Raw genomic sequence first — 72,089 nt, forward strand, 5'->3', positions numbered from 1 at the left:
CCCTGAGAGTATGTCTACACTACAGACGAAGATCGAAGCCGCCGCTGTCGCTCTTCCAGGGTTCAAATTAGCAGGATAGTTAAGACTACTAAATCAAAGTGAGAGTGGCACTCCACTCAATGCCGGTAACCCTGATTTCACGGGGAGTAAGGGAAGTCAAAGGAAGAACGTACAGTATACACAGCGCCATAAATTGAGTTAAGCTACTTTGACTTCACCAACGCAATTAACGTAGCTGAAGTTGCGTATCTTAATTTGAGTTTGCCCCATAGTGTAGACATACCCTGAGAGACAGGAATCCTCCCATAATGTTACATGTACTTTGGAAATACAGAGAATAGCTGAAATGTATAGCTCAGGGCAGACTTTGTGCCTCAGACTATGGAAGGCCAAAATTTGTTTAAAATAAAATATATGAACAAACTGGTCTGCTTACTGATGCTGATTATTTCTTTACCACAATTTCTATGTTATATACTAATAGAAAATTCAAATCCGTCTACAGAATACTATAATATTATAAAAAACCCCAAATATCAAAAGTACAATTTTTATTCCAATAAAAAAACTATATTAAAAGAAAAGTTGCATAGTCAAGCACTCAAAAGTAGGAAATAGTAGAATTATGTTCCTCCACCCCCCCCCCCCCCCCACTGGACATCAACCTTCAGTGAACAATGGAAGATGATCAGTGAATATGTAAATATTTAATATTTACTTTTTCCTCTTAAAATAAGGGATAAGGGATCTTTCGGAAAAGGCTTTATTTTCCGAAAGATCTGCATCTAGACTGGCGCTTTTTTCTGGCAAAGCTCCATGCTGAAAAAAAAGGCAGCCATTTTTATGCTAATGAAGCGTGGGGGATTTAAATTCCCGCTTCATTTGCAATTGTGATATGTCTAATTTGCATGCCTTTTACGGAAAAGGGATGCAGTCTAGACACAGCCTCAGTGTGTGACGATATCACTTATTTGCTATCTAGCAAGTTTATAACCTAACCAAATTTTCATGGAGTTTCATGGTAGCAGCAAATAACACTTCTCTGATAGCAGAATAATCTTGTCCCCCCGCCAGATTTTAAATATTTGCACAGGGAACAAAGCTTCTCAGCAAAACTTTTGTATCATTTTTTAAACATTGGCCAAACAACATATTTTCTTGAATCATGTTCTAGGAAATGGCTGAGATTTTGCTAAAACAAAAGGCAAACCACCTGTTCCTGAAAAATCATCATATTTAAAAGAAAATTGGCAAAGTAATAAGCCATTGAATATAGTGTCTCATACTGAAGATACTAAGGCAACTGTTAGCTCTGCTCATAATAAAATCTAATATTTCAACATCTTGTCATAAGCAACATATAATTTAAAACATAAACTATACTTAGGTTTGGTAGGCATACATAGTAGATCAGGTTGTTCCTTTTGGTTATAAAATGTTAAGGTTAGATCTAAGTAAAATATAAATTGTATATTTGGTCAGTTTAGTTTTCTTATTACAGAAAATAAGAAAAAAGTCTATTGACTGTGATTGTATAATTTCATTAGATATAAGTAAGAAATCTATTGTAAAGGAGGCTACGCAAAAGACATGTGAAAAATGCATGATTTATTACAACACAGATCCAAGGATTTTGATTACTTCAGTGATTAAATACATTTCCTGTCCTACTAATATCTGCTTTATTTTGAATATTTTTAAAGTGAATAATTATTTCTATAAATCATTCATTTCACAAATGTTATAGACTGAAATAGTCTATTTTTTATCTTAATGGTTCTTGACTCACTATTCAAAAAGCCAAAGTAATCCAATCCAAAATTCCAAGATCTGCACTTTCTTTGTCTTCTCTGACTCTCTACCAATACTCAAAATATAAATGTATCAATTTCTGAAACCTAATATATACAGTGAGCAGTATAACAAATAAACTGATTCTAGAAGTCAATAACAAAACCGTATAAGAGATATATGATGTCAATTTTCTAAAATGTCATTTAGTGAATAATTTTAATAAACTATAATTATTGTGACAATGTCAAGAGGGCAACCTCAGGTTGTCAAAAATGCTGTAAAATATGAGTTGTAACTGATTTCAGTAACATTATACAATCCAGTAACAGATTATTGACTCATGCACTGGCTTGAGATGAAGAATTATGTGGATGCTTATAGAAGGCAATGGAGATGTGACCCCGACATACCAAAGTGCATATAATTCTTTATGCATAGCACATCACTGCCTTAAGGACTTACTCCTATTTTTTAAAAAAATGTCTTCATATTAATTCTCAGTGACATGTTCTATTTAAAATATGGTGTAACCCTGGAAGGTATTTTCTCATGAAAAGAAAATATTATGTCTGGGACACACTGAGATTCCCTGAAATTTTAAGATGTGCCAATATCGGTAAAAAAATCACAATATATATGTGATTTTATAGAGTAAATGGTTTCTTTCGGGAAATGTTACAAACTGAATAACCTCTTTCTGTAATATCGCTGGATATGGCATGCTTTGTTTTTATTAAAACTGTAATACTTTGCATAGCTAGGGCATCATCCTGCTGCACCCAAAGCACCCTCATATGCATTGATCTCAGTGGCAGACAAAGGCACTTAGAATCTTTCAGGATATGGCTTATTTAGCTCTTTCCATCCAAAGTGCCCAGGTCATTTTACCAGTGTGGTTAAGGATTATTATCCTTAAGAAAGACAGGAGAAGAAATAAATTGGTCCCCGATTCAGCAAACACTGACTTAAATGGGAGCAGTGAGGTATGTAACCCATGTATATATGTTAGCAGGATTGAGGTCCTGGAAAGGATATGCCTTTAAATATTCCTTAAAAGTATCTGTAGTCTGGAAGGCCCCATTTGTGCCCATACTTGGCTGCACCCACATTGTAGCTGCCATGATTAATTGTATTTGTAACTGATATAATTTAGCCACCTTATTACCTGTTTGTGACTGTAAATCAGAGAGGGAAACATCATGTAGAAATGACTGGAGAATAATTAGGGGTGAAAACATTTGTTCATAAAATTGGAGGATTTTTTTAAAGCTATGCCTAAAAATCAACAGCAGATTCATGAAGAAAATCCAGGATTTGGCTTTTAACTTCATAGACAAATCAGCAGAAACAGTACACTTCAGGCTGAACCTCCCAAATCTGGGACACTCTGCCTTGGCAACATGGTCCAGCACAGATGTCGAGGGACCCAAGAGTGGGAGCTAGCCAAGAGAACATGGGTTTGTGGAGTCCCAGCTGGGCCAGCAGCGGCTGGGCAGGGGAACCCCAGAGTCAACAGGGCCAGGCGGCATCAGAGAGCTTCTGCCCCACCTGGGGAACCCTAATGTCAGTGGGGTGAGGCAGCTGGAGATCCCCTGCCAGTGGGGCTGGTGACAGCTGGGGAACCATGAGAATCCCTCTGCAGCAACAGGGCTGGAATGCCCAAGCAACCCTGACCAGGAAACTCCTCGCAGCAGCAGCAGAGCCAGGCTGCAGCTCAGGAGCTCTGGCTGGGGAAACTTGGCAAGCAGGGCAAGGTGGCAGCTAGGGAGTCCCAGCCCCAGCAGGGGAACCCCAGCACCAGTGAGACCAGGCAGCATCGAGAAGCCTCTGCCCTGGCTGGGGAACCACCAGTGTCACTGGGGTCAGGCAACCAGAGAGCCCCTGGCAGCGAGGCCAGTGGTGGGCTGCAGCAGCAGGGCTGGTGGTAGCTGGGTGGCCCTGGGCTGAGAGACCCTAAAGGTAGTGGGGATGGTGGCTACCAGGGGGAACCCCTAGGAACCTCTGACACAGCCAGCAGGCAGCAGGGCCAGGAGCCTCTGATAAGTCAACTTTAGCAGGGCAGTGGCAGAGCATGGAGCCCCAGCCTTGGGAGTCCTGGGGGAAGGAGCCATCAGTGGAGCAACCAGCCGGGGAGCCTTGGCCTTCCCTGGTCTGGCAAATTCTCTGGTCCAGGACAGCTCAGGTTCCGAGGGTGCCAGACCAGGGAGATCCAACCTGTAGCTATCCACTTGCTTCCAACTGTTTCTAAAATATGATCTCAAAGAAATTCCACCTACAAACATTTAAGTATTTATCATGTTCATCATGGTTCATTTTTTGGCTTACACTGTTTGCTGACATATTGAGCTTCATATGTGGCTATTAGGGTCATCACCTGAGTTTTTCAGAGTAAAAATGGAATGTTACAGTGAGATATTTATTTTATCTAGAATGTTAATATATAAATACAATATGCATCTATTTAGGGTTTTAGGTGCCATCACCATATATTAAAAACTATATACACTCCTAGCTATCTGAATTCCTTCTGTCTAAAAATCCAGCCTGCCCCCAATGTAGTCCTAAATATCTCCTTTGCACACAGCATCCACATGCCAGGGAAATGCCAGGGAAATGCAGAGCTAGAGGAAGATGGCTCAGGGTAATATGCATAATTTATGCTACACAGTTCAATAAAAGATCCACACTCAGTGTGGTTCCATGGCTGCAACAGTGCATCCAGTTTTAAGTGAAGCACATATAATTAGTTTTGTCCATAGAGGCGTCTCTAGTCAGCACTCTTCTCCCATCATAGGCCCACCCATCCTTGCCCAGACACCAGCAGAGCAAGATCTCAATGAAACCATAATCATTAGTCAGGGTGACATCAAACTACACCCAGAGGCAGGCAATCTGGTTACCAAGGGTGTGTCTAGACTACATGGCTCTGTCGATAGAGCCATGTAAAGTAGTTTACTCGACATAGTCAATGAAGCGGGGAATTAAATAATCCTCGCTTCATTAAAATAAAAATGGCCACTGTGCTGTGCCGGCAATCAGCTGATCCGGCACAGCACAGCAGTCTTGATGCAGCGTGGTCAACAAGGGAAGCCTTTGTCGACTGCTCATGTAAACCTCGTTTCACCATCAAGTTCCCCAGACAGCTCTTTTAAAACTCTTGAATGCAAATTATCTGGAACTGCTCATTTCAAAACGTCCAATTTTAGTGCCATCTGTGTAATACTATTCCAGAGATACTAGTGGAATAGAAGGTATCACTGACTGATGATATTATAATCTTCCCTCCTCCCAGATAAAGAACAGATATATGTATTGAATATTTCTGTCTTTTCTGCTTTTTTTATTTATAGTTCTCCCATTTCTATTTAGTAAAGGAGCAATACCTTTGTCAGTATTCATTTTCTTAATATACTAAATGGCTCCTTCTCATTGTGCTTTACTTTATATGCTAGATTTCTCCTTAGGACCATAGGGTATGTCTACACTACCACCCTAGTTCGAACTAGGGTGGTAATGTAGGCATACCGCACTTGCAAATGAAGCCCGGGAAATTCAAATCCCGGGCTTCATTTGCAAGTGCGGTATGCCTACATTACCCCACTAGTTCGAACTAGCGGGGTAGTGTAGACATACCCATATATACTATATCTTTCCGTGAATGAACAATACATTTATTTTGATGGAGCGGGATGCAATCACTTATCAGCTATTTTTCACAGGCTTGACAAGATTGTAGTTTTTTACAAGTGCAAATATAGTTACTCCTGTTGTATACATATGGGGATCCAAAAATTTCCTAAGACTGAGCACACATTTAGCATGCACATTAAGTTCAAAAGGAAGACATATCCTCGCCATATGGTCTGATTGCTTTGAATTTCCTACTTGGTTCACTTCTTTCATAGCATTAAATAATCTTCTGGGATAGTGGAGAGGTAGGTCAGAACCTTACAGAAACAGAGCAATATATCTCTCATGTAGGTGTCCTTATTTAAATTAATCATTGAAGTGGAATTACACCAAGAATGAATTTGATCCATTAAGCACTTTACATTTAATAATATCAGATAATGCAAGAGGTACAGCAAATATTTTGTGAATACAGTCCTAATGATGCAATAGCTAAAACATCCACTTCAGCTTTTGTTTCCCTCTGTGATTTTGATATATCCATGTATTGTAGTCTGCAGATTCATAATAGTTATTATATATGAGGAGACTCAGGCTGGATTTTTATGTTGATCACAAAACTCAAACCCACATAATTTTAGTCAAATTAAGAGATGATATTGTTGTATGACTGAAATACAATATTGCAGTAGGTTTTTGTGTTTTTGTATGAGAAATTCTATTTAGTTACTTTTCCCTAATGGATTTATAAACAAACTTTATCTGATTAGGTCTGTATGTATGCAGCTGATAAATAACAAATGAATCAATGGTTTAAAATGAAAACATGATCTGGAATCCTGTTGTGTCATTTTGTTTGAGTAGAAGACACAGAAATATCTAGATTTTTGATCACTGTCAATAAACTGCAGTTAACCTGCAGTTTCCAAAGCATAGTCCCAGCAGCAAATCTTTAAACGTTAGGTAATGGGCTCTATATAGTAATTATATCCTCAAAAACCAGTCATTGTGGTTTCTGTTAAAATGAGAATGTGTATTTTATGACTACAGAATCTAAAAGATTAACAAGATATTTACCAGTTACTGATTGAATCCCTCTCTTTTTACTCAATTGACTAATCTCAAATGGGACTAATTACAATAAACCAGGCATGAACAATTTGAGTCACTATTTATTTTAAGACTTCTGATAAGTGTTTAAAAGTACACAAACTGCCTTGGTGCCCACAGAAATTCCAGTTATTATATACCAAACATTGACCAGCTATAATTTTTCAGTAATAAAGGCATACAAATAGAAAATTATGTAACATTTAATATTAGTCTTATATGAAAAAGAATGGAAATTAATCTGTATATGTAACATTTTTAGTTTACAATGTTGCTTTTGAAGAGATATATGATCAGCTATTGCTAGAAGAATGGCTCTGCAGCTTTTTTACGCTCATACATACACCTATTTCTTCAGCCTCTTCTCCCAGAAAATTAACAAGCTCAGTAGTGATCCAATAGCCATGAAAAGGCCTATTGCGTATCTTAGAAGATACATTTCTCCTCACTAGCTACAAACATATTTTTAAAGCCTACATTTTACTCCCTAACCTTCACCCTGATAATTAGATATATAGAAGTTGTTGGAATAGGTATAATGAATTGCTACAGAAAGCAGATTTAAAAGTTCTCTGCCACATTTCTTATATCTTAGGCATGTTTTGCTTTATTTGCTGCAGTAATTATTAGTTCTGAAATATTTTCCTATAATTACTGGAAGAGCTAATGGGAAACAGTCTTTGTTGAGAGATACACATGACAGAGTAAATTTGCACTTTTTCAATTATCCAGGTTCTGAGGTAAAAGCCATGCCCTGGAGACATAGTGTTTTTTTTTAAAATTAGTACTTAGGTAAATTCCCTTTTAAAAGTTTGTTTTAGGACCCCTTTTACTATTTTCCCCATCCTGAAAGAAACCAAGTGGACTGTATTGATGAGAAATCTATCATGAGAATGTATTGGATTAAAAAAAAACCCACCTTCCCAGATCCTTTTCAGAAGGGTGGTAGCAGGGCCAAGTAGAGAGGGGGTGTGCCTCTGATAAGAGGGTCAATTTCCTTCACCATACTACAGTACATGAATGTTTGGTCTAGATGAAGATGAACACAGTGATGTCTAAATTAGAAAAGCTACAGATTAAATCCAAACAGTGAAAGTGTGATAATGATGTGTATTATAACTGGAACAAAAAAGTTTTCTGAAACAAGTATCCCTAACGCTTTAAAGTTATGTGATGAATGCCAATTTGGTGTCCCACATTGTATCTCCATATGTGCTTTTTGGACTGTATTTTTTACTTACAAAATCCTGGACTGAGTTTATTACTGGTTCACGCTGAGACTAGAAGAATTATACCAAAGATTAATTTGTCCCACAAAATGTAATTTTAATTAAAGTTTTAGAAATTGTCCAGATGAATACATAAATAACCACCTTGTGCAAATTAACACTGCAAAGGCTAAAAGACATTGCCTTTGCTGCTACTCCCAATCTAAATAGTCATTTGAATTAAGCACACAAAGAATAGGCTCATTCTCTTCTTATCTTTGGACTCCCCAGCTGCGTCTAGACTGGCATGATTTTGCAGAAATACTTTTAACGGAAAACTTTTTCCGTTAAAAGTATTTCCGCAAAAGAGCGCCTAGATTGGCAAGGATGCTTTTGTGTAAAAAGTGCTTTTGTGCAAAAGCATCCATGCCAATCTAGATGTGCTTTTGCGCAAGAAAGCTCCAATGGTCATTTTAGCCATTAGGCTTTCTTGCGCAAAAAATTAAGGTGCCTGTCTACACTGGCCCTCTTGCGCAAGTATTCTTGCGCAAGAGGGCTTATCCCAGAGCGGGAGCATCAAAGTATTTGTGCAAGAAGCACTGATTTTGTACATTACAAAGTCAGTGTTCTTGCACAAATTCAAGCGGCCAGTGTAGACAGCTGGCAAGTTTTTGCGCAACAGAGGCCACTTTTGCGCAAAATCTTACCAGTCTAAATGCACCCCTCAGTTTTTAAATCTCTCTTCCAAGTCTGGCATATGGTGTTTCCTGTTCTAGTAGTTAGTCCTTTAATTAGGAGACAAATAGTTTGCATGCTTAAAGCAGGCATTTTATAGCAGCAGACTTGCAGATCACACAAAAATTCTCTTCCTTCCTGCTAGCATTTTAGTTCCTACTATTTTTACTCTGACTTTTCTCATTCCTCAATTCCTACACATTTTATAGGTTTGTATTTGGAGCTTGTGAGTAAAGAAATAATCACACTAAGCAGGCCTGTCCTAGTTAAAGCGTTATACAGCATAGCTCCGCACGATGCTGCCACGCAAGTCAATCCTGGCCCTGCTATTCTAATACCATCTTTGTGCTAAGAATGCTCCCAGGGCTGGATTAGAGTCTGGCAGCAATGCCAAACTGTATAACAGTCATTTTCTGAATAAGGACTAGCCTGAAACTGATGCTGAAAGGGTTTAGGGGAAGGATTTAGAGAGCCCAGGCAGGAAATTGGAATCCCCTGAATGCCATGGGAGGAAACATTAGTCCTTCTGTACACCTATAGAAATAACATGTAGGGGACAGAGCAGGGTCAAAGGGAAGAACATCTGTTACTAAGTGAAGCTACCAACTTACTTCTTCATATAGTTACAGTATTTAACTGTGCCCCGGTTTTCACTTTTAGCATCTTAATCTATGATAGTGAGTTACATTTTGTTCTCTGCAAAGACCTTACGTCTATATGACAAACATGCAACAATTTAGTGAAAAAGCAGGTTATATATTCCTTCATGTCTCTACCATGTTTCTTGTAGAGTGCGTGAGGAGGTCAATTAGCAGATTAGTATGCTAATACAATCTGTTCCAAATAATAAGAACCAGAAGAATTACTGCCAGTTACCTGAAAAAGCTTAAAGGAAGTCAGACAGTTAGAGATGATGGTTCCATTCAGCAAGATGACTTATTTTAACTAAATATTAAACACAGGAGAGTGTGAAATTATTTTATCTCTTCCACTAACCCTTTTCACATCAGAGAATGAACTCTGAGGCTGTGTCTAGACTGCATCCCTTTTCCGTAAAAGGGATGCAAATTAGACACATCGCAATTGCAAATGAAGCGGGGATTTAAATCCCCCTTGCTTCATTTGCATAAACATGGCTGCCGCTTTTTTCCGTCTCGGAGCTTTGCCAGAAAAAAGTGCCAGTCTAGACGGGGATCTTTTGGAAAATAAAGCCTTTTCTGAAAGATCCCTTATTCCTTTTTTTAAGAGGAAACTTGCCAGTCTAGACGCAGCCTGAGAGTTTAAGGCCAAAGGGAACCATTAGATGATCTAGTCTGATATCTTGTGTGTAACAGAATATTAAATATAACTCAGTTCCCCCTGAGTTGACAATAGGGCAAGGTATTTTGATGAGCACTCTTTATGCTTTCCATTATTTTCTGAAGAAACAGTGCCCAGAGATAGTATTTCCAAATGCATTTTAATATATTTAATCGCAGGCACCAATGATTATATATGGGGTGTAGAGGGTGTATGGGAGAGAGAGTACCTTTGAACTGCTACACTCATTGAGTGGTTCTTTACCTTTCTGGTCCTTGCTGTATACACAACTCTTACCTATGGCTCCAAATAGCTATATGTATCCATCAGCAGCCTCAAGCCAGTAAACTACCTCAGCAAGCAGGACAAACCAGTTGAGGGTAACCAGAAGTATGGAAACTGATGATGATTTAGGAGTTGCCCTTCCAAGCATATGAAGAGTGCTGCAATAGCTAAGGTGGAAGAGACCATATATTGATCCAATGACTTGAAAAGTAGTGCAGCAATGTGTTGTCAAAGGCAAAAGGCATGACGGGGCACTACAGAATTCATGGCTATCTGTTACAGCTAAAGAAACCTCTACAGTTATAACAGCCTTTATGCCACTGGGCCAAGCTTCAGCAATCAAGAGAATGGGATTGTCCCAGTGCAATGACTCTCCCATTTTAGTGAGGATCACACATCCTTTATGCACATCTCCTTTCAAAGTCCTGTGGTAATGAACGAGTGGCAAAGCAACTGGTAAAGATATTTACTAGCAGTCATATACACAAGCCATCACACAGGTAGCCAAGAACATTGGTCATCCTTCCCTGATTCAAGGATAGCAGGGAAGCTCAGCAAGACCCCTGGTGACAATCTCATCCGTTAGGGTTGCACTGCTCTCCTTTTGTACGAGAAGGATCTAGAAAAGGTGCTTCAAACATAAATCAAGCCAGTTTACTGCAGCTGGCAGATCATCCTCAAAGCAGTCAAAAATGAAAGATTGTAGCAAATCTAGAGAAGTGATTATTCCCCTTTATTCAGCACTTGTGGGGCCACATCTTGAGTATTGCATCCAACATTGAGCCCCACATTACAGAAAAGATGTGGATGCATTGGGGAGAGTCCAGTGGAGGGCAACAAAAATGAATAGGGGCTGGAGCACATGACTTATGAGGAGAGAGGAAGGATTTGGGCTTATTTAGTCTCTAGAATAAAAGGATGAGGGGGAGGGCAGATTTGATAGCAGCCTTCAGCTACCTGGAGGCGGGTTCCAAAGAGGAAGCTATTATCAGTGGTGACAGATGACAGAATGAGGAACAGTGGTCTCAAGTTGCAGTGTGGAAGGTTTAGGTAGGATATTAGGAAAAACTATTTCCATAGGAGGGAAGTGAAGCACTAGAATGGGTTGCCTAGGGAGGTGGTGGAATCTCCATCCCTAGAGGTTTTTAAGTCCCAACTTGACAAAGCCCTGGCTGGGATAATTTAGTTGAGATGGTTGGACGTGCTTGGAAAGGGGATTGGATTTGATGATCTCCTAAGGTGTCTTCCAGTCTTATGATTCTATGATTATGACAGACAAGAGGAATACATCTTGTTGTGAAAGAAGAACAGCTTTCTTTGCAAAAGAGATAGCCTGGTATGATATTGACATTGCAATGCTCAGTACAACTAGATTGCCAGGTGTGGTCATTATTTCAGAACAAACTGGAGGCTAGACCTTTTTTGGAAAGGAAAAAGAAGTACACAAAGATAGAATCCATCAAATGGGAATTGCCATCAAAGCCAAACTCTTGCAATGTCTTAAAGACATTCCAGTAAGCATCAACAAAGACACATGAAATTCCCATACCACTATATAAGTCACAATTTGCTACCATCATCAGTGCATATATGCCAACCTTAACAAGTCCTCAGTATGCTAAGGAATGATTCTATTCTGATTTCGGCTCTCATCAAGTCAACACCACAAAGCAAGAGACCTAGGAAATGTCAGTTAAAGAGTAAGTAAAACTAACAATACCTGGCAAGGTGTCATTGGGAAAAATGGCATTGAAAAAGAACTAAAATGGTCTCCTACTGTTACGCAAGTATGCAGAACATAGCCTAATAATTACAAATATCATCTTTGGACTGGTAGACAAATATAAAGCTACATGTATGCATCTGTATATATAACAAATCCAAACAGTGGCATCTACTAGATAACATCATTGTCTGTCAATGTGACATAAAGGATGTCAGGATCACCAGAGCCATGCATGAAGTAGAATGCTGGATGAATTATATAATGATTAGATAAATACTGAATGTATCCATATGCCTGAAATGATCAAAAGCAATCAAGATGTCCCCTGCTATTGCTAAACTAAACCATGTATCCTATCCACACAAGCTAAAAAGTGCACTTGAAACAAACTTCATTAGATGAGATGGAGTAGAAATAACAGAATCCAAGATAGATAGATATATAACAGCAAAAGCATTTATCTGTCAATGGGAGGACTTATATTAAAGAAGCTAATTAAGTGGCTGGATGTATCCATTTATAGCTTTTAATGTAAAAATGCAAATGTCAAAGGCAGGGGAAAGAGGGTTTATAGTATACCAGAAAGTTTCCTGCAAGGAGGTTTAATGGTTTAATGGTAGTTCGAATTAGGAGCTTTAATTGGAACTACCTAGTCCGTGCCGTGTGTAGCTGCGGGCAGGTATTTTGAACTACGGGCATTTAAAAATGGCACCCACAAGGGAACATGCAAATTAAGCCTGGAATATTTAATCCCGGATTTCATTTGCAAGTTCGAATGCCTACATTAGCCACTTTAGTTCGAACTAGGGTGGCAGTGTGGACATACCCTTAATGTCTCTATTCAAACCCAGAGTAACAGTGTCCAATTTGCAAATGAATTCCAGATCAGCAGTTTCCCTCTGCAATTGGTAGTGAAACTCCTCTGTCCAGTGTTTTCATTGATCTCACAAAAGCATTTGATACAGTCAATAGAGAAGGATTATGGATGATCATCAGAAAACTTGGTTGTTCTCTCAAACTAGTTAAGATCATTCATTTATTTCATGAGAGGATGCAAGATCAGGTACTTTTTAATGGAGCTCTCACTGACTCCTTTCTCATTTCAAATGAATTCAAAGAAGGCTATGTCCTTGTCCCATACTGATCAATCTCTTCCTTATTTGGGTTCTCTACCATGTTACAAATGGGCTCAAACAGGGGCATAAACTTGAGAAGCAGATATGGTGGCTCAGGCTTTGATCTTAAAGGAAAGGTGAAAATAATTGAACTACTGCTAAGAGAAGGAATCTTTGCAGATGATCGTGTCCTTTTAGCACAGGCAGACAGAGGTCCCCAGTAGACAGATTAGCTGAAACATCAAATTGTTTGGCCTCACAATAAATCTGGAGAGAACTGTGGTTTTGCATATCCCGTAGCATATCCATTAGTAGAATACATCTAAAGCAACTTCACAGTTTTATCTATCCTGGCAACAATATCTCCAATGATGAATTTCTTGAGAATGAGATCACAAACAGGATACAGAAAGCTTCTCAGTCCTTAGGATAGCTATATAACAAAGTCCTAAAATCCCACAACATAACACTCTCAACAAAAACAAAACTTTATAACGCTTTCATGCTCACATCTCTCCCCTACTGCTATGAGATCAGGACATCATATAAATGGCATAACAAACAAGTTCCACATGCGGTCTCTGCACACCATTATGGGGATCCACTAGCAGGACCAAATTACCAATCTGAAGACTCTCCAAAAGTCACATGCCATAAGTATCAAGGCCATGCTGCTAAAAGCCTGACTGTACTGGGTTGGCCAAATCATTAGGATGAACATCAATTCTCCAGAGAAATTTTCTATGAAGAATTGGCACTCAGACGCAAGGCCACCCAAGAAAGTGCTACAAGGATGGTATCAAGTACAGCATACACTTTGGTGCAATAAAACTAGATGACCTTGAGAAAGATGCATTAAATAGATCAGCATGGCAACACACAATACTCAGAGCTTTCAAAGCATTTGAGGACAATAGAAAAAACCAATTGTTAGGTGCAAGGGAAAATACTATTGCTGCATTATACTATTGCTTAGCTACCAAGATGCTCATCAATGACTGTCTGCCCAATTTGCTCAAATATTTGCAGTCTTTTTTTCCCAAAGAGCAGTTTGTTGGTGGTTGTAGTGTCACAACGACCTTTGAACGTCTATGCCATTGATTTAAGTCACTGGACTTTTTGTGGTACATCTAGCAAGACTGCAGCACATAGGACTCATTCTTCCTCTAAGGTATAACCCTGGATTGAGATAGCTGAACATAGTTACTAAGGAAACTCGAATATAGGAAAACAGAATTCCTCCCTGAGCTCTCTAGGATGCAGAGGGAGCATGCCCACTAAAAGGTCTTGACGTGGGAAGGGAAATAATTCCTACCATAAAGTGCCCAGCCAGCACTGTTGGTTGGGCCATTAGAGATCAGAGCTATAGATAAGAGAAAATGAAAAAGCAATTCCAGAGGAGCACTACGACTGCACCTCTATCAGGGGCACAAATATGAAACTCTCCCTTTCCCTGTGTCCCTAGCACACTCATGGAGTAATAGGTAAGATCTCATCCTTTAAGAGGACATTTCATCAGCAAAATATTTAATTAAACCTCAAAACACTCCTGTGGGATGTTTATACAGCTCATTTTACATATGGGAAACTGAAGTAGACATTAAATTACTTGTACTAAGCTATCACAGTAATCAACATCTCCATCAGAATTAGAACTCAGGTATTTCTGCTCAGCTTCTTTTCCTATACTTTGCTCATTGGGCCTCTTCTTACTTCTTTTTATGTATAACATTAATAGGGAATAACATTATGGAGAGCTGAGTAAATTACAGGAAGCAATTCTGAGAAGGGATTTATTTTGAAAATTGAAACGTACAGTTTATCAAGAATGCTAGAATTTTGATAAACCCAGTTTAAAAAGTAGATTAGAGATCTCATTAGAGAAGGTGGATGCTTTCATATTTAATTTGATTAGTACACTTGTTTTTAATGTAAGATGATACAAATGGTCAGACTGAGTCAAAATGAAGGTCCATCTAATCCCTGTAGCCTGTCTTCAGACAGTCGCCAACGCCAGGTGTTTCAGTGAGAATAAACAGGACAGATAATCATCAAGTAATCTACCTTATCACTCATTCCCAGATCATGCCAAACAAAGGCTAGGAAAACCATTGCTACTCATCTTGATTAACAGCTGTTGATGGATATATCTTCCATGGGTTTAGCTAGGTCTTTTCTAAACCCTGTCACAGTCTTGCCCTTCATTTTCTGACAAAGAGTTCCATAAATTGTGCAGCCTATACGGCTAACCTACCTGGTAGGATATAGATAGATAGGTTTACTATTTCTTTATGATTTTGATTAAATGTATATTATAATAAAGTTACAGTAGATTTATATATAGGAAACATCCTATACATATCCCTACAGAATATGTATCAAACATAACAAACATCAGTGTAACATTGTATAAAAATGACATCCCAGCCTAGGGGCTGTCACAGCTGAAATCCCCAACCTGGCACTTTGAGGGTATGTCTAGACTACATGCCTCTGTCGGCAGAGGCATGTAAAATATGCTACTCAACATAGTCAATGAAGCTGGGATTTAAATATCCCTGGCTTCATTAAAATAAAAATGGCCACCACGCTGTGCCGGCTCAGCTGATCATCAGCACAGCGTGGCAGTCAAAACACGGATCAGTCGACAGGGAACGCCTTTGTCTACCACTCCCTTATGCCTCATGAAACGAGGTTTAAAGGAGTGGTCACCTAAGGCTTCTCCTGTCGACCGATCTGTGTCTTGACTGCCGCGCTGTGCCAATGATCAGCTGAGCCGACACAGCGTGGCGGCCATTTTTATTTTAATGAAGCCGGGGATATTTAAGTTCCGGCTTCATTGACGATGTCTGGTAGCCTATTTTATATGCCTCTGCTGACAGAAGCATTTAGTCTAGACATACCCTGAGTGTAGGTAATGGGGGCTGTCAAAGAAAATAAAAACTCTGTTGGATCCTGTCTCTGCAATCCCCTGAGACAAGAGACACATACATACACAAACAAGTTTTCCTGATTTCAGTTTCCCTTGAAATCCATCATATTGTCACCACCAAGTGTACAAATTTCCTTTTCCAAGGAAGAAATCACTTGGAATCTCTTCTCTGAGGGCAAAACTGCCAGCTTCCTTTCCTTAAGGAGTTGGAAAACAAACAAGAACACTCACTCAGAGAACAATGAACCCGTGCTCTCTCTTTGGTAATGTGTCTACAGCCAGGCACTTAAGTTTAAGGACAGAAAAGATCAACCAATATTGGTTAACAGAACAAAAAAAGGAAACACTTTTATTATTTAAACAAGACTATCATTGCAAGCATTGTAAATGCTTGGTGTTAAAAAGCCATGAATTGAAACAAAACTCAGGGATTCTCCCTGGGATTAATTCTTGGTTACAAGAAAGAGAGAAAAAAAGATAATTTCCAAACCCCAAACAAGGGTTCTTTAATCACACATTCTGATTAACCCAGGGGATCTGTTTTGGTGGAACTTCATTTCTTCCCTCCATGCCTGGAGAAGATTCCCATCTTTCTCTCTCTTTCTCTAACAAAGAAGACTGCTTCCCCCTGTTTGAAATTCTTTAGCTGCATTTCATTGGCTCAATGCCCAAAGTCGCTTCCCTCAGGTGCAGAATAGCTTAAGGTTAGCTTAACCCTTTCCTCAATCTCCAGGTAAATTAGGCTCTTTTTTTGCAGCTCCTGTTCATGAAAGGGGAAGTAGGCGAAGATGTAGTTATTGGGAGGTGCCAGAATGATGGCCACTGGTGATGACAGGGAAGGTTAAGGTGATGACTAACATCTTCATACTGCTCCGGGAGGAATGAGGTGAGTATATGGTATGGAAATATAGAGGTACATTGTCTATTTATCTTATGAAATTTGGGGTGTTTGTGATTGTGTTAAATATATTAATAAATTATATTTGGAAATATACACGAGGTCTTATAGTGTGAGTGTTGCAGCTGTGTAAATCAGTGTTCCCAGTTATAGAATGATTAAATACTGGGTCTGATCATGGGACAAAGAACCTGTCAACCCTAAACATGGCAATTGGTAATCTAATACCAGGCAACAGTTGACTATGCACTGTGACACAAAATTCTTTTTTTTGGGGGGGGGGGGCAGTCATTTTAAACCTGCTGTTTATTAATTTCATCTGATGACCCCTAGCTCGTGTGTTAGGTGAAAGAGTAAATAACATTTCCTAATCTAGTTTTTCCACACAGTCATGATTTTATAGACCTCTACCATATCCCCCCCCATTAGTCATCTTTTTTTCTTCTTAGTATTCAACGCATTTTTTTCCAGTATTCAAGATGTGGGCATACCAGGGATTTATATAGAGGCAATATGATATTTTCTTTCCTGTTATCTATTCCTTTTCTGATGATTCCCAACATTTTGTTAGCTTTATTGACTGCCTTTGCAGAATGAGTAGTTGTTTTTAGAGTACTGTTCACAATTATTCCAATTTCTCTTTCTTGAGAGGTAACAGTATGAATTGCTTGCATTTATACGTGTTGAATTTCATTTGCCATTTCATTGCCCCATCACCCAGTTTTGTGAGATCCTTTTTTAGCTCTTGAGACTTATATTGAGTAATTTTGTATCATAGGCAAAATTTCACCATGTTATTGTTTACCCTTTTTTCCAGATCATTTATGAATATGTTGAGTAGTACTGGTACCAGTACAGACCCCTCGGGGACACTGCTATTTACTTCTCCATACTGGAAACTGATTATTTATTCATACTCTTTGTTTCTTATTTTTAACCAGTTATTCATTCATGAAAGGACGTTCCCTCTCATTCCATGACAGCTCATTTTGTGTAAGTAAAAAAAAACAACAAAGACACTAATATTCAATTGTCTATTCACACTACATTTCAGGTTATCAATTAAATGATTACATGGAGCTATTCTTCCATCTTATATTTAAATTTCTTTCCTTTAACAGGAAAGGATTCCATTCTTAGAATGGAATTGAGTTATAGGAAACAACAATTATGAAACATTATTGAACCCATGCTTATGTATATGGCTGCAGGGAAGGATCACGGAAAGGGAGAATGATCCTACTACAGAGTTCCCCAAGTATCAACTCCTGGTGCTTAAGTACTGGCTGACTGATGTGCTTACTGGACCATTAATATTGATTTTCAATAAGTCTTGGCACACTGGGGAAGTTCCAGGGGGAAAAAAGTGAACGTTGATCCAATATTTAAAAAGGGTAAATTGTATGATTTAGGTAATTATAGGTCTTTCAGCCTGAAACTACTCTCTTGCAAGATAATGGACTGATTTATATGGGAAAAGGGGGAAGCAGAAGAATGGCATTATTTCAAAAACAGCATTACCTGTCACGAACAACTCATTTAAAAAAAAATATGGATCAGTGTCCTAACAGATAAAGCACAAGATAGATAAGAAATTAATACCTGCTACACACCTAACGTCACTAGGATTACCAGCTTCTTAAACACATATCTGTAATGGGCATGGGAAAAAAAGCTATAAGATCACAGCAGACCTCAGTTTGGATGACGCATGCTGGAGATCTCATTGCTGTATTAAAATGTCCTTGGAATTTCTAAATAGTATAAAGCAGTTACTTAAATCAAAGTCTTGCATTCAAAAATTTGAGAATAGAAAATCTTCAATCTATCGTATACAAGGTATAACAAGGGAAGTTGAACAACACTGAGTCAGACTGGAAATAAAGTACACATTTTTAAGTTACGGTAATTAACTATTGAAGCAACTTGGAGAGTCAACTTGCAAAGTTATCAAAGGTTGTGGTAGGTTCCCCCTTATTAGTAAATTTTCAATCAAGACTAGAACATTTTTTTTCTAAAAATATATACATTAGGGAATATTTTGGGGAAGTTATACAGAAGTTCAGACCAGATAATCACATATGTTCCTTATGGCCTTGAAATCTATACATGGAAGAGGCATGTCCTATGCTTATCTACAGGTTTGTGGGAAGGGGTATTCCAGTTTCTTCCTTGGGGACCAAAATGAGATGAAACAGTTTTAACTTGTAGTTTCAAGTCCCTTGCATGGGTTAAGTCCTGAAAAAAAGAAGAATTAGAACATATAAACAGTGAAAAATCTGCAAATCCAACCTCTGTCTCTTTAGTAATTATTAATCAGCTTACTGTGATAGAGGACTCTGCTCTATCCATTACCATATATTTTAAAAAATAAAGATCAGCCCACCTGCAATTTGCAGTTGACTGAAGGAAAATAAATGTTTTATCTTTTCAATGCTACTAATGTCGTAACTATCCTGAGCTCAGGATAAGGAAATCTTGTGAATAAAATTAACTACCACAGTAGAACAATTTTATTAAATGTTATAATTTATGATTATAGTATGTAAAAATTAGAGCTCTTATGATCCAGTTAATTAAATAATTTATGCCACTGAGAGGTTCAACACCTACTTACGGCCTCATCAGAAACATTTAGCAAGTTTTGACAGAAAAGACTTCAGAATAGCATTCTAGAAGCAGTACAAAAAATTAGCACTGAACTTATATATAGTGTTGTTCTAGCCATCCTCATCCCAAAATATTACAGACACAAAGTGGGTGAAGTAATGTTATTGAACCAACTTCTTTTGGTGAAACAAGCTTTTGAGCTTATACAGAACTCTTAATGTGTGGGAAATGTACTTGTGTCACAGCTAATTACAATAGCAGAACAGCTTGTTCTGCGTAAGTAGTTAAAACATTTCAAAAGATTATTCAAGATAATGTGCCCTGTTGCAGATCAGGCTACCTAACTATCTCAAGAGAAACTACTTCCTCACAGGAGAAACAAAGTTACTCATTGAAACATCTGCAATTGTCTCCTACTATTATACACTGGACCCATACAGAAAACAATAACCCCTATTTGATGGTTATCCTATGCTGACAAAATCGTCTCTGAACCCCATCTTCTGGCTTTTAACCTCCTTCCCCATCTTCAGAAGCAAGATCCCCAACCAACACAAATCAGCACAAGACTTTACAAGAACAATTGCAAACCCCACAGATGTATCTCTACTGCTACAAGGATCAACAACCCTTGCACCACTCATTTCAAGATCCCTGTGTCCTACACATGCCTATGTGGTATAGGCAGTATATTTGATCTTACATACTAAATGCCCCAACAACAACAATGTTGGTGAAGCCAATTACTATACTCTCAAATGAACTCATACAGAAAACGAATAAGGTGGAGACACCATGTCAACTGTGAGCAAACACTTTTCACGAAGTAATAACTCTGTATGTGACTTCTCAGTCCCCATCCTCAAAGGAAACCAGCACACTTTCAAAGGCAAAGTATATGAGAAATACAATATTACAGAATTAGGATTATTTATATTTGGTTAAGGCCCCAGTTAATCGGCAAAGGGAAGGCCTTAAAAATAATATAAGACAAAACTAAGGAAGGAGGTCATGTGGTTTAAAATATTACTAATAATATAAGGTTTCTAAAAGAAGGCTTCTGATGAATGGAGAGGGCTTCAATTAAGAGTTTATTTTGTCTTATAAAAAGCTAACTTAAACCTTTCTACCCCACATACAATTGTGAAAACCTGTGTGAAGCCAGGTGGGAAAAACGGTTGGTTTTTCTGCAAAGAGGAGAAAAAAAGAGATTGTAAATTTTAGCTGTATTAAGACTGGAAATTAAGAGTAAACAGCCTCAAATTGTTTTGTAGCTGAAATCATTAATTGCCAATGACATCACTGGATGTATGGTATAAGAGGTGTGAACTCATAAAGGTTTCATTCCTAATACCTGATTGATCACATTTGAGCTGACTAATATGGATCCACAAAGCCGTGTTACTATTTAGATGTAGTAAGTTGCTTATTATTTAGGCTTTAGGCATGTTCAGAGCAATTATAGAAATATTTTTTGGCTTTGCAATTTAATAAAGGAACTTCTGATTATATTAGTGTCATGGTAATATATTGCATGAATAACAATTCCAATACTAGAAATTTAAATTCATAAAGTTTGTTAGAGCAAAAAATATCACAGACTGAATAAAGAAGGAGTCAGGTGGCACCTCAGATTACCAAATTAATTAGGGCATAAACTTTCATGAGATACAACTCACTTCTTCAGATGCTTGAAGAGATTTGTACATGGAGAAGTGAGCTGTATCTCATGTAAGCTTATGCCCTAATACATTTGTTAGTCTTTAAGATGCCACTCAACTCCTTGTTGTTTTGTTGAACATGGCTAACATGGCTGCCCCACAGACTGACTAGAAATCCTGGATTTATGGTTTGTAACTCAGGTAAACACTTCCCCCAATCACTTGGAGGTGTTAATAAGCCACTTCATCTAGAATCATCCCTTGAAATCGCATGATATTCTTATTGATAAACTAGGCAAATATAACTTAGATAGGGCCACAATAAGGTGGGTGCATAATTGGCTGGATAACCGTAGTCAGAGAGTTGTTGTTAACGGTGCTAAATCCTGCTGGAAAGGGATAACAAGTGGAGTTCCGCAAGGGTCTGTTTTGGGACCCGTACTGTTCAATATCTTCATCAATGATGTAGATATTGGGATAGAGAGTACGCTTATTAAGTTTGCAGATGACACCAAACTGAGTGGGGTTGCAACTTCTTTGGAGGATAGGGACATAATTCAAAATGACCTTGCCAAGTTAGAGAAATGGTCAGAGGTAAACAGGATGAGGTTTAATAAAGAGAAATGCAAAGTGCTCCACTTAGGAAGGAACAATCAGTTCCATACATACAAGATGGGAAGCGACTGTCTAGGAAGGAGCATGGCGGAAAGGGATCTAGGGGTCATAGTGGACCACAAGTTGAATATGAGTCAACAGTGTGATGCTGTTGCAAAAAAAGCAAATATGATTCTAGGTTGTATCAACGGGTGTGTTGTAAGCAAAACTCGTGTAGTCATTCTGCCGCTCTACTCTGCACTACTTAGGCCTCAGCTGGAGTACTGTGTCCAGTTCTGGGCGCCACATTTCAAGAAAGATGTGGAGAAATTGGAAAGGGTACAGAGAAGAGCGACAAGAATGATTAAAGGCCTAGAGAACATGACCTATGAAGCCAGGCTTCATGAACTGGGCTTGTTTAGTTTGGAAAAAAGAAGATTAAGGGGGGACATGATAGCGGTTTTCAAATATCTAAAAGGGTGTCACAAGGAGGAAGGCGAAAATTTGTTCCTCTTGGTTTCTGAGGACAGGACAAGGAGTAATGGGCTTAAAGTGCAGCAGGGGAGGTTTAGATTGGACATTAGGAAAAAATTCCTAACTGTCAGGGTGGTCAAATATTGGAATAAATTGCCAAGGGAGGTGGTGGAATCTCCCTCTCTGGAGATATTTAAGAACAGGTTAGATAGACATCTGTCAGGGATGGTGTAGACGGAGCTTGGTCCTGCCTTGAGGACGGGGGGCTGGACTCGATGACCTCTTGAGGTCCCTTCCAGTCCTATGATTCTATGATTCTATGTGTTAATTAATTATGCTGGACTCTCTGTTCTATCTTATATTTATCTATGACACCAAGTACATATCCCACAACTATAGAAGAGCTTTGTTGTAATCAAAAACTTGTCTCTATCAGCAATAGAAGTTGGTCCAGTGATAGACATTATTTCTCTCACCTTGTTTCTTTAATACTGAAATATTGTTCAGAGAAGACAATGTATTGAAGGATGAACAGAGCAATAGGGATGAGTATTTAGTTACTTTGGGAGATAGCCAAGAGTGCCTAGACAACAAACTACAGTAACTCCTCACTTAACATTGTAGTTATGTTCCTGAAAAATGCTACTTTAAGTGAAATGATGTTAAGCAAATCCATTTTTCCCATAAAATTAATGTAAATGGAGAGTCAGGTTCCAAGGACATTTTTTTCAACAGACAAAAGGCAATATATACATATATAGTATAAGTTTTAAACAATTTATTAGTGTAAGCAGGGGCTGAATTACTGCTTGCAATCAGCCAGCTGAAAGAAGAGAGCAGCCCTGGGTATGGCTATGCTCACTCAAATTGTTTAGCCCTGCTAGATAATTACCTGTTGATATGTAAATACAACTAATACCCAGATGGGGAAGGAGTCCGGGTGTGGTTATGTAAATCCAATTCAGCGAGGGCTGATGGAAGATCGGTTGTTAGAATGGAATGTGGTGCATTGTAATTAATTTGGCTGTTGTGGATCACAAACCATGCTACCCCTAAATGTAAAATATGACACCAGTGCTTGCAGGAGAGACACCATCATTGTAAGGGGTCTCAGATAAACAAGCCTCCCTCTGCCAGAGCTGAGTGAACTGAGTTGGGGGGAAAGGGCTTGATCCAGATTGCTTCATGCCTGCCAGGTGTGAGCTGTAAGACTGGTTCAACCTGTCTCTTTCTCCCTCTTGTTCTAAGGATAGACATAAAGCAGACTCCACTAGGAGTCTTTTTGCTATTCCAGTGAAAGCTGAAATCTTTTGCCAGCCTAGCTGGTGGCTAAAGAGTTGAAATCACTAAGAGCTGAAGTCACTGGTTTGGCCTGGAGCCAGACCCATTGCGGCCAGCAGAGTGGCTGGCGGAAATGACCGGTGGGTGGCCAATAGGAGCAGCAGCAGGAAGCCAGCAGAGCAGCTGACAGGAACAAACTGCGGGCAGCTGAGTGGCTGGCGGGAGCAACTGGCAGGTGGCCAATAGGGGAAGCAGCAGCCAGCACGGGGCTGGCAGGAGCGACCAGCCAACAGGGGCAGCACACAGGTGGCATCACATCAGGCTCTATGATAGAAGTCATTAGGGTGATATGTCAGGTTCTGCACCAACTAGACAGATCTGTAAGTGGGACATTTGAAGTGGGGTATGGAGATATTTTGGGTATGCAAATGGGACCCTTACATAATTGGACTGGTGAGCCTGAGAGGCAACGGGCATTGCTCAATCTATTTGAGCTGGGATGGTGTAGCCAGACATGAACCCCATCTTGGTTTCTGCTCCCCCCCCCCCCCGAGAGTAAGAGAAAGGCAGTCAGCCTTTGATGCCCTGGGAACGCAGGTGTGCTGCCTGTCCTTGACTCTACCATAAACAGAAACCAGACAGTAAATGGGTTAGCTGACGACCTGGGGCCTCCCGCCACCCTGATGGCTAGTACCAGTAGTTGACACGCCTGCACTGTCCCAGAAGAGGAATCTTCGCCCATCACATACCAGAGGTGTCCATTGTCTGCATTTTCCCAGGTGTGAATTATGCTTTGCACTCTTCGTGGGAAACTTGGCGTTCAAAGCCATTTTTCCTAATTGACCACTTGAGACCAGGAAGAAGCCTACGTGACCCAAGGGATATAAAGAGGGGTTTAGTAGCCCACCCCATTTGAGCTCCAATCATCTACACCTGCTGGCAGGTATTGATTGTCTCCCGAGGTCTGTGGGACGCCCAACCTTGTCCTACTTCTTCCCGAGGGATTGAGAGAAAGATGCTGGCCACGCCAAGTCTGGAACGCAGGGGTGAGAATATATACCTGCTAGGTGTCTATTTTGCATGCATTTAATAAGAGCTCAGAGAACCAAAAGGGTTTCATGGTACCTGTAAGTGACTTATTAGTGTAATTTCTGTCCTGTCCTTTGTAGTGGCTGTGTTATCTGTAACACAGTAGTAGCATTTAACAGCTAAGTTTACCCTGTAACAATAAAATAGTAACTGTTTAAGTTTTAACCTGACTCCTTCAGTTGCTGTAACAGAACCAAGCACAATTTTTAAAAAGAATTTCAGCCAGTCATAAGGGACTGGTATAGGAAGAGTTTAGGTGTTTGGATCGTGTCACTCCCAGGTGACAGATCTGTTGGGGCATCTCTCAGTCTTCCCTAGACTGCCTGTTGCGAAGGGATCCTGTATCCTAGCAGCTGAAATCTGAGATGTAATAAGCTCTTCCTATAAACTCGGGGCGTCTTTCAGCCTGTTGGCTGCCCTCTGCGACGGGACCCCGGTCCTAGCTGTAAAGTCACGGACGTTAAACTCTTCTGAGGGCGCCCGTCAGTCTCACCTAGACTGCCCACTGTGACGGGGCCTTGTGTCTCAGCAGTTGAAGACTCGGATATAACATACACACATGCACTGTCCTGACCGTCGGCTGACAGATGGTTACTCATGGGTTGGTTATGAACTCTGGTTATGGTATTTTCCAAAGCCCCTGTCTAGGGCTGACACAGTGGGGGATACAGCCCTGGTAGGGACTGGAGACAGCAAGGCAGACAACATGGAATGCAGTCCCAGACAGCCTGACCTCCCCTTGTTTGGTAGATGCCATGGTTCATGACCACTCAGGTTCAGAAGTTCAACCTGTATTATGATAGGATTATCTCATAATTATGATACATTTTGAACCATTTAAATCCTATGAAGTGTGACAGAAAAAGTTATGATTTACTGAATATGATTATTTTATTTTTATTCATATATTATTTTTTATCTGAAGTTATGAATATTGACTGGTGATCTGTATTTCATTTACTCAGGAAAACATCCATTTCAGATAAAAAAAGAAGCAAGATGGGTCAGATGGCCCATCAGCAAAGACTGAAAACCACAGTCCCTGACTCAAACTATGTCCATTATCTTGCAATTATATCTTACTAGAATATAGAGCAGTAGGGTGGTTGTTCTGACTTTTATATATGCATGTGATATTGCTTGTATTCCAGTGGAACAAACTTTTAAACAATGGTTTCTTTAATTCTGGTTTTATTTGAGAGCTCAAGAAAGAGAGCAGAGCCATCTAGATTTAGGGGCTGTGCTACATTTGTGCTGAGTAGAGATTTTAAAACAGCCTGAGGCCAGGATTATACCATTTTTATTTAACCTTTGCTTATTAATTCCGCTCCAGGGGAAAAGCATGTTCTTTGATGTATTAGACAGTTGCAGCATTAAGAAAACATTTTTATTTAACCTTTGTAGAATATACACTACTCTGGGGTAGGGAGAACATTGCTTGGTAATTCAGAATGGCTGCAGGACAGGAAAACTACATTAATCATAAAATATTTGAGTTTAATGATATTTTACACTTGCAGAGAATCTTTCATTTCTAGGGATTCCAAAATGCTTTATGTACATATTAATCAAATTCTGCCTCTCAGGACAACAGTGGGGGAATATCAAAGATATTATGGTAAAATATTACAATAAAATCTTTGATCTTTTGAAACATGCCATTGGTATTTAATGACCAAAATCTGTGAAAAGTATCAGGTGGCTGTAATTTCTGAGAAGGACTGCGATAGTAGCTATATGCCTGGGATATGAGCTTTTTTTAGGGAAAGTAGATATCCTAAACCTGAACATTTAAATAATTACTCTTCCTATTCATATTAAACCGGTGATTAAAAAGTTATCTTTTGAATTAAGTAGTTGCTTTAAGCACAGGAAAATATATTTTTATTTATTATTTAATGTTTAGGAAACTGCTTAGAGTATAGTAATTAATCCTTAAAATCAGGCTAAAAAGAGCCCTTTTCAATATTTATAAAACTTTTAAAGCTGCATCAAAATATTATACTTATAATATAATATATTACAGTTTAGTTCTATAAAATACTTCACTGAGTTAAATCCAGAAAGTAGGTCTCTTTTGTAACCATCTATCATCAATGCAATTATATACTTAGTTCCCTAGCCAGCTGTGTTGTACAATATGCAACTTTGTATCCATAAAGCTTCATAAATGAGAACACTTATTCTGAGCTATGGAGTTTAAGATGGTACATGAAAGCTATTAGAAATATTAAATAACAACCTGGTGTCAGTCTGATTAACTAAGGGAACGTCTACGCTGCATCCCTAGTTCGGACTAGGGATGCAAATGGAGACGACCGAAGTAGTTAATGAAGCGGGGATTTAAATATCCTGCGCTTCATTAACATGATCTCGCCGGCGCGCTAGTTCGAATCACAGCTGATTTGAACCAGGAAGTACGCACTGGGATGCATTAGTTCATACTAAAGCCCTTAGTCCGAACTAACGTTGCTCATTTTTTGAGGAGTAACATTAGTTCGGACTAAGGGCTTTAGTCCGAACTAACGCGTCCCGGCGCACACTTCCTGGTTCGAATCAGCTCTGATTTGAATTAGCGCACCGGCGAGATCATGTTAATGAAGTGCAGGATATTTAAATCCCCGCTTAATTAACTACTTCGGTCGTCTCCATTTGCATCCCTGTCCGAACTAGGGATGCAGTGTAGACGTACCCTCAGAGTGCATCTAGACAGCACCCTTCTGTCAGAATAAGCTACGCAATTTGCGTTATGCAAATTGTGTAGTTTATTCCAAGTCTAGGTCAAAAGAGCTTACAGTTACGACCGTTCACACTTACGACCAAAGCTCCCATGAAGCGATCGTAAAGGCTGTCCCCAAGTTATGAACACGACCCGCACTTACGAACGGCGGGGTCGTGTGTAATTCAATGGGGTCTGAGTTACGAACAGCTTGAGTTACGGTCAAGTGTCCGTAACTCGTTCGTAACTCGGAAGGAGGCTGTATTTTGAAATTTAGCACTGACTACACTGCCAAATTTCAAAATAAAGCATTTTTCCAACAAATTCAGATCATGTTGTGCATGAAATATCAATCATATCACTTACTTCTCTACTAGTAGTGGCACAGATACTGTTGTGTAGCTTAATATAAGAACCTTTATAGAATATTCCACCTCCTATATTAAAAGATTATTAGCTACAAAGTCTAGCACTCACAATTTAGGAAAGGAGAGAGTTAAAAAGCTGAACCTTGTATCAGCACAGTGCTTAATTTATGAGCAACTATTCAATATTTCACTCTTTCCTGATAGTTCCGTGTATGACCCTATGCTTTATTTACTTCACAACATTCAAACCATGACTTTGAAGACAGAATTGTTAATTTCCTCATGAGCTTCTCTATGTCACTCATTACTACATCATTAGAACACTTTATAAGCATTAACATAGCGTCACAAGAGACCTGTGAAGTGAGAAGGCGGTGAAAATTGGGACACAATGTTACCCCTAAATTTGGATCCAAGGCACCCCAATACTTATAATTATAAATTGCTAATATAGTCTGTTTAAATGGGGAGAAAAGTGGTGACCCTCCCTAAAGGAATTGCCAGGGTTTTATCAGGGTTTTGTCTCTGACTGTCAGAGGATTCCCCAGAGCAGGCAAATCCTGAGAACCCTTGAAAAGACATGGATACAGCCCTCCCTTCAAAGGATGGTCATATAGGCAGTGGTTCTTAGAAAACAGTGTCTTGTTTATTGAGAGAAAATTAGGTCATTTCAGTATATTCATTAAAGCAGGAAAGTAAAAGAAAAATTACAAAAATAACTAATAAAGCATAATTGGATTACTCTTAAAGTTCATACATTTAAATGGTGCAAGAGACTGCATAGAATATAAGACAAATATATTCTTGCTGTCTTCGTACAGATTGACCTTTTTATACAATTGTGGAGGGTCTCTAGTGTAATAACATTAGACTTACTACCATATATCATACAAATACTCTATATATGTAAGTAAAACATTACAGTATAATATTCAAGAAACATTAAGATTGCCAATTTGTGAGTGGTGATCAGTTAATCACAAAATGGGGTGCGGTAGATTACATTGATAAACAGGCATCTGGTTATATTTAAAGGCATCCTCAGTCATTTTTCAAGAATGCTAATTTCAAAGGAAGTGGCCATTATGTATATGGGCTGAGGTCAAAAGTCTATGCACATTCCTCCTTGTGTCAAAGAAAATGCCCACATGTCAGCTTGCTTTCTGTGTAAAGGAAATATAAATTTATATCAAGGAATCAAGGAATCATCAATGTCTAAAAAGAGGTTTACCAATGTCAGAAAACCCCCCTCTGTTCTTTCAATTTTCTTTTGAAAGAACACAAGTATGGTGTGGATGTATTTGAAAATGGCTGGCACTTGATGGAATATATCACATTACAGGATGTTCAGTTGCATGAGCCCCTGATGTTATGGTTATGTGGTTAGGTCTTGTGATAGCATCTGAATAGCCCTGGAAGACATTCAGGAAAGTAGTAGGTTATAACATCTCTGCCATGAGTTGGAGATGCAAATTGTGGTTTACCTATTATTATATTTAACCTGTTTTAATCTCTTACCTCTTGTTTCAATTTTTTAGCTAATAAAACTATAGTTAGTTTACTATAGAATTAGCTGCAAGTGTGGTCTTTGGTGTAAAAAGGGGAGTGTCAAGTGATTAGGAATATGTGATTCCACCAACAGAAAGAGCCTCTGGAAGCCAAGTTCTTAATCCCTAAAAGCCATCTTCACTTTGGTAAATATCAGGGTTTAAAGAAAAATAACCACTGCTTTGGGTTCTGAAAACCAGGTAACACAGGAGCACTTATTCATGCAATTAGTCTCATTGTGTGGGACTTCAATGGCACTGCTTGTTTGGATAAGAATGACTTCAAGAAGGATGTTGAGAAATTGGAGAAAATTCAGAGAAGAGTCATGAGAATGATTAAAGGATTAGGAAACCTGCTTGATAGCAAGTTAATTAAGAAGCTCACTCTATTTAGTTTAAAGAGAAGGTCAAATTATGACTTGATTAGTTTGCAAGTACCTAAATGGCCCTGGGAAATGAATATTTGAAAAGAGGCTTTTCAATCTAGAAGATAAATGGTCAACTCAATCCATTGACAAGAAGCAAAAGCTAGACAAATTCTGACTGGAAATAAGGCTATTTTTATCAGAGAAGTTAACTAACCACTGGAATAATATATCAAGGGTCCTGGTAGATTCTCCATCACAGACAATTTTTAAATCTTTTTTGGATGGTCTCGTTTTTCTAAAATATATGCTCTAAGGCTTATTTCTGGGAAAGTTTTATAGTGTGTGTTATACAGAAAGTCAGACTAGATTATCACAATGGACCCTTGTGGCATTGGAGTTCATAAATATATGACTAAAGGTTGCAGTATGAGGCTTGGCCAAATTGGATTTTCAAAAGCTTCTAGGTACCTGACACACATTTAGGTGCTTTTGAAAATTCCACGAGGAACCCATCTGCATCACCTAAATACCTTTAAAAATATGTCTCCAAGTAACAAACTTATTTAATGTGCTGCTGGAAAGTGTCAGATATCACAATGATGACAATATTAAAAGAACCTGTGTAGTATCAGTTAAACAGCTTTTTCAGTGCATGTTTATAGCACAGTCTTAAGTTGATGGTAGGTTAGGTTGACTTACAGCCACTGTAGTAATTACTTCATTGACTGATGTCCACAGTACCATACTATAATCAGTGGTGAGCATCCTCACCCAGAGTACTTTCACCAACTGAAGAGGGGCAGTGTGTGTTTGGGGGGGAAGAGGAGTGGCACTGCAGAACTCCATACTGAAAGGCAAGATACCCTGCAGGCTTTTCACCTTCACACTCTCATGTGGGAGTGGGCAATTGGTAATAGGAAGCAATCCACAGCTTCTCATCTCCAGTAGATTTGATCTTGTCCCTGGAATCTGGTTAATTGCTGTGCTGTGGGGAACCAGCTGGGTTCTGAGCTTGGAGCTTCAGTGCAGTCATGCTCCTTGTCAGGACGAAGCACAATTTCCAGTGGCAACAAGTGGGTACCTGAGGGATAGCCCACACTGGGAGCCTGGGTGGAAATCCAGCTTGGAGCAGAGACCAGCAGCATCCTGGTAGGGAGCTGGACTTTTTTGTCAATTTCACAGCTTCGGCTATTGTGCTCAGAGGATTCATGTACTTAGTGCTTATGATAGGTGTCACATTGGCACTACAAGAAACTGCAGTTTTCTACTCACAGAACAGATACACTCAATCCAGCCTCAAGCCTGATCACCTTGATCAGTTCTAATCACAGAAGTGAGAGACTTGGTCAGTCTCTACTTCCTTTCATTTAGTTCATCACTATCTCTGCCAACTAGGGTGGCAAATGTTTTTGCAGTGAGGACACTTGTGTCTTATGAATTGCACTGAGCTCATTGACTAATTTCATATAGGCCAAAGAAGTAATCATGACAATTTGGAAGGGGTTCTGATCTGAGAAATCCTTACCATTGAAGGGAGCATATGGTAAGGATTTTACCTTGAACTAAATCAAAATTGAAATATAATAATTTCAATTATTATAAAGTATGGAGACTATAAAGACTTATACTTTATACTCACTTAAAACCCATCACTTTGTAGTTAAGTACACTTGTATTTTTTCAATCAAAACTAACCCCGTGTTGTGTTTAAACTGAACAGTTTGGAAACGCGAGTTAAATTAGTAAACCACTGTATAATGACACTAATGGACTACTAATATCTGAGCAAAGGACTGCTAATATCTGAGCTACAGAGGGGAGGGCTGAAAAGTGGAAAATGCAGATTTTGGAGGAAATTTGGGGTTGAGAGTGCATTGGAGTCTTCCTGAAAGTAATGACCAAGGTTTCTGAAAGCTAGAGTGTGGGTACCGTTTGCCTTATTGAGCACACAGGATCATATCACCCCAATGTACAGAATGAATAGCAAATATGATGGGTGACCAGTTTGGCCTAACAGAGCTTAAACTCAAAATGGAAGCTTACAAGAAGTAGAAACTTGGACCAACAACTAGGCTATAATCAGGAAGGCCAAAGCGAAATTGGAGTTACAGCTTGTAAGGGGTGTGAGGGATAATAAGAAGGGTGTCTACATGTATTCTAGCAACAAAAAGAAAGTCAAGGAAGGTATGGGACCCTTACTGAAAGGGGAAGGCTCCTATGGACAGATTATTTGGAAAAAATGGAAGTACGTGGTGCTTTTTTTGCCTCAGTTTTCACAGACAAGGTCAGCTCCCAGATTGCTGCACTGGGGAGCACAGTATTGGCAAGAGGAGAGCAGCCCTCAGTAGTGAAGGAACATGTTAAGAACAATTTAGAAAAGCTGGACATGCACAAAACCATGAGGCCAGATCTAATGCAGCCAAGTGTTATGAGAGAATGGACTGATGTGATTGCAGATCAATTCATCATTATCCTTGAAAGTTCATGGTGATCCAGGTAGAACATAGAATCATAGGGCTGGAAGCAAAGCTGGAACCAAAGCAGGACCAATGCCAATTTAATCATCCCAGCCAGGGCTTTGTCAAGGACTTAAAAAGCTCTTGGAATAGAGATTCTACCACCTCCCTAGGTAACCCATTCCAGTGTTTTACCACCCTCTGAGTAAAACAGATTTTCCTAATATCCAACCTAGACATCCTCCACTGCAATATGAGACCATTGCTCCTCAATTCTAAGTGCCCATCTTTTAAAAAATGGAAGGAGAATCTGGGGAAATATGAGACAGTCAGACTCATCTCAGTCTCTGGAAAATCATGCAACAGGTTCCCAAATAATCTATTTTGAAGCATTTCACGGTGGTGAAGTACTGGAATGGATTGACGAGGCACATGGTGGAATCTTGTGAGATTTTTAAGGCCAGGCTTGACAAAATCCTGGTTGGAATGATTTTGTTGGGATTGGTCTTCCTTTGAGCACGGGTTTGGACAGGATGACCTTTTGAAGTATTTTTCAGCCCTAATCTTCTATGATTCTTGTGTGTTGCAGAGGTGTTGTTGGGGTCAGAGTTGCTGGACTATGCAGCTACACTCAGACACTTAGGCTACATCTACACTACAGCACTAATTTGGGCTACTGGAGATATCCCAAAATAGCTAAGCTGTATCTTTTGAGCACACCCATTATTTCAAAATATAATGGGCTCGCTATTCTGATGTCCCTGTAATCCCCATTCCATGAGGAGTAAGGGATGTTTCAGAATAGCAATTTATTTCAAAATAAGTGCTGTGTAGAGACAGCATCAAATTTTGAAATAAGCTATTTTGAAATTAACTCAAAATAAGCTATGTAATTTGCATAACTCAAATTATGTACCTTATTTCGAGCTCTGGGTGCAGTGTATAGACATATCCTTAGGGTGTGACCTTCATGCTGTTTGACTTTTTGTGAGCTTCCCAGGCTGGGGGTTATGACAGCAAAGTACTGAGAGGTGCCCAAGGCTGCAGGGCAGGTGGGTGATAAACCCTCACGGGTCCACATTGCACCCCAGAATGTGCTATGTGCACAGAGAGAAGGGCAGAAATAGAACTGAGTCAGAATGTCTCTCTTGGATATTAGTTTTATAAAATGTTTGCTTCATTACAAACTGCAAACAGCATCAATATAAAGACAAAATCTGATTGGGGAATATTAACTCAGCTTGTCTTGAATTTTGTTTTTATAAAACATCTTCTGGCAATGTCACTGACCTTAATGTTGCTATGCTAATACCATTGAAAAGACTGTTGGATAATACTCGTTTATGAGGATCTTTTTTATTTCCTATATTACTAATGGACTTAAAATAACTGATGTCATTCTCCAATGAAAACCATTCTAAGACTCCTCATTTTAAACCTATCAATATGATTTACTATCATTATGTTTCAGGGATAATGTTTTGTAAAAAGCCAATTCGAGTATGCAAATATATTCATTTTATTTTCAGAATCTCAATTAGATTTAATGTATTTGGCAGACAAAAATCATATATTTTTGAATATAGTGAGTATGGGGAAAGAATTAAATACAAAGTGAGTAACATACTGAGATAACTTAAGCTGATTTAAAGATTAGAATAAACTGAGGTCATTTGTCAGGACCAGTGTAAAATGTTAAATGGATATAAGCAAAATAGAATTGCAAGGAACTAAAATATGCTGTAGTTTTTATGCTAATTAGAATGCAAGGGAATAATAATTTAAAGATAAAATTCCGAAGTCTACTCATATTGTATTATAAGGATTCTATCATGACATCAAAAATCTTATGAAATTTGAATTTGTACACAATTTGACAGAAAAATAAAAGAATATCTTCACTTTGTCATACAAGGGAATGGAACTAAAGTCCATATTTCTTGTTACACAGTGGTTGCCATTGAAGAATACATAGAGAGAAAAAGGAAGGACAAATATTTTATTTATATCATGGTAGCACCTAATAAAGATCAGAGACCCATTAGAACAGATACTGTTCAAAATCATAACAAAAGATGGGGACTGGCTTCAAAGACTATATAATAGAAGGCATGATGATAATAGTAAGTGGACAGAGTAAACAAAAAGGGGGAACTCAGTGAGTTGATTATAATAAATGAAAAAAAAGTTGTCATTTTAGATCTACAGCCTAGCCATTGTTTAATATTTTGTAGGCATCATGGCAGAGAGAAGTTTTGAAGAGAGGTTAACAGGAGAACTGTGGATATCCAAACCTGCCTTTCTGTAACAGGATGGTTAAGCAACTCTGATTATGAAGGGTTTGTACCAGGTGGTTCCTATTAAGAGCAACAAGAAATAGCAACAAGGAAGATACTGCAGAGAGAGAAAGAGTGTAAGAAAAGCTGTATGTGGGGTTGAGAGTTGCTAAAATTGCCAGAGGTATAAAGAACTCAAAAACAAAAAACAACAAAAAACCACACCACAATTTACCCAGAATTTGAAGGATATCAAAAAAATCCTTTCCCAAACAACTTCAAGAAAAACTCTACAAATTCATCCCCCAAGAACTGATCCCAGGAACCTTCTAAAATCTTCCCAAGATAGCAAACATGATATCTGGCCATGGCTCACTGACTGAATCTTGATGTACCTTCATAAAAACCATTTGCAGGCTGCACCACACAAAAAGGGCTAGCTTCCTCAGGACACTACTGACTTCTTCCACAAACTCTTCCTCAGTATATCCACCACCATGGATGTAAATTCTCTGTACACAAACATCCCTCACAATGGTTGCATAGCAACTTGCCTCAAATATTTACAAGATAATGGGCAATCCTCACATACACATACCAAACACCTCCATTCCATCCTCACTCATAACAGTTTTACATTCTGTGAGAAACAACCTGTCTAAACATTATTGCAACCTTTTAATGGGCTACTTTGAAGAAATAATTGAGGACAAAGGCACCTTGAAGCAAACGGTATATCTGAGATCACCAATGGTATTTTCATTCTCTAGTAAAATATTCATTGGCATATCTTATTATTACAGATGATTTCCTCTGCACCTTAGCTCATTCTGCTTCTTTTTGTTTTCCTTTCCATATCTTTATGATAGTTAGATTGCCTTATCTGCTCTTACTCTAATTATTGAACATAAAACTCAAACCGAGTACAATAGATCCTACTTTATAGCTTCCAAGTGGCCAAGTTAAGCAGATGCCTGATTTTTAAAAGTTTTCTACATTTGGAATAAAAAGCAAAAAGAACCATCTTAATTAAACAGGCTTCTTCATGGCACAAGTGAGCCATTACAGACTTTAGTGCAAATGTCTGTGTTCTGCTGTGAAAAGGGAACTAATTTGCCAGGCTTATAAAGGAACACACCTGAGAGACGTAAAGGACTGTGATGCTATGTGGTGACAAGGTGCATGCTGTTCCTTTTCTTACACAGTTCTTTGTTCATTTATTGACCTTAATTCAGATCACTGTGTATACAGTAGTGCCTAAAGGCCACAACTGAGATCAGGGTCACATTAGTAGGCACATTTAAAAATATGGATAGCACAATCCTTGTCTTAAATGACTAACAATCTAAATAAATGAGACAAAAGTTGAGAGAAGGGAAATGCTATTCTCTCCATTGAAACAGACATTAAATTACTTGCCCAAGGTCTCACAGGAAGACTATGTTTGAATAAAAATTGAACCCAGCTTTCTTGATTCCCAGTTCAGTGCTTTATAGACAACCTTCCCACAGCTCAACCAGTTAACCAGGTCTTTTTTAAACCACAAAATGAATTTTGCTAATGGATCAAAGCTAAGGGTATGTTTGCACTAGCCCACTAGTTCGAATTAGGGAGGCTAATGTAGGCTTTCAACGTTTGAAATGAAGCCCAGGATTTAAATATCTCAGGCTTTATTTGCATCTTCCCATCTGGGCGCCATTTTTAAATCCCCCTAGTCCGAACTAACTGCCCGTGGCTACACGCGGCAGTCAAATGTTAACTTGAACTAAGTCCTTAGTTCGAGTTAACTGTTAAACCTCGTGGAATGAGACACAATTCCTATAGCTGTTTAATCTTGGCTTGGCTACACAATATGAAAGCATGAGATTGGTGACCTATTAAAATTATTATACATGATCCTTTTTTTACAGTTGGATAAAATGTATTTATATTCTTCCTACAATTCAGGTATCACTTTGGAAACGCTCACCAGCTTATTCCCACTTTTCTTTCCTAATAGAATAGGTGGACCTGTTCTCCACCTTTGTTCACGTTTATTTTCTATCATAGAATCATAAAATCATAGAATACTAGAACTGGAAGGGTCCTTGAGAGGTCATCAAGCACAATCCTCTACCCGCATAGCAGGACAATCTAGGATCATCCCTGACAGATGTTTGTAACCTGATCTTAAAAATCTCCAATGATGGAGATTCTACAACCTCCCTAAGCAATTTATTCCAGTGCTGAATCTTTTTACTATTGTCCAACCTAAGCCTCTGTTGGTATAATTTAAGCCCATTGCTTCTTGTCCTACCATCAGAGGTTAAGGAGAATACTTTTTTCCCCTCCTCCTCATCACAATCTTTTTGTCCTTGAAAGCTGTGATCATATCCTCTCTGAGTCTTCTCTTTTCCATACTAAAAAAGCCCAGTTCTTTCAATCTTCCCTCATAGGTCATGGTTTCTAAATCTTTAATCATTTTTGTTGCTCTTCTTGGGTCCTTTTCCAATTTGTTCACATCTTTCCTGAAAGATGGTGTCCAGACCTGTACACAATACTACAGTTGGGGCCTAATCAATGCAGAGTGCTGGGGAAGGATTATTTTTTGTGTCTTGCTTATAGCATTCATGTTAATACATCCAATAATTATGTTTACTTTTTTTTGCAACAGTGTCACATGGTTGACGCATATTCAGCTTGTGGTCCACTATGACCCCTAGATCTCTTTTTCCTTCATTTCCTATTTTGTATGTGTGGAACTGATTGTTCCTTTCTACATAGAGCATGTTGCATTTGTCTTTATTGAAGTTCATCCTTTTTACCTCAGACTGTTTTTCCAGTTTGTCCAGATAATTTTGAATATAATCCTGTCCTCCAAAGGACCTGCAATCCCTTCCATCTTGGTGTCATTCACAAATTTTATAAGTGTACTCTATGCCCTTATCTACATAATTGATGAAGATATTGAACAGAACCAAATCATAAAATATGATTATTATTCTCCACTGTCCCAGTTGGAAAACCCGATTTTTATAGTATGTTATTTTGTTATCATGTTGCTTTTAGATTTCTTTCAGATGGCTCAAAAGTCTACTCTTAAAAGAATTGGTATTTCATCTGTACAACTAATAGAATTTGGGTTTCTGGCTTAAAACATGATGTCCAAGGCTTTTTTGTTGTTGTTGTTTTTGTATATTTAAATGACTTCGAAATAAGTCAGGTCTGACATTCAGAAATGCAGCACATTATCAACTCTCATCAGGTAGAGAGTGCTAAGCAACTTATAACTCAAGTCACACTTATTTAACAGTTGAATTTTAGGTATCCAAATTTTTAAAAAAATCTCGAACTATATAATCCTAGCGAGACAAGATGCATAAAGTAATATATTTTTGGACCAACATTTGTTGTTGAAAGAGGTGAGCTTTCAGGTCTGAAGAAGCTGATCTAATAAACGATATTACTTCACATGCCTTATCTCTAAAATATCCAAGGACCAACACAGCTACAAAAATGATGCAAAAACCAGCATCCTAAGCATTTATGCATTTATTTAAAACTTACTATTGCTTTCTACACAATGCCAGTTTTATTTTCTATTTGGTATTAATATAACATATTTGTTTTAATTATTTAATACTGTGCATATTTCAACTGTTTATATTAGCTATTGTGCAAATAAGGACACACTTAGTATGCCTCAGAAATATTTTAGTACTTCAGACAAATTACTTTCTATCTCTGTATGGCTGAATTTTTATTCCTCTGAAACATTAAACATATTGTATTAGGCTACGCCTACACTGCACAGTTATTTCGGATAAGCTATTCCAGAATAGATATTCTGAAATAGCTTATTTTGAAATAGCACTTCTACACTGCAGGAAAATTAGTCTGAGGCTTCCCTAATGTAGATGTGCTATCTTGATTTAGAGCCCTAGGAGGAATAATTTAGAATGGTCCTGGTGAGGCTATTTCCAAATAGCAGAAGCGAAACATCTACACAAGCCTTATTTTAAAATAGCTATTTTGGAATAGGCATTATTCTTCATAGAATGAGGTTTACAGAAGTCATAATAAGTCATCCATTATTTTGAAATTATTTCAAAATAATGGAATTGCTATGTAGATGCACACATAGTTATTTCGGAATAATGGCTGTTATTCCGAAATAACTTTTCTGTGTAGACACACCCTTATTAACGGGCCAGGCAGTAGGGGAGCCGTGGCTGGAGAATCTGGAGAATCTCCAGTGGCAGCAGGGCAGGGGTGGCAGGGCAGCCCTGGTCAGAGAACCCCAGATGGCTGCAGAGCCAGGCTGTTCTGTCCAGAACACAGGGAGCTCTAGCATCAGCGAGCAGCAACAGAGTGGGATCCCCCGTCTTGGGATTCCAGGAGCAGGCCTCCCAGCAGGGGAGCATTGACCTCCCCTGATCCGGCAAACTCCCTGGTTCAGGATGACTGAGGTTCTGAAGGTGCCGGACCAGAGAGTTCCAACCTGTATAAAGTGAACTAAAAATACTTTCTTTTGTTTATCATTTTTACAGTGCAAATATTTGTAATCAAAAGTAGTAAGTGAACACTTTTCACTTTGTATTCTGTATTGTAATAGAAGCCAATGTATTTGAAAATGTAGAAAAAATAAAATATATTTAATGAATTTCAATTGGTATTCTATTGTTTAATAATGTGATTAATCACAATTAATATTTAAATCTCTTGACAGCCCTAATACAAACATATTTTCCTTTAATAAAAGCCTTTAAAGAGCTTTGTTCCCTCTTAAGAATAGAAAATATAATCATTCTAAAGCAGTGTTTCTCAAAGTGCTCTGCGGATTCACTATGAGAAACCTGCTAACCAGTCACTCCAATTTGTTTATTTACTGGCTCCACAGCCACAGAGCCTCACAGCTCCCATTGGCTCTGAATCACCATTTGCAGCCAATGGGAGCAGCGGGAAATGAATCAGAGCCAATGGGAGCCGTGAGGCTCCATGGCTGCAGAGCCAGTAAATAAACAAACCAGAGTGGCCAGGTAGCAGGTTTCTCAGGGTATGTCTACACTAGCCCCCTAGTTGGAACTAGGGTGGCTAATGTAGGCATTCAAACTTGCAAATGAAGCCTGGGATTTAAATATCCCGGGCTTCGTTTGCATGTTCCTGGGGGGGCGCCATATTTAAATCACCTTAATTCAAACTGACTGCCCGCGGCAGTCAGAAATTAATCCGAACTAAATCCTTAGTTTGGATTAACTGTTACTCCTCCTGCAATGAGATGTAACAGTTAATCTGAATTAAGGACGAAGTTCGGATTAACTTCTGTCTGCCTCATGTAGCCGCAGGCAGTTAGTTCGAACTAAGGGGATTTAAAAATTGGTTCCTGCCCAGGAACATGCAAACGAAGCCCGGGATATTTAAATCCCAGGCTTCATTTGCAAGTTTGAATGCCTACATTAGCCATCCTAATTCGAACTAGGGGACTAGTGTAGACATACCCTCAGAGTGCATCTGTGGACCAATTTGAGAAATGTTGCTCTAAAGACCAAATCCAAAATCAGGAATTCACACTGACTTCAATGGGCCTTAGACCTTTCCCTAACTCATTATAGTTATCTAATTTCTTTGTCTATCCATATCTTATTCACATAGTATAAGTTATTATGCCTTAGGGTTGCTCTAAGGCATAAGAGACAATGTCATGGTATTTAGGCTTTTAATGAAAAGTGTATTTATCAACTTGAATTTTAATGCGAAGTTAAATTAAATTGACAATAAGGTTCCAATAAGTATCCTCCCTATTTGTTAAAATGGATTACAATTAACTTTTAATTTAATACGAATAGTAATGTGACATTTCCCAAAGCTTAGGATAGCTAAATACATTCCATTATGTGAATTTTTTTCTTTCTCTAGTCATAGCAGGCACTGAACTATGATAGAAAAAAGTAGCAGTAGCATTCAACAAGTTAGAAATGTGTTATGCCTAGAAAAGATTTTATCCTGGCATTATGGGAAAAAATTCTATAACTTCCCTGTTGAACTCAATGAGAGTTCTGCCATTGATTTCAGTAGGCATAGGTTTTTCACTGTGTATTATTATCACTCCTCAAAGCATTGCCTTTCAAAGGACCTTCTATAGGGCATGAAAGATCCAGAAAGTTCAGTCCTTGCCTCTGATACTCATGCATCTATTAGAGATTAGCTAATAGAGGTAGAGTTATTGAATTGTATATAAATCTGCTCATATATAAACATGTGTGCATTAATTGAAAAATGACAGATGGACCATGAAAAAATAATCATACGTGGAACTATTGGGTTATAGAGGAAGGTACTGTGCGGTTGTCAGTGGTCACGTTTGGTTTTCTTTCCCCATCATCTCCCTTTTAGGGTGATCCTTGGATCTTTGGTTGGAGTGAATTGTGAAGCAAAGCTTTTTAGCTCTTGCACACCCAACAAGTAGAGTTCTGCAGAAATTGGATTGTTCAGATCATATTTCAGATCAGATGCTTTTCAGCTCAGTTTCACACTTTCAGTTATTCACCATTTCCAAACACCCCCATTCTGAAATGGCTTGAACCCAACAACAACAAAATAAAACTGTCTGCAGAGCAAAATTTTAAAAAAATGCTACTAGACTAAAACATTTTGTTCTAATTTTGACTTTTTTATATTACAAAATTAAAAATCCAAGGAAGGGTAATTTTGAATCAGGAACTTGAAAAAGTCTATTCTAGAAAGATCACAACAGAATGTTTCAGTCCTATGAAAATACTTCATTTTTTGCCTTCAGTAAATCTCCATATTCTGATAGGAAACTGTTCATCAGAAAATTTCTCACCAGCTCTATATACAAGCCCCCATCACTACCTGGAGTACCATCTGCACCCCATGAAACAGCTTACCCTTGCCTTTCCCTTGAAATGAGAACATGATGGCTACGTCTACACTGGCACCCTTTTCCGGAAATGCTTAAAATGGAACAGTTTTTCCCGTTAAAAGTATTTCCGGAAAAGCGCGTCTACATTGGCAGGATGCTTTTCCAGAAAAGCACTTTTTCCGGAAAAGTGTCCATGCCAATGTAGACGCGCTTTTCCGCAAAAAAGCCCTGATCGTCATTTTCGCGATCGGGGCTTTTTTGCGGAAAAGAAATCTGTGCTGTCTACACTGGCCCTTTTCCAGAACAGTTTTCCGGAAAAGGACTTTTGCCTGAATGGGAAAATTCAAGGGGCCAGTGTAGACAGCTGGCAAGTTATTCCGGAAATGTGGCTGATTTTCCGGAATAAGTGGCCAGTGTAGACACAGCCAATGGGTTTGGGGAGTTTGCTGTGGCCATCAGGCTATTTGTCTGTTTATGCTTGGGAAGGTATTTTTCCTCTGACTTCCAGATTGGCATATGCAGTTATCAGATATTTCTCTTAGGAGTCTAGAGACCCAATTGATAGATTATATTGTATTATTCATGTTATCATAACTTGTTAGGGGACAAATACAAAACAATCCTGATTACTCCTTACATTTTATACAAAGGAAGGGCAAAAAAGCCACAACATATTAACATTGGAGAAAGGGCACATCTCAAGTTGAATGGAAGCATAAGATGGCTTTGATCTATGAAGTGATACTTGGCTTGCCTGGATCTGGTCCCCAAGACTCAGAACTCACCCCCAGTATTGAGAGCCTGCACTGGACTCCAGCCGCCCACCCCCGGCCACCCCACCTCACGGCTGGAGCACACAGAATCTCCTAGCTTGGGTCCCCCTAGGCTCTGTGTGAGGTGAATGTGGGGAGTGTTTTTCTCCTTTTCAGTCTTGGATCAAGTTAGTCATGGGTGGGTGGGTTGGTTTCCTCTCATGTGCAGCCCCCAACTGATTTTTCTGTGTATCAGTGGCCCCCAGCCCAAAAAAGTTTCCCCATCCCTGGTGTGAAACTAAGAGAAACAGGTTGAAATCAGAAAAGGAAACAAATGGGCTCAATATTAAGGAGGTAACTTCATATTATCGGCTATTTGATTGTGCGATAGTCCTTAAGGAAAGAGATCCCATCACCTGAGATATGTAAACCTATACAGGGGATATGGGGAAAGAAAGAAAAAAATATATATCATAGGGATTGCCCCTGTGTTGGTTTGAGTACAGAGTACAAATCAGAAGTTCATACAGAGCACTGAGGTAAGATAAATTACAGTAAAACTCCAATAGTCCGGCATCCAATCGTACGGCACTCCCAATAGTCCAGCATCAACATGGCAAAAGTCTAGTGAGTGAGCTTTGGCAAAAAATGAGTCACAAGGCAGCAGCGGAAGCAGCTGAACTGAGCAAAACAGGATGGGACAGAGTCAGTCTGCCACCGGCATTGTGTGATGCTGGACAGTGCTGGACACCTAGGTCCCAAAGGTTCCAGATTATCGTAAGTCTACTGTACTATCAAAGGGTATGTCTACACTAACCCACTAGTTCGAACTAGCGGGGTAATGTATGCATACCGCACTTGCTAATGAAGCCCGGGATTTGAATTTCCCGGGCTTCATTAGCATAAGCGGGGAGCCGCCATTTTTAAATCCCCGCTGCTTCGAACCCCGTGTAGCGCGGCTACACGGGGCTCGAACTAGGTAGTTCGGACTAGGGTGCCTATTCCGAACTACCGGTACACCTCGTTTCACGAGGAGTAACGGTAGTTCGGAATAGGACCCTAGTCCGAACTACCTAGTTCGAGCCCCGTGTAGCCGCGCTACACGGGGTTCGAAGCAGCGGGGATTTAAAAATGGCGGCTCCCCGCTTATGCTAATGAAGCCCGGGAAATTCAAATCCCGGGCTTCATTAGCAAGTGCGGTATGCCTACATTACCCTCCTAGTTCGAACTAGGAGGGTAGTGTAGACATACCCTAACTATGGAAACAGTAATTAAGGCTGATATCACCTGTTGAGTGCCTTGTGAATAAAAGTAATTCACTATCAATTAATCTCTATACACATGTATATTCACAAATAGTTGCCTGCATAAATGATTAGTGTTATAGAACTCGAGAGAAAGTTATAAATCTAAACAAGTGTTATTTTAAGCATTGTGAAATCAAATAACATAATGTCACATCCTATTGTAAAACATGAACTTAGTTGTCATATCTTGCAAAGTAACTCAGTGTAATATGATAGAACTTAACATTACAAAAAACCCCATCACCTAAAACAGCCAGTGTTCATCTGGCAACTGCAATTTTATTGCATCACACAACACTTTTATAGCATTTATATTACAAAAAAATATATGCAAATAATTTGTAAACTGCACATCCAAAGGCCTAGAAAAAAATTACTTGCCCCATGAATTAAAGTGAACAGAAAACTGGGCAGCCCTGTTCTTTATTCAAGTAATTAGTTGAATAACACAAGGGAATGGAAGGGAACTTTTTCTAATTTCTTGTTTGGAGAATAGTAATAAAATGAAGGGACCTAACATACTTTATCCCTTTGAAAGTAGATGGTGGTTAATAAAGGTGCCTTTTAAAAAAATCTAGAAATGTGTTACTAGGAGGGAAAAATTAACAACAATCAGTTGAAATAAAGCCCAGGCATTTAAAAACAAAGGAAAACAAAGGAATGTTCTTGATCATCTGTTCCCTGCCCACCACTGACTGCTGAAACAGCTTGGAACCAGCTCTCAGTTTTTAGTCAGAACTGCAAATCTCACTGCAGACACACAAAGTCTGAGGAGAAGAATGGTTGAAGTTTTGCTGTAGAATGCAGGAAATAGGAATCCACACAACCGTGCTCGCCATATAGTTGTGCTCAGCAGTGTGTTATTTATGGCAGCGCAGAGCAGGATTTTGCATCAGTGACAGACAGATGGATCTCCACAATGCCAGTCTGTCTCCAGAGTGAAGGAGAGACATAAGGAGTCACATAACAATAGTTCTGTCAGCTCAGCCTAGCCACTATTGTCCCTTTAGCTCTGCTGCACAGGATGTGTAAATCATAAAAAATGCATGCCAAATCCTGCATTCACTCCCTCCCATATTTGGTAGCCTATCATACTTCACAGATTTTCCAAATAAATAAATAAATAAATAAATAAATAAAAACAGGCATGATTTTCTGTAAGAGTTATCTGTGTTGTAAAATCCTTTGCTGCACTTTTAGAACTCCAATTGCCTTGTTAACTCTTTTCACATTCAAATCCACTCACATGTTATTTCTGCATAAGCTTTCTCCTTGAAACATCTTGATTTTTATGTTCTGAAAGGGCAACTTGATTTTTACAGATGTCTCAGGTAGGTCTTCTTGCTGTTCCATTCTTCTGACTGTACAAGAACAGTGCAGAACCATATAAAACATGTAGATTTTACAGAGTTGGAACATATTTTTATTATTTTAAAAAATTGTCTCCAAGAAAAAGATTTATCTTCAAACTTCCTTCAATATACATATATAAAACCCACAAAAGTTTTGAGGCCTAAGGAATATAAGCTAAATATCCATAAAATATATTCTGAAAAGGAAATGTAAAGCAAAAACAAAGCACCCAAAAGACACTAACATTTGTTCACAAAAAGCTACAAGCCTAAGAACAAATGTCAACCTTACTCAAAGTGCAAAACTAAATAAATTAAGAAAACAGATGGCAACATTTTTAATTAATATATTAAAAGATTACATATAAGGACAACTTGTATCTTTAAAGATCATTCAGCTTTGATCCACAATATAGGTTTTGTAAAAATAAGCTTTTACAAAACCTAAAAACTAGTGGTACAACTAATACAAATATTTTCAAGATTTCTTTTTGAAAAATTCCATTAGAATTTTTTCAAAGATTGTTATATTGAACCTGAAAATAATTTGACTATGGTGCAATATTAAGATTTACCAAGCCGTATTACCATCATATGAACAACTGGAAGTACTGTACATTTGTAGCAATTAAAATATATAGGGGAAAGTAATCAGTTTAAAAACTAACATGTAATGGAGGTTAAAATAGTTTGATTTATTCTTAGTTCTGGGTCTAATTCAGATACCATCCAACAGGTGAAATGGCATTGTACTCAAACCCATAATAAACTCTGAATTGGAACACATATACTATAATTTATTGACATGTATGCATCAAATGTCCATTTCAATGAGATACGAGCATTATCCATTAATTGTCAAAGGGTATATTAATTCAGTTAATGATCCAAACTTTGATAGTTGCACTTAGAAAACTAATTCACTATTTACCAAGTTCAATTCAGTAGTTAATTTTCAAAGAACCTAGGTCAATAAGATCAGCAACAGAATTGACTTCCATTCAGATACCTTTTCCTATGGTGGATTTAGGTGCCAACTGGAGTTTGTATGTTATTCTTGCAGTTTCTTCTTACTTGACTTACCGGCTATACAGAACTTTCTGTTAGATTTGAACGCAGAAATAAATAATTTGTAAGTAACAGATACCTTATAAGTATAAGATAGCATCAGCAACTTAATGTCTCCTATTTACCTATCTACCTATTATCTTACACAGGCATTTTTAGGACAACATTCATACAGTCATCAGTGAATAATCCACTGGTACTGCCCTACCTCTCCAGTGATCCATTCTGCCCTCAAACTACCCTCCGACCAAGCCATAGGAACCTCTTTGGTGATCAGAATTGTGTATGGTCTCCTCAAAACATGCCTGGCCCACATAGCATGCTAACTTTTCTGCCAGTGCAATCTGTACCTTCCACAACTTCTAAAACTGCTATGTTCCTATGACCATGGGAAGAGAATGTTTTCTCTGTGAAGCATCAGCCCTGACTTTGCTTACTGTAATATAAATAGAACATGGCTCCATTTAGATTTACAATGCTGTAACTAAGTAAAATTAAAATAACTAAGAATGAAGAATTGTGGCCACAGCAGAAGTCTGGATATAAATCCCTTTTTATAAAGTTTCATACAATGTTATCAGAAAAGTCTTGTTATTTATATCACATGTGAGTGGATGGTTTGTGTTTTTGTAATTTTGTTTTGTTTGCATAGGAATTCAGATCAGGGACAAAATTTCCAAAAGTACCTGAGGCTAGGTATGCACTAGACCTGGAAGGTCGGCTTAAGATACGCAACTCCATGTACGTAGAATACATAGTGAGAGTTGGCTTATCTTAAGCTGAGTTTGGCACTGTCTCCACTAAGAAAGGCTGAGAGGAGGAAATGCTGCCATTAACTTTCCTTACTCCTCGCAACTGCGAGGAGTACAAACACCGGCTGGACCTGCCCTCCGTGTTCAATTTATGGGTTGCACTAGGCCCACTAAATCGAACACTAGAACATTGATCTCCAGCGTGGCAAATGAAGATGTGCCCCAAGTTTCATTTTCAGAAGAGACATTGGCCATTAGGGTTAGTGCCACAAAGGGATTTAGCCATCATAGGCTACGTCTAGACTTCAAGCCTCTTTCGAAAGAGGCTTTTTCAAAAGATACTTTCGAAAAAGCTTCTTTCGAAAAAAAAGCATCTAAACTACAATCAGTACATTCGAAAAAGCAAGCTGCTTTTTCGAAAGAGAGCACCCAGGCAGTTTGGATGCTCTCTTTCGAAAAAGCACAGTTTGCATTACATAGCACCTTTTTTTCAAAGAGCACTTTTGAAAAAAGGCGTTATTCCTCGTGAAATGAGGAGTACCGCCGTTGAATGAAAAGCTACATTCTTTCAATTTAATTTCAAAAGAATGCTGCTATAGTCTAGACACAGGTGAATTTTTTTTGAAAAAGGCTACTTTTTTCAAAAAAAACCCTGCAGTCTAGACACAGCCTTAATGTAAAACATTAATCCTCAAAAACCCTGTTCAGCTGCCATCTAAGGCTATAGATGCCTAGTCCCTAGGCTGCTATGTTTCCACCAAAAAGTCCCATCCATTCCTACTGATGACATGTGCATAGATACCTCAGTCCTGATTCATAAACTGAGGTAGAATCCTCAGATTAGGTGGTCTCCTGCCTATGTCACATGCAGGGCCTGGTCTGGCAAGCATTCTCAGAACTCAGTTTCTTCCACATTGTATAAAATATTTAAATATTCAGAGGAGGTGGGCACTTTGTGTTTAGGAAACTTAGCAGGAAGAGATGAGGCCAGATTTCAAGTCCTGCTCCACATTAGGCAGCATGAAGAAAGAAAGAAAGAAAGAAAGAAAGAAAGAAAGAAAGAAAGAAAGAAAGAAAGAAAGAAAGAAAGAAAGAAAGAAAGAAAGAAAGAAAGAAAGAAAGAAAGAAAGAAAGAAAGAAAGAAAGAAAGAAAGAAATTATAACTAACTGTCTGCATTAAAAGCTTTATGCAAATCATATTTATTCTTTCAGTGGTAACTGAGAGATGTCCTTTTACAAATAAATTGAGGCCATCAATGTGACTAAAGCTCAACACCGAGGATTTGTGAGACAACTGTATAGCAACTGAAAGCTTTCAGGGAAGCCATAAATGTAGTGGGGATTTTGAAAGATTACAAGAATTTACCACCAATTTCTGCAACAGCAGTAGATTATTAACACAATTATATTGCATGCAGTTCTTCATAATCCCTCAGGGTATGTCTACACTACAGCGCTAGTTCGAACTAACTTAGTTCGAATTATTTAATTCGAACTAAGATAATTCGAACTAACGCGTCTAGAACTAAAAACTAGTTCGAATTAGCGTTTTGCTAATTCGAACTAGCAAGTCCACATTGAGTGGACTCTGAACAGGACTTAAGGATGGCCGGAAGCAGTGCCGGCAGGGCATCAGAGGAGGACTTAGAGCGTGGAGATGCTGTCTCAGGCTAGCCGAGGGCTGCGCTTAAAGGGTCCCGACCCCCACCCCGGACAGACAGTTCTCAGGGGTGCCCTGCTTGAAAACCAGTCCTGGCTTGGATTGCCCGGAGTACCCACACTGGGCACATCACACCACTCGGCCATCAGCCCGGCTGCACTTGCTGCAGGCTGCCATCTGGGGAGAGGGGGCAATCGGGGGGCTGCAGGAGAGCTTCCACCCCCAGAAGCCCGCAGAGCCAGCCCAGTCCTCCCCATCGGGGGCTCGTACCCCATTCCTCCCTCACCTCCTTCCACTTACCCTTCCCTAGCCCCTCTTCTTATTGATGTACAAAATAAAGATAACGTTTCTTCCAACATTGACTCTGTCTTTATTGAACAAAACTGGGGGAGACTGGGAAAAGGAGGTGGGAGAGGGGAAGAGAAAGGCTGGGAGAGGGGAGGGCAACTAACATGATCAGGGGTTGGGAACAGGTCCCAGATGAAGAGAGGCTACAGAGACTGGGACTGTTCAGCTTAGAAAAGAGGAGATCGAGGGGGGACAGGATAGAGGTCTCTAAAAGGGGTTGGGTGGAGAGGGTGCATTCAGAAAAGTTCTTCCTGAGTTCCCATAAAGAAGGACTAGAGGACACCAAAGGAAAGGACTGGGTAGCAGGCTTCAAACTAGTAAGAGAAAGTTGTTCTTCAGAAAGCAAATAGTTAACCTACGGAACTCCTTGCTGCAGGAGGCTGTGAAGGCTACAACTAGAACAGAGTTTAAAGGGAAGTGAGATCAAGTCATGGAGGTTGGGTCCATGGAGTAGTCTTAGCCAGGGGGTAGGAGTGGTGTCCCTGCCCAAAGTTTGTGGAAGACTGGAGAGGGATGGCATGAGACAAATGGCTTGGTCACTGTCTTCGGTCCATCCCCTCCAGGATCCCTAGGGCTGGCTGCTGTCGGCAGACAGGCTACTGGGCTAGATGGACCTTTGGTCTGACCCAGGATGGCCATTGTAAGCTCAGGGCTCAGGGTCGGGGGTCTCAATGGACCCCCTTGATTTTCATGCACACCTGCTCCTGGGTGGCCAGGCTGGCAGCTCTCCTTCCCTAGACGGCCACTTTCCTGTGCCTAGTGCGGAGATCGTGGATGAGGACCACGATGTCCGCACTAGCCCAGGAAGGTGCCCGCCTCTTGAGGTCCCAGGCAAGCTCCCGGGAGCCGCCAGCCTGGTCCCGGGAAGAGGGGGTGGGCTGGGGGACATCGGGTGGGTGGCTCTGTGCCGTGCCAGGTGCAGGGTCTGCTGGCTGGGTGCTGGCAGGCTTGCACTTGGCACGGGCACCGTAGCCAGCCTGTGCCCCTTTAAGGGCTCCGGGGCCGGGAGGGGGGCAATAGAGTTTTCCTGGTGTTGGCCAGAGTGGCCACCAGGGAAACCTGGGGAGGGCTAGCCTCCCACTAGTTCGAATTAAGGGGCTACACACCCCTTAATTCGAACTAGTAAGTTCGAACTAGGCTTAAGCCTCGTAAAATGAGGTTTTCCTAGTTCGAACTAAGCGCTCCGCTAGTTCGATTCAAATTCAAACTAGCGGAGCGCTAGTGTAGCGGCTATGAATGTTAGTTCGAACTAACATTAGTTAGTTCGAACTAACATTGTAGTGTAGACATACCCTCACTCAGATTCAATCCACAGGTACTTTCAACAAATATAAAAAGGACTTGCCTTATAAGCGTGAACTGTAAATGCAATTTACATCTGTTCACAATTCATACTGGAGAAAAAGTGTGTTAATATAATCTAAATGTGTGAACTCTGTTGTTTTGTAAATTTTGTTAACCACAATTGACAGAAAATCAAAGAAAAATAGAATACTATTATGGGATGATTCATTTTAATAGGAAGGAACTCTCTTTAAGATAAATGAAGAATAAATTAGTCATAAAGCTTGTGCAACATGGGAGACAATACAAAAACTACAGCCATGCACTGAGGAGTGAAGGAGAAAGTAAACATTTATATAGCCTCTTAAAAATGTACTTAAAAATGTGAGGAAAGAATGGAATGGAATGGTGACAAAATACATTTCATATCAAACATTTGGGGCCTGCTCTTCAGATAATATAAATTGATTTAGTTCCAGTGAAGCTAACAGAACTAAGGCAATTTATATATATTGAGGGTCTAGCCCTTGATGGTCTATGTAATTTTTAAACTAAGAAACAAGCTAAAATTTTAAATATAAACTGACCATAATTTCCAGAACATTCCATATTTATTGTTGTTAATAAAAATCAGTCATCAACCAAACAAGTTCCAAACAAATTGTTCACAGAGCAGAATCCAGATTATTGGTTTCCAATCTCAATTAAAATATAACTATCCATTGGGTAGTGCTAGCATGTTGATCATACCAGAATGAACTTGACTAGACCACAAAATTATTGCAAATTCCACATAACATCACAACTAAAATGAAGACAAATTAATGCCTGGTTTAAATCCATTGTAACCAGTGTTGTTACACCAGATATTAATATAACACCAATTTCTACCTAACAGCACAATTGCTATTAGTTAGGGATGGCAGACTTGTGGACTTTAACTTCTGTGAACTTTGTGATCTATGGGGTAGATTCTGCTGCCAGGTTGTGAGCTACTTGAAGTCCAGTTAGAATTATTAGGAACTGACAGTGCTCAGAACCTTTTGGAGGATGCAGAGCACTTTACTGGATCAGGGTCTATTTGAAGTCAATGGGCTTCTCATACCTACAGGGGCTCAGTCCAGGTGGATCAGCTTGCAAGATCAGGACCTACATCCCTTTACTTTGATTCTGTTTGTTTGTCTAGGGTACATTTACACTGCACACTTATTTCGAAATAAGCTATTCCGGAATTTATTTTCCAGAATAGCTTATTTCAAAATAGTGCATCTACACACAAAAAGTGCATCAAAATAGCACTTACCTATTTCAAAATAGAGCATCCATGCTGATTGGACTCTAACTTGAATTTAAGGCCACTTAGAACCAGATCAGGCAGGGTATCAGGTCAGCAGTTAGCCTCAGGCAGCAGCTCCAAGAAGTATCTGAGATGCGAGCTTAAATGGACCCTGTACACCCATTTCTCAGGTTCTTTTCTTGCTTGCCTACCTCTCTGAGGGAAAGCAAAGCATTTCACTGCATGCTTTGGTTGCCCTGTTTTTTGGACACCATAGCACTCCTGGTTATTGAGTGGGAGATGCCTCTGGGCACACTCCAGGCCCTGACTGTCAAGCTGAAATTTCTGCAGCAGTTTCTGCAGGCTGCCCTCCAGGCCCTACAGGAACATGACCCCCAGCTGTTTGAGAAGACCCTCAACCTCTGTCTGGGAGTGAAGTTCTTTCAGCTGCATCCCAGTGTGCACCGCTGCTTATGGCAGCTGGACACCAGTTCTGACTGGTGGGACCGGCTTATGATGGAGTGGTGGGATGACCAGCAGTGGCTCCAGAATTTCCTCATGAGGAAGGAGACTCTTCTGGAGCTATGTGCCTGGCTCACCCCTGCCCTCACATGACAGGAAACCCAGGTGCGGCCCACCATCCCTTTGGAGAAGCAGGTCGCCATCTTTATTAGGAAGCTTACTACGCCGGATGGTTCCCAATACATCAGGAACCAGTTTGGCATGGGGAAGTCAACCATCAGGGCCCTCATCATGCAGGTTATTTGTTTGTGGTAGAACTGACTGGGGAAATGGGTAGGGGAAAGGGAAGGAGAAGGGATGAGAACCATGGACTAGGGAGGAGAGTCTCAGGGCTGGGGCTGGGGCTGAGGCTGGGACTGGGAGTGGTGCCTGGCTATGGTGTTTCCTCTGCCTTGCATGTGGGGACTTTGGTGACCATGGGGGTCTGGAGAAGCAAGGGGGAGAAGCAAGACAGGGGACTGGAACAGGATCAGGCATGGGAGGAGGGAAGAGGGGCAGGATCAGGAACTGGGGCAGAAGCAACAGCAGGAGGAGGAGTAGGCTTTGGATGGGCAAGCAGAGCTTGCATGGTCACACACATGTTGCATTCCTGCTGCAGCAACTCTGTCCAGGTCTTTCTCTGCCACTGTGTGTCCTCCTGGACCTTCTGGTCCAGTGTCTTGTGCAAGATCTGGAGTACGGAGATGCATTCCTGCATCAGTTCCTCCTATGTTCTCCAGCACTTGCCACTTCCCCACTGTCGGGTGGTTGCCTCTGGTGGTGTTGTCCGCCCCCTTCTCACAGCTAATCAGGCTCGGGAGAATAAAGAGAGACAGTCAGTGATCCCTCGTGACACTGTCCCTGAAGCCTTGCCCTCATTGGTGAGCTGAGACTGACAGTTCTCAGGTAAGATGAAGGTGATGTCCTGTGGCCTGGACAGCAGGCACTTTCTTACAGAGGCCCAGATGTCACTGGGGAGCAGGCTCTGCTCCCCCCCCCCCATCCCAGGGACAAGCAGGTATGGGAAGTTGGCGGCCATGCTGGGATCCAGGGGTGGGTCTCAGGCTAGTTGGAATTGCCTTGGTACTGTGTACAATCCAGGTCTGGCAGTGATGGCATCCCAAGGGGAGAGAACCTGTATCCCTGGGGGAAGGAGTGAGAAGAGTGTGAGCAGCAGACCTACACCTGGCAGCACTGTCCCTGGAAGTGGGTGCTGCCTCCAGCATGTAGGCATGCATGTGTGTTGTGTGGCACTTCAGAGTCTGTGTGTGTGTGTGTTCTTGGCCCCAGCCTCCTTCTATCAGAGGCTTGTGGTGGGAGGGTGTCCCAACTGGATGTCTGCAGTGTGGCCAGTCTTCTTAGACACTGTGAGCAGGAGCCCAGGGGCACACAGGATGTGGGGCAGATCTTGATAATAGAGGCAGGAGTGTGGTTCTGCCCCTGAGTGAGAGCTTCGTTCCCTCACACTGGCATAGCCCCATCGGAGCTCTTCAACTTTCATCTGAACGTGGTCCTGGATACAGATATGGCCCTTGGTGGCCAGGCAGACTATAAGCCATGCGGAAGTAGATATCAGTGTTGCATCATCTGAACACCTCAATGAGGGCCAGGATCTCCACCCCAGACTAGGATTGAGCACACTTCTTGCAGCACCTGGCAGTCTCCTGGGAACCATCAAAGTGCTCCCTGGTAGCGAGGGAGGGCTCTTGGGGGACTAGGGCGTCTGCCATGCTTGCCAGATGTCATACTGTGGCAGCAGCAGTGTTGCTGGAGGTTGTCAAGGCCAGCTTACTGCCACATCCCTTTCCCCTGTGGCTGCAGCTTTAAGGGCTTCAGGAGAAGAGGAACTATAGAGTCCTGAAGAGTGTGGATGCAGTGCCCAGCATGGCACCTGTGGGATTTCCTAGAAGCCTCTTATTTTGAAATAACTCCCTGTGCCATGTCCAAACACTCCCTAGTCCAAAATAGCTATTTTGGAAGAGGCATTATTCCTCATGGAATGATGTCGGAAAAAGCTGTCCATTATTTTGAATTTCTTTTGTAGACACTCACATTGTTATTTCAGAATAACGGCCATTACTCCTGTAAACCAGGGCTGAATTATTGCTTGCTATCAGCCAGCTAAAAGAAGAGAGTTTCTTCGGGGGGGGGGGGGGGAAGGTGCTCATTCCAATTGTTTAGCTCTTCAAGATAATTAATTAACAATTGTTGATATGTAAATAAAGCTCATGCCAGGAGCTAGAAGGAATCTGAGGTGTGGTTATATAAATCCAATTCCGCCAGGGCTGATGGAGGATCAGTGTTGGAATGGAATGTGGTGTATTGTAACTAATTTGGGGCTGTTGTGGGGTCACAAATCATGCCACCCCTAAATGTGGAAACTGTAAAATATGACACCAGTGCTTGCAGGAGAGACACCATCACTGTAAGACGTCTCAGAGGAACAAGCCTCCCCCCTGCCAGAGTTGAATGAACTGAGTTGGGTGGAGAAAGGGCTTGAGGGCTGAGTCAGCCTGCTTCATGCCTGCCAGGTATGAGCTGTAAGACTGGCTCAACCTTCCCCTTTTCCCCTGGTTTTAAGGACAGACCTAAAGCAGACTTCATGAAGAGTCTTTTTGCTAATTCAGTGGAAGCTGGAATCTTTGGCCAGCCTAGGTGGTGGCTAAAGAGTTGAAATCACTAAGAGCTGGAGCCAGACTCATTGCAACCAGTGGAGCAGCTGGTGGGAACTACTGGCAGGTGGCCGGTAGGAATGGCTGGCGGGTGGCCGGTAGGAGCAGCGGCAGGTGGCCAGAGGAGGGCGGTCAGCGAAGCGGCTGGTGGGAATAACTGGCAGGTGGCCAGCGGTGCAGCTGGTGGGAACGAGATGGCGAGAGGGGGCAGGGCTTGGGAAACAGTAACTAGGACTCCCGGATGAACTGCACAATTGCTTAGCCTGGTGATGGGCCACAGGCTGGGAGTTTGAGACTCACAAAAATATGCTCTTTGGTAGCAGCCCTGCAACTCCAGCTCCCAAAATCTTCATTATTATGATATTGGGGAAGCAAAGATGAACATCGCAACTTAGAGCAAAGACTGGTAATTTTGTTGTGTTTGTACATCACTCAACACATTAAATAATGTGACGTCACTGCCAAGTACAGGAGACAAGAACACAGTTAAGAAGAAAAAGGGAGATGAGGAGACGGGAGCCAAGGACTAATGAGAAAAGAAGAAAATGAGAGAAGGGAAAGAGATTTGAAAGGGGAAGTGTATAGAAAAGCACACAGGAGGGGATACAAGGTAAATGGAAGAGAAAATGAGATCCCAGAGTGAAGTTAATAATGAGAGCTCAGCTATATAGAAGGTTCACATGGGCCTCAGAGAGACAGAGATGCCTAATTCCATTTTGTTCAGAGCAGGAAATGAAATAGCTCCCACTTTAGGTGGATTCATTTCATTCAGACCTTCTAAAAATCAAATATTTATGTACATTTATGATACACTGTTCCTGTGTGACCACAAAAATGGGGGGGGGGGGAATACACTCTCCATAGAGCTGTAATGTGTATGATCCCCTTGTTGCAATTTCCCAATTTTACTGCTGTTTTGACTTTACTGTAAATATGTAAGACTTTACCTTATAGAAATCCTTGGTACAAGTTTGTAAACTTGTCTTGGATATATATTCTCCTTAAGTATACTTAACAGTGAAGTTAATAAATATTGAAAAGTTTCAAGGTGTTTTCTTTCATGCAATACTAAAGAGAAGTGAATGAAACAAAACAAGTGGGGTAATTAGAACTTTGGAATTGTGACAAAGCATGTTGATAATTTCTCTAAGACATTTAAATAATTTTCAGAAGGCCTTATTCTCTACTGCACTATTATCTCTATTTAGTTATGCCATTGAGTGGAATGGAGCTTGCAGGTGAGGCCAACTGCTTTATTAACACTTTCTTTACTACAGGGTGCGTCTAGACTGGCAAGATTTTGCGCAAAATCACTGACGTTCTAATGTAAGAATTCAGTGCTTCTTGTGCAAATACTTTGACGCTCCCGCTCAGGGATAAGCCATCTTGCACAAGAATACTTGCGCAAGAGGGCCAGTGCAGACAGGCACCTTAATTTTTTGCGCAAGAAAGCCGATGGCTAAAATGGCCATCGGAGCTTTCTTGCGCAAAAGCGCGTCTATACTGGGCACAGATGCTTTTGCACAAAAGCACTTTTTGCGCAAAAGCATCCATGCCAATCTAGATGCTCTTTTGCGGAAATACTTTTAACGGAAAAACTTTTCCGTTAAAAGTATTTCCACAAAATCATGCTAGGCTAGGCGCAGCTGAGGTGTATCTTTGCTAGAGATGTTTCAGACTCACAAAGAGGTGGTAACAACAGATTATGAATCCATTGTATTTTAAATATACACTGAGTCCACTTCAGAACTTACTTATTCCTTATTTGCACTGGTGCAACTCCATTTTTAAGAAAACATTTGGGACACCTGTAGAAGGGCTTAAATGAGACTTCTATTCTTCCTATACATAACTTAAATATTTAAATAAAAAAATTATCAGCAGTAACTTTCCCTTGTAAATTTGTTTTTGAACACAGAACAACTGCTGTCACACACTGTTATAGAACCACATTCCAGCCTTCCAAAACCTAGAACCTAGACTTTGTGTGAAGAAATAATTCATCTCCTACAGAATACTGTATTTTGTATCCTTAAAGAGGGATATGCCATTAACAAACTGTATAACTAACAGAGACAATCCATACTGCATTTTTGAAGAGTAAAGATTTTTTTTTCTTTTCACTCTACCCCATTATGTTGTGGACTAGTTAACTGATTTGTTTCTTATCTAAAAACCAACTGCTGATTAGATCATTGAATTTTCAGCGAAGATACTTCCTGTTGAGCTTCTTTCCCTGTACTGCAAATATAACCTTTTAGTTTTCAAATGAAGCCAAATTAAGAGATCCCAAGAACCAATATGTCAGAAAAGCTAGTTAGGACTAATTGAATTTATAGGTGCTTTTCAATACAACTTACCAGACAGGAAAACAATAGGAATACAAAAATGAAGCTTAACACGTCTCATGGACAAAGGCCTGTGACTAAGACCTATATTAAGGAATTTAAGAAATCTTTATAAAAGATGCTCTCTCGTTGTGAGCCTACACTGCACCCTCACCTTGAGACAACGTATTTGGTTTCTACTATGCAAATTGCATAGCTTATTTTGAGGTAATTTCAAAATAGTTTATTTCAAAATTTGGCATTGTCTACAGTGTGCCAAATTTTGAAATAAAGTGCTATTCTGACAAGTCCCTTAACCCTTGTGGAATGAGGCTATAGGGATGCTGGAATACCATCATCATCATCATCATCATCAACAACAACCATGGGCTCAACGCCCATTGGTGTCTGATGCCTCCCTCACTATTTCCTTCCATCTTTCCTTGTCTGTTGTGGCGTGGCTTAGTTTCTGTAGACAAACTCCACTCCAGTCTCCTATATCATCTACCCATTCTCTCTAGGGTCTGCCTCTCCTGTTCAGATCATCCATTATGTTGAATACCAAGGTCTTAACTTTTTGCTCATCGTTCATTCTGCAGATATGCCCAAATAGCTGTAACTTCATTGCATAACCTTCTGCAGTAGGTTCTCTGCTGTATCTTCCTATATAATTCCTTGTTGGTGACCTTCTGCATCCATCCTATTCACAGGATCTTTTTATAACAACTCCTTTTGAATGCCAGTATCCTTCTCTTTGAATCTTTCGTTATCACCCATGTCTCATATCTGTACAACATGCTGCTAAATACACACGTTTTCAAAACACTCAGCTTCGTTCCTAAGCTGATCGCTTTACTTTCCAGATCTTATCCATCGCCTTCAAACTTGCTCTTGCAAGATGCAGAATAGCTATTTCAGGATACTTCTGGTCTCCAGAAATAGCGCTGCTGTCTAGACGTAGCCTGAATGTGTGATTTCAGCTAAAATCTATGCAAGCTACATATTGCTGTTTAATCACATTCATAGTAAGTTTTAGTTGGTATATTGTAGACCTGAAATTATGACCTAAAGAAAAGACTAGTGTAACTTGATTTAAAAATAGATACTTTTAAAAAACTAGCTACTTATTTTTCCTTCTCTCCCGACTATACATACGTGGTTGTGAGCCATTTCACATATGTCAAGTTATTTCCCTAATAAATATTTCATATTATGTATTGTTTCTTTGAAGTATTTTTTACGACCATGTCCTCTTTTTCTTTGAGTATCTGAAATATTTTTACTTAGGTTTTTGTGTTCAGCAGTAAATAAAGTAGAAAATTTAATTATCTTTTTATATGGTTTCTGTTGAAAGTTTAACTGTCAATGAATAAAAGAACATTACATTCTTATAGTAACAGAGTGGAGCTTTGTGCTAAACCCTATGAAGTTTTCCCATCTCACAAAGAGTTTTTGAGATAGGTGCTTTTCTTCTCTCAAATCAGGAAAAATGAAATCTTGAATTGTTTGCAACCCAATAATCTTATATTTTCTTTTAAAGCTAGTCAATGTTTCATCTCAATTTCAATTAAAAAGCTTTTTAGTATAAACTAATTAAAAATTTGAAACAAACATAGTCTTTGCATCACTATATCACAAATAACTTTACAAATGAGGTTATTATCCCGAGATTCAGAAATAGAGGCTTGTGAAAGGGAAGTAATTTTCCCCCAGCAGGTGAATGGCCAAACCAAGTGTAGAACCTTGGTTTCCTGAATTCCTATCCAGTGCTCTTTACAATGAAAACTTTTCATTAAGAAAAATGTCAAAATGAGATGTTTCAAGAAGTATAAAACTCTTCATGACAAACTCTAATTATTATTAGTATTCACAACACCTAAAAGCGTAAATAAAAATGACTAAATGTACATGTTTTGCAGTGTTTCTCCTAAATGAGCTGGCACATGAATCCACAGAAAAATCTTCAGTTAATTCATTCTCTTCTTTTTTAAAGTACTCAGATGACTTCTTCTGGACTCCCAAGTAGCTCTGATCTTGAAAACACTAATTCACATGAGTAATTTTACAGATTGACAAGCCCTACTGACCTCAATAGGACTACTGAGCAAATATATGTGTGCAGATCAGCCCTAAGATTCCATTCTTTGCTTTATTTTGTTTGTTTCTCTTTGAAATCTAATTGCTCAACATAAGTCAACAGTCCCCTAAGTTTTTACAAACTGAAACTAGTTTCATTCTTTCTGTGGGTTTTGCCCATTAATTTAAAAGAAAATGAATAGATTTGGGAAGCGGTCATTATCTGAAATAGCAGCTTCAACCAATGCCTATTTTTTGTTTTGTTTTTATTTTGTTTTCTCCTACACCATCTCCATCCTCACCATTTTCTCACTTTACATATTTAATCAGGCACAAATAATTCTAATGAGATTTTCATTGGACTATGTAAACATTTAAAAAGTACAAAAAGATCCAGGAACACTATTCCTATCCACATAATAGCCATAATGGGACTCTGCACTGTTTTACAACACAATAATCTAGTTCCATTCCTGGGCTAAAATATTCAGCCTTCAGACTCATAGTTTATCCACTTGGGAACTGTATTATTGCCTCATAAAATAGTGTACTAGTATGATTATCACTTAATTAGAAAACAGGCCATTTTAGTGCTCCTTTTTATTGCAGTTTTATTAGACTACTCCTGTAGCCACAACTCTTGCAGCATCAAAAATTGCCTTTGTACTTGTTCAGGGAATATAGAATTTATTTTTAAAATTTATTTGAGACCAATGAAATTTGTTACCACCCAAATTTTAAATACATGGTAACATGGCAAGCAAAGCAATTGGGATATCTAATAGAGTCAATTTGTATAATTCTTGTATAATCACGTTGTCTATAATTATTATGCCTACATTTACCAAGGGTTGTATGATATTTAAGATACTTGATTCCTATTGACTTTAATGGCAATCAGATGCCAGGCTCCATCTGATATTGCAATATTAGATGACATGATGAAAATACTATTATAAGCTAGTTAACCCCTTCTATCCTCACAAAGATGATGATCTTGATATTCATTGCTCTGAATTTTCTGTAGACATTTAAAACATTAGGTACCTATTCAATCTAATCAAATTACCCTCATTTTTATTATTTGCCATGTTCCTGTAGCCACATTGGTCCTAGGATTTTAGAGCAAGATAGTATCTTCTATTGGATCAGCTTTTGTTGGTGACAGAGACAAGTTTTTGACCTTACACTGAGCTTTTCTTCAGCTCTGAAAAAGAACTTAGGGTATGTCTACACTACCCCACTAGTTCGAACTAGCGGGGTAATGTAGGCATACCGCACTTACAAATGAAGCCTGGGATTTGAATTTCCCGGGCTTCATTTGCATAAGCGGGGAGCCGCCATTTTTAAAACCCCGCTGGTTCGAACCCCGTGCAGCGCGGCTACACGGGGCATGAACTAGGTAGTTCGAACTAGGCTTCCTAGTTCAAACTACCATTACTCCTCGTGCCCCGTGTAGCCGCGCTGCACGAGGTTCGAACTAGGAGGGTAGTGTAGACATACCCTCAGAGTGTCACAGCTAAAAACAATGTGGAACAGCTACATGTTGCAACTGCAATTGTAGGTGAATTGGGCAGATAACATCTTTACAGTTGTAGGACAAAGGAGGATTATTGAGTTACAGATTGTTGTAATCAGCTACAAATCAAGTTTTTTTATTAAGTCCATAATTTTTGGTCTAGAAGAGTGATGAATATAAGCCTTTTGAAAGTCATATGCAGGTTTCCCTTGAGGATGAAGGTACTGAGTGTATGTCTACACTGCCACCCTAGTTTGAACTAGAGTGGTTAATGTAGGCATTCGAACTTGCAAATGAAGCCCGGGATTTAAATATCCCGGTCTTCATTTTCATGTTCCTGGGTGGGCGCCATTTTAAGTAGCCCATAGTTTGAACTATCTGCTCGCAGTTACACATGGCACGGACAATGTAGTTGTCAGCTGACAGTCAGGGCAGTGTGTGTGTGTGTGTGTGTGTGCGCGTGTGCTGAGAAAAGGTTTAATGTCCGTGCCTTTACTGCTAGGACCGGAGTCCCGTTGCGGAGGGCAGCCAACAGGCTGACAGATGACCCAGAGTTTATTGGAAGAGCTTATTACATCTCAGATTTCAGCTGCTAGGATACAGGATCCCTTAGCAGCGGGCAATCTAGGGAAGACTGAGAGATGCCCCAATGGATCTGTCACCTGGGAGTGGCACGATCCAAAACGCCCAAGCTCTTCCTATACCTGTCCCTTATGACCGGCTGGAGTTCTTTTAAATTGTGCTTGGTTCTGTTACAGCAACTGAAGGAGTCAGGTTAAAGCTTAAACAGTTACAGGTTTATTAAAGAAACTTATAAATCATATGGTTACAATGGCTACTGCTCTATTTCTTAACTGCTAGCAAATATAGATCTTTAAAAATGGTTACAAAGAAAATAAAGATAGAAAATAGAAATAATGGTACCAAGTGACAACTTAATCTTTAAAGAGCTCTAAGTCTATGTGTACACTTAAGACAAAGGACCACATCCAGGTACAATTTTTACCCCCTTCTGTGCCTCTCGACTCCAGCGGGTAAAGCCAGGGCCGGTCCCTCAATTCCTAGGAAAGACGAATACGAGGTGGGCGTCCCTGTGGAACCTCAGGAGATCAAACACCTAACCCGACCAGTAGATAGATGGTAAATTGACACTCAGAGTAAATGTGCTGCTGGACCCATCTTTATACCCATAGGGGCCCGTATCCTCTTTCTTATCTAACATGCCAAATTGTACTGGTCCGTCTTGTGGCGCCAGTTCTTACAAGCAAGTTTCAACTTAATTTACACTTGCAAGAGAGATAACTAAATTGTGAGTACTAGACATTTTTTTTAACTGGGCGAGAGATGCCTCCCCCGCGGACGGCTGTGTGTTCATATCAATATGGGTTTCAGTCAAGGGCACTCCTTGGCCACGTCTTGGTCAGCAATTGGCATATCTGTGTTTACAGCCATTCATGGTCACAGCAGCCCGGGCCTTCTGTTCAAGGCTTTTACTGGTCTGTGTGCCCTGCATGCTCCAGGCAAGCAAAGATGGATGTTACAGGGGGGTTCCTGTCTGGCTACAGTAGTTCAAATTAAAGCTCCTAATTTTAACTACTGTTATTCCTCTGGCAAGGAGGTTTAATGATTAGCCACACTAGTTCGAACTAGGGTGGCAGTGTAGACATACCCTGAGATATTAGATATGGAGTACTCATTCTGTGAAAAAAAAAAGTTCACCTATTTGTGGTCTGGTGTATTTATCTTTCACCAGATTTTGTCTCAGAGTTCATTTGAGAGGGAAATGATTGCCTGTTTCACTCATAGTTATTACTGGGGCATTTAGTAGACTGTCTGAGATATATCACACATGTAATAGATATGTGTAGGGCCCATGGATCTGCGGGGTTTCCATCTGTTATGGCAGGATCTGGTGCTCCTGTAAGATATGTCCTTGTTTCCGATGATGAGCTTGGTGAGGTTGTTTACGGCTGGAAAAGAGGGATTTGGGAAAGTTTTCTTTCAGGATTCCCATGGAGTATGGATTACAATTTTCATTGATACCTCAAATGGTATATTGGAGAGTTATCATAGTGCCCCTGTCGGTGATAAGTTACAACTTGGTGTGTGCAGTCAAAAGGTTGAGTTTTTGTCCAGTGCTGAAGCAGATTCTGCCATTATATTTGGTTGGCCCCTATCTGGCAGCGGATTCTTGTTTGGGGAAGGCAGTTTTTAATGAGTTAAGATGTGTATCTTGGACTTTCTTCTTTGAGCATGGTGTGTGGCATCTGGGTGCCTGACTGTGGATAACAGATTCCTTGGTGTGTTTGGGATTGTTATAGCATCTGTGAATATGAACCTTGTGTTTCTTGTAAACGGTTGTCTGTAAAGTTCCATTGTTGAAGCTGATCATGGTATTCAGAAAGTTGATCCTATTGTGAGAGTTTTGTAGAGACTTTCATGGAGCTGCTGAAGCTGTGGTAGCAATCTATGATGGAGGTTAGGTCATCTGTCTAAGACTCCAGACGATGAAAATATCATCAATGTATCTCAGCTACATCACTGATTTCATGATGCATTTGTCCAGAAATTTTTCTTCTAAGTAATCCTTGAAAAAGTTGGCATACTGGGGAGCCATCATAGTGCTTTTCCCATGTTACTGTTCACATGTGTTCCAAACAGTTTGTTGTTGAATAGAAAAATGTTATGGGTGCAGATGAAGTGAATGAGTTTGTCAATGTATTTTTTTGGCGTGGGTGTGGGAGGGTTGTGTTGTAGATTGAATCAGGCTTATAACAATCTGTAACCCACTAACTTTGTCGTATATCAGGCCCATTACAGAGGTAGGGGGGGTGCAAAGGGTAGAAAAGCACCCCCTATGATCCTCTAAGTAAGCATGCTCCAGCCATCTAGGGGAAGGCAGTAGCAATGTGCTGCCCAAGTCCCCCTCCCCCATGTTCAGCTAGAGGAAGTCTGGGACTAATTTCCCCCTTACTTCAGGGAACATGGGGGTGCATTCACACCATTGCAGTCCACATTTACAAAAAAGCACCTCCACACGGAAATTCCTGTGTATGGGCTTGTATGTAGAGGTGTAAACTATCCTCTTCATCTTGAATACCTTGCAACTTGTTAATTCTTTATCTGTTTCACCTTCCCAGACTTGAAGATGAGCTCTAAATAAGCTTGAAAGTTTGTCTCATTTACCAACAGAAACTGGACCACTAAAAGATATTACCTCCCTAACCTTGTCACCTATTTGTTAGTCTTTTTGCACAAGTTTAAGGGAGCATGGTGACAAGTAATGGAGAATCAAGCTAATAGATTTTAAAAGCGTATGACAACATCAAAAGGGCTTCATCATCATGAACAATGCTGCAGGGTGTGACACTATATGGCTGTAATAAATTATTGATTTATGCATTCATATATCTTTTTCTCTGTATTAGGGTATGTCTACACTACCCTCCTAGTTCAAACTAGGAGGGTAATGTAGTCATACCACACTTGCAAATGAAGCCCGGGATTTGAATTTCCCGGGCTTCATTTGCATAAGCGGGGAGCTGCCATTTTTAAAACCCCGCTGGTTCGAACCCCGTGCAGTGCGGCTACACGGGGCACGAACTAGGTAGTTCGAACTACCTAGTTCGTGCCCTGTGTAGCCGCGCTGCACGGGGTTCGAACCAGTGGGGTTTTAAAAATGGCGGCTCCCCGCTTATGCAAATGAAGCCCGGGAAATTCAAATCCCGGGCTTCATTTGCAAGTGCGGTATGCCTACATTACCCCGCTAGTTCGAACTAGCGGGGTAGTGTAGACATACCCTTAGAGAGGTTCAAAAAAGGAAGTAGGGCATTGTAAAGAGCTCTTTCTGAAGTCAATTATCTACAACACAAAGGCTGGTACCTGAAGTTAATAAAGCTATACCAATTTGTATTAGTTGAAGAATTGGCCCTAAAATTTAAGAAAGCTGTAATGTCGTCAAGCAAAACTGAACAAGTTTCAGAACACCATTAATAGTCCTTGAATGGGAATTCAGTTTTCCTAACTTATAAATTGTCCACATTGATACATGTATGCTATGTTGCTGTAGCCATGTTGTTCCCAGGATATTAGAGAGACAAGAAGTTAGATAGCATCTTCTGTTGGACCAACTTCTGTTGGTGAGACAGGCAAGCACTACAGCTTACACAGAGCTCTTCTTCAGGTGAGAGAAAGCTTGTCTGTCTCACTAATAGAATCTAGTAATAGAATAAAAGGTGCAAACAGCTCTTTGTGTAGACTCCAATGTCGGGAAGGATACGATCAATTGACTTTGATTCTTATCTGCTTTGTTTTAATTACCCAATCTTCGGATACTTACCGATTTCCTCTAGCTCCCTGTCTTCCACCCCCCTGGTTTTTTCCTCTCACCTCCCCTTCCTGTCTCCTATTTATTTTGGGTCTGCACATCCTAAACAAATAACTCTGGTCATTTGAAGAAGTGGGCTGTGCCCATGAAAGCTCGTGATACCATCTACATGTTTTGTTAGTCTATAAAGTGCTACCAGATAATTTGTTTTTGTTTTTTTAATAGAATCTAGTCCAGTAAAAGATACAACCTCGCCCACTTTGTCTCCACAATAATATATTTCATCATTGAACTGAAACTATTACAAAGTTCACTTCCAAAGGAGAGTTATTCAGAATTTCAGAATGGTTCCCAGAGTACAACTTAGGGTATGTCTACACTAGCCCCCTAGTTTGAACTAGGGAGGCTAATGTAGGCATTTGAAGTTGCAAATAAAGCCCAGGATTTAAATATCCCAGGCTTCATTTGCATCTTCTCGGGCACCGCCATTTTTTAAAAGTCCCTTAATCCGAACTCCGTGCCCGCGGCTACAGGCGGCACGAAATAGGTAGTTCGAATTAGGATCTCTAATTCGAATTACCGTTACTCCTCATGGAACAAGGAGTACTGGTAGTTCAAATTAGAGATCCTAATTCAAATTACCTACTCCGTGCCGAGTGTAGCTGCGGGCACGGAGTTCGGACTAAGGGACATTTAAAAATGGCGGAGGCCGGGAAGATGCAAATAAAGCCTGGGATATTTAAATCCTGGGCTTCATTTGCAACTTGGAATGCCTACATTAGCCCTCCTAGTTTGAACTAGGGGGCTAGTGTAGATATACCCTTAGAATGGAGATCATTAACAGCCTTACATTGTTTTTTCTACTCTAAAAAGAACTGTGTTAAACGATATTCTGATTAAGATCTGTTTCTTGGGTGAAATTTGCTACTTAGCAAAGGTTTCCAGCATGAGGCTTATGGGCACAATGATGCTCATTGGGGTATATCAGAGTCTGAGAAGTAATAAAGAGATGCCTAGCATTTGTTCTGGCCTCTGCACAGGGGTGAATTTCACATTGTCCATTTATTCAGTTATTTGTGCTTATTTTAGCAACAAAATCAAAAATAAAAGTTATGTTTTTACCCACTGACCCAACACAGCTGTGAGATCAGTGAACTGCATTCTCAACTGTCTTGGATATCATGAGAAGAAATATGTGATATCCCATGATGCAGTTTTTCCAGAGTAGAGCTCCAATAATTCCCTAATAATTGTTAGATCAATTTGTATAGACTGTTAAGCACTTTGGGACATTTGGCTAAAAGGTTAAATAAATATCAGTTATAATCATCATTATTAGATTTCTTAGAAATCCAGGTCAGAAATGGTTCAATAGTTGTAAAAGAACATTTCTAGAACAGCAGAATCCTTTGGGGGAAAATGCTAAGTGATAATACACTCTTCCGGAGTAATTTCACATTGTGACTGTCATATTTATAGATTCTTTTTATAGCAGACTCCTTACTACTTATTCAATAGGTGAAGGGCTGAGTGACATAAATAAACTTTCTAGGCTATCAGGGCAACCCATAGGCAATATGAAAAATTGAAGACATAATTTTTGCTCTTTTGTCAATCAAAGGGAAATTAGATTTATCATTTTATTAGAAAGTCTAAGTACCTCAACAATTTTACCTTCCTCCCTTTAATCTAAAAGAATCCTTAGATAAGATTCAGCCTAAATCGTTAGCATTGGGAGAAAAAGATCAGGAATCAAAAGGTAGTCATTAAGGAGGGATTTTTGCTCAGATCTGTGACAGAAAGTCACTCTGGGATGTATTCATAGCTGTTATCTTTTGTGATTAGAGCAATCTGAAAAAATGTGGACAGAGCAATTGTCAGAAAGAGCAGCATTATCAAAACCTAATGTTTCACAGGAACATTATTTTGATAATTTTCATCAAGAAAAAGTTTAAATAAGGAAATCATTTTCACTTTCCATTTTGTTTCAATGAGGTAAGACCATTACAATTAAACTTTCTCATTTCAATTTCATTTGACTTGTATTATTAAAAGATTTTATTTGAGTATATTTGAGACTACTTCAATGGTAGTATTGCAATATTTTATTGAAACAAAATATTTAAACTTACTGAAGCAAAATGCTTCAATGCTTCTTTATTTGAATTTCTATTCTGTGAGAGACTTTGAAATTTCAGCTTTTGTTTCAATTAGGAATGAAAACTCATTTCAAAATGTCTGAATTTCCTGCAGAACTGAAAGTCTACTTTCTGATAAGCAATATTTCTAATAACTGTGGTCCAAGTAGCCTTAAGCTTTCCATTATTGTTGTTGAAAAGTACAGTTATTTCTGAAATCAAGATTAGGGAAATATCAGCTGTTTACTTTATGTACAAATATTACAATTATTTAATTGAGAAACTTTAGCGTCTCTATAGTTAGAAGCAGAATTTGTGGTCATATGGATGTGTGACTCTTAGGTAAGTGAAGATATATTTTGCTGTCTCTAAAACTCCTTCCAAAATTGACCTACTTATAATTCTTTGAAAATGATGGTTTGCATCGGCTGAGAAGTACATTAGGGTGCATCTATACTGCACCTTTACCTTGAAATAAACAAACAAATTTTCCACTATGCAAATTGCATAGCTTATTTTGAGGTAATTTCAAAATAAAGTGCTGTTCCCATAAGTCCCTTAACCCTCGTGGAATGAGGGTTACAAGGATGCTAGAATAGCATGCCCGTTATTTTGAAATATATTTTGAAATAATGGGAACGTTTAAAGATGTGAAATAGCTATTTCAGGATACTTCTGGTGTCCTAAAATAGTGCCATTGTCTAGACCAGTGGTCTCCAACCTTTTTACACCCAAGATCACTTTTTAAATGTCAGGACAAGCCAAGATCTACCTTATCCCTTCCCTGAAACCCCACCCCTTCTTTGAGGCCCCGCCCTCTCTGTTCCACTTATCTCCCTCACTTGCTATCCCTGGCTCTTACACACTCTCAGGCTATGTCTACACTGGCATGATTTTCTGGAAATGCTTTTAACGGAAAAGTTTTCCGTTAAAAGCATTTTTGGAAAAGCACGTCTAGATTGGCAGGACGCTTTTCCGGAAAAGAACTTTTTCTGGAAAAGCGTCCGTGGCCAATCTAGATGCGCTTTTCCGCAAAAAAGCCCCGATCGTCATTTTTGCTACTGTGCTGTCTACACTGGCCCTTTTCCGGAACAGTTTTCCGGAAAAAGACTTTTGCCCGAACAGGAGCAGCATAGTTTTTCCGGAAAAGCACTGATGATTTTACATTAGATCGTCAGTGCTTTTCGCGGAAATTCAAGTGGACAGTGTAGACAGCTGGCAAGTTTTTCCAGAAAAGCGGCTGATTTTCCAGAATAACTTGCCAGTGTAGACACAGCCTCAGGTTACGGCTACACTGTCGCTTTTTTTTGTCAGTGGAAAAAAGAAAGAAGAAATTGTTCTGACATTTGGCCCGTCTAGACTGGGCCAAATGTCAGAAAACACGCTCCTTTTGGAAGTCCCCTCATTCCTTGTGCCACAAGGAATACAGGGGCTGCCAAAAGAGTGTTTTTGCCAGAAAAACTCCTGCAGTCTAGCCGTACTCTCACTGGATTATGACAGGAGGTGCGGGATCTGGAGTGTCAATGAGGGATTTAGGTGTGGGAAAGAGTGAGAGGTGCAAGCTCTGGGAGGGAAATTGGATGAAGGAGGATGTGGAGATGGGGATGATGGCTCAGGAAGGGGGCTCCAGGCTGGGAAGTGCTGGGCTCAGGTGGAGGATTGGGTTTCTGAGCAAGCCACAGGCTTGTGGATGTGAAGGTCCAGGAGTTTGGGTTGGGGGTGTGAGGGGCTCAGGGCAGAGAGGTTGGGAGTATGATGGGCTCAGGACACAGATTTGCAGTGTGTTAAATGCAAGAGTGTTGTGGCGGAAGATTGAGGATGTGGGAGTGCAGGAGTTTGGGGATGGAAGAGGCTGAGGACAGGGGGTTCCAGTGTATAATAGGCTCATACTTGAAGTCGGGAGTGGGGGTACAGAAGTGTAATGATGCTGTGGCCAGATGAGGACTTGGCCCCAATTGGGGGCTTGTTGGACAGGCTTCATATTTAAATAAAATATTATGTCAAACACAAAGGTTTCAGCATTGTCTTTTTTATGATAAGGGTGGGTAACCTGTTTTGGGTCAGGGGTCACTGGTCCACAGAAAAGTCAGTCAGGGCCACACAAGTGAGATACAAAAACACAACCCCTCCAAACCGCTCAAACCTCACAAATATGGCTCCAACTATGCTTGTGGGTGCTGGGACAGGGTTCTTGGGCAGGGTGCCAATGGGTGCTGGGGCAGGGGACAGGGTGCCAACGGGTGCTGGGGTAGAGGACAGGGTGCCAATGGGTGCTGGGGCAGGGTACTTGTGGGGATCTGGGTGGGGGGAGGGGACATGGACTGATACTTGGGGATCCTGTAGCTGCACACCAAGGTCCAGGAAGTGCGCGGGCTGCTCCCCCGTCCCCCAAACAGCGGTGCGGTACCTGAAACGCTGGTCCATCGCATACCTGATGCTTGCCTGCACGGGGGCAGGGGGAGTCCTGGACCACTCCTGCCCCAACCACTGGGGCAGTGCATGCCTTGCTTCTCCACTCCCCATGGCAGCACCTGCCACCCGAGGAGATGGAGTCGGTGTGCTAGTGACTTTATTCCCCTGCTGCCTTCCCACGTGGGGGGAGTAGGGAGGGGGTGTCCCAGACTGTGCCAGACCCAACCACTTGGGCAGTGTGTGCCTTGATCCTCTACTCCCTATGGCAGCACATGGTGCCCGAGCAGCCAGAGCCAACGCAGTGCTGGATTCGCCCCCCCTCCCCCGCATGCAGGAAAGCAGCAGGGGAACAAAGTCCCCAGTGTACGATGGACCAGCATTTTACGTACAGCGCCGGCTGTTGCGGTAGGGGGGAGAGCAGCCTGCGCACTTCTGGGACCTGGCACCCAGTTGCAGAACTGCCCCCCGATCACGCAGGAAGCCCACACTACCTCTGTGGTCCCTGGAGGTAGCATCAGCACGGCCTGCATCTTGGGGGTGGAGGGCAGCGAGGAGGGCCCCAAAGACTTGTGATCGACTGGTCAAGACTGCAGGATCGACCAGTCGATCACAATCGATGGTTTGGTTACCACAGGTCAAAACGTAGCCTTAGAGACTGGAAGCAAAAATTTCCAAAAATTACATCTCCAGTAAGCATACTCCAACCCTATTCTAAAAGGGTATGTCTACACTACAAAGTTAATTTGAACTAAGGGTACCTCTAGACTACATGCCTCTGTCGCCAGAGGCATGTAGATTAGGCTACCAGACATAGTAAAATGAAGCGGCAATTTAAATAATCACCGCTTCATTTAAATGTACATGACTGCCACGCTGAGCCGACAAACAGCTGATCAGCTGTTTGTCGGCTCAGTGCGATAGTCTGGACACACGGGTGGCGACATCAAAGGTATTTGTCGACCACCCAGGTAAACCTCATCCCAGGAGGCTTACCTGGGTGGTCGACAAATACCTTTGATGTCGACACCCGCGCGTCCAGACTATCGTGCTGAGCCAACAAACAGCTAATCAGCTGTTTGTCGGCTCAGCGCGGCAGCCATGTAAATTTAAATGAAGCGGCGATTATTTAAATCGCCGCTTCATTTTACTATGTCTCGTAGCCTAATCTACATGCCTCTGGCGACAGAGTCATGTAGTCTAGACGTACCCTAACAGTCGTTAGTTTGAATTAACTTTAATAGGGGCTACACATACAAACCGCTAGTTTGAATTTAAATCGAATTAGCGGAGTGCTTAATTCGAACTAGGTAAACCTCATTCTACGAGGAGTAACGCCTAGTTCGAATTAAGTAGTTCGAATTAAGGGCTGTGTAGCCACTTAATTTAAACTAGTTGGAGGCTAGCCTTCCCAGGTTGCCCTGGTGGCCACTTGGGCACAACCAGGGAAACTCTTCTGCCCCCCTCCTGGCCCCAGAGCTCTTAAAGGGGCACGGTCTAGCTACAGTGCTCGTGCCAGTTGCAAGCCTGCCAGCACCCAGCCAGCAGACCCTGCACCTGGCACGGCATGAGCCAGCCACCTGCTGCCATCCAGCCCTCCGCCTCTTCCCAGGACCAGGCTGGTGGCTCACAGGAGCCTGCCCGGGGCCGCAAGAGGCGGGTGCCCGCCTGGTCTAGTGCTGAGATCGTGGACCTCATAAAGGTTTGAGGGGAGGCCTCCAATGTTCACGACCTCCACACTAGACACAGGAATGTGGCTGTCTAGGGCAGGATAGCTACCAGCCTGGCCACCAAAGGCCACATGCGAAAACAGGAGCAGGTTTGCATGAAAATCAAGTTGGTCCAGTGAGACCCCCGACCCTGAGCCCTGAGCTTAGAACATAGGAACATAAGAATGGCTGTACTGGGTCAGACCAAAGGTCCATCTAACCTAGTAGCCGACAGCGGACAACAGCAGATACCCCGGAGGGGATGGACTGAAGACAATGACCAAGTGAATTATCTCGTGCCATCCATCTCCAGCCTTCCACAAACAGAGGCCAGGGACACCGTTCCTACCCCATGGCTAATAGCCCTCCATGGACCCAATCTCCATGAATTTATCTAACTTCTCTTTAAACTCTGTTATAGTTCTAGCCTTCACAGCCTCCTGTGGCAAGGAGTTCCACAGGTTGATTATGTGGTATGTGAAGAACTTTCGAATATTAGTTTTAAACCTGCTGCCCATCGATTTCATTTGGTGTCCTCTAGTCCTTATATTATGGGAACTAATGAAGAACTTTTCTTTATTTACTCTCTCCACACCACTCATGATTTTATAGACCTCTATCATATCCCCCCTCAGTATCCTCTTTTCTAAGCTGAAAAGCCCCAGTCTCTTTAGCCTCTCTTCATATGGGACCTGTTCCAAACCCCTAATCATTTTAGTTGCCCTTTTCTGCACCGTTTCCAAGGCCAAAATATCTTTTTTGAGGTGAGGAGACCACATGTGTACATAGTACTGTATCTCGATCGTCCAGGGGCCCCACTGGTTGTTTAGCAGGCTTCCTGCTTCTGATGTACTTAAAAACATTTTGTTATTACTTTTTGAGTTTTTGGCTAGCTGTTCTTCAAACTCCTTTTTGGGTTTTGTTATTACATTTTTACACTTAATTTGGCAGTGTTTATGCTTCTTTCTATTTACTTCACTAGGATTTGACTTCCACTTTTTAAAAGATGCCTTTTTATCTCTCACTGCTTCTTTTACATGGTTGTTAAGCCACGGTGGCTCTTTTTTAGTTCTTCTATGTTTTTTAATTTGGGGTATACATTTAAGTTGGGCCTCTCTTATGGTGTCTTTGAAAAGTGTCCATGCAGCTTGCAGGGATTTTACTTTAGTCACTGTACCTTTTAATTTCTATTTAACTAAGCTCCTCATTTTTGCATAGGTCCCCTTTTTTAAATTAAAAGCCACAGTGTTAGGCTGCTGAGGTGTTCTTCCCACCACAGGAATGTTAAATGTTAATATATTATGGTCATTATTTACAAGAGGTTCTGTTACAGTTACCTGTTGGACCAGATCCTGTGAGCCACTCAGAACTAAATCAAGAATTGCCTCTCCCCTTGTGGGTTCCTGTACCAGCTGCTCCAAGAAGCAGTCATTTAAGGTATCAAGAAATTTTGTCTCTGCACCATCCTGAGGTAATATGTAACCAGACAATATGGGGATAGTTGAAATCCCCCACTATTACTAAGTTATTTATTTTGATAGCCTCCTTAATCTCCCTTAGCATTTTATAGTCACT

Source organism: Pelodiscus sinensis, chromosome 3, assembly GCF_049634645.1.
Source record: "Pelodiscus sinensis isolate JC-2024 chromosome 3, ASM4963464v1, whole genome shotgun sequence".
Classification (NCBI taxonomy): domain Eukaryota; kingdom Metazoa; phylum Chordata; order Testudines; family Trionychidae; genus Pelodiscus; species Pelodiscus sinensis.